The sequence below is a fragment of the Nicotiana tabacum genome, chromosome 18 (assembly GCF_000715075.1).
Source record: "Nicotiana tabacum cultivar K326 chromosome 18, ASM71507v2, whole genome shotgun sequence".
Taxonomy (NCBI): domain Eukaryota; kingdom Viridiplantae; phylum Streptophyta; class Magnoliopsida; order Solanales; family Solanaceae; genus Nicotiana; species Nicotiana tabacum.
The window spans coordinates 125,053,524-125,125,612 of NC_134097.1; the positions used below are offsets into that span (position 1 = coordinate 125,053,524).

Below are 72,089 nucleotides of genomic sequence, written 5' to 3' on the forward strand. Positions count from 1 at the left end.
GTACTGAGTCAGGGAAATGATGGGGATAACAACTCTGCATGTCGGACTCGGACTCCCAGGTCGATGCCTCAACGGGCTGACCTCTCCACTGAACATGAATAGAAGGAAAGCTCTTTGACCTCAACTGACGAACCTGTCGGTCTAGAATAGCTACTGGCTCCTCCTCATAAGACAAGTCCTTGTCAACTGGACAGTGCAGAAATCTAACACGTGGGATGGATCGCCGTGATATTTTCGAAGCATGGACACATGAAACACTGGATGCACGAGTGATAATCTCGGCGGCAACGCAAGTCTGTAAGCCACCTCTCCCACTCGATCAAGAATCTCAAACGGGCCAATGAACCTGGGGCTAAGCTTGCCCTTCTTACCAAATCTCATCACGCCCTTCATAGGCGACACTCGAAGCAATACTCGCTCACCGATCATGAATGCCAAATCTCGAACCTTACGGTTGGCATAACTCTTTTGCCTAGACTGAGTTGTACGAAACCTATCCTGAATAATCCTGACCTTGTCCAAGGCATCATATACTAGATCTGTACCCAACAACCGAGCCTCTCCTGGCTCAAACCATCCAAACGGCGACCGACACCGCCTACCATACAAACCCTCATAAGGAGCCATCTGGATACTTGACTGGTAGTTGTGGTTGTAGGCAAACTCCGCTAAAGGCATAAATCGATCCCACGAGCCTCCAAAGTCAATGACACAAGCTCGGAGCATATCCTCCAAAATCTGAATAGTCCGCTCGGACTGCCTGTCCGTCTAAGGATGAAATGTTGTGCTCAACTCAACCCGTGTGCCCAACTCTCGTTGAACTGCTCTCCAGAAATGGGAGGTAAACTGCATACCTTGGTCCGAAATGATAGACTCAGGAACACCATGAAGGCGAACTATCTCCTGGATATAGATCTCAACTAACCTCTCGAAAGAGTAGGAGACTGCCACAGGAATGAAATGTACTGACTTGGTCAGCCTATCAACAATAATCCACACTGCGTCAAACTTTATCTAAGTTCGTGGGAGCCCAACAACGAAGTCCATAGTGATACGCTCCCACTTCCACTCACGAATCTCAATCTTCTGGAACAAACCACCGGGCCTCTGATTCTCTTACTTAACCTGCTGACAGTTCAAACACCGAGCCACATATGAAACAATGTCCTTCTTCATTCTTCTCCACCAGTAATGCTGCCACAAATCCTGATACTTCTTTGTGGCGCTCGGGTGAATAGAGTACCGGGAACTATGGGCCTCCTCTAAAATCAACTCTCGGAGTCCATCCACATTAGTCACACAAATTCGATCCTGCAATCTCAAAACTCCATCATCACCTAAGGTAAACTACTTGGTACCTCCGTGCTGCACCGTGTCTCTAAGGACGCACAAATGGGGATCATTATACTGCTGATCACGGATACGCTCCTATAAGGAAGAACGAGTGACTATGCAAACTAACACACGACTGGGCTTAAAAACATCCAACCTCATGAACTGATTGGCCAAAGCCTAAACATCCAAGGCAAGCGGTCTCTCACCGACCAAAATATAAGCAAGACTGCCCATGCTGGCTGACTTCCTACTCAAAGTATCGGCCACCACATTGGCCTTTCCCGGATGATATAAGATGGTGATATCATAGTCCTTTAATATCTCCAACCACCTTCTCTGCCTCAAATTTAGCTCCTTCTGCTTGAACAAAAACTGCAGACTCTTGTGATCCGTGAACACCTCACATTCCACGCCATACAGATAATGCCTCCAGATCTTCAATGCGTTAACAATGGCTGCTAACTCCAAATCATGAACTGTATAGTTCTTCTCATGAATATTCAACTGCCGCAAAGCGTAGGCAATGACCTTGCCATCCTGCATCAACACTACACCAAGTCCAATACGAGATGCATCATAATAAACTGTATGAGGCCCTAAACCTATGGGCAAAACCAACACCGGTGCCGTAGCCAGAGCTATCTTGAGCTTCTGAAAGCTCGTCTCACACTCGTTCGACCATCTGAACTAGGCACCCTTCTGGGTCAACCTGGTCATCGGGGCTGCGATAGATGAAAACCCCTCCATAAACTGACGATAGTAGCCTGTCAATCCCAAGAAACTCCGAATCTCTATAGCTGATACTGGTCTAGGACAGTTCTTGACTGCCTCAATCTTCTTTGGATCAACCTGAATACCCTCTGCGGATACAACATGACCTAGGAATGTAACTGAACTCAATCAAAACTCACATTACGAAAACTTGGCATACAACTAACTCTCTCTCAAAGTCTGAAGAACCACTCTAAGATGTTGCTCGTGCTCCTCCCGACTACGGGAATAGATCAAAATATCATCAATGAAGACTATCACGAACAAATCCAAGTAAGGCATGAACCCTCGGTTTATCAACTCCATAAAAGCTACTGGGCATTTGTCAACTTGAATAACATCACCAAGAACTCATAATGCATGTACCGAGTGCGGAAAACTATCTTAGGGACATCAGATGCCCTAATCCTCAATTGATGGTAGCCAGATCTCAAATCGATCTTCGAGAAGACCTTAGCATACTGAAGCTGATCAAAAAAATCATCAATCCTCGGCAATGGATACTTATTCTTGATTGTAACCTTGTTCAACTGTCGGTAATCAATACACATTCTCATCGATTTGTCCTTCTTCTTAACAAACAACACTGGCGCACCCCAAGGCAAAACACTAGGTCTAATGAAACCTTTTTCAAGCAAGTTTTGCAACTGCTCCTTCAACTTTTTCAACTCAGGCGGGGCTATACGATACGGCAGGATAAAAAATGGGCTGAGTGCCCGGAGCCAAATCAATGCAAAAGTCAATATCCTTGTCGGGTGGCATACCCGGTAGTTCTGAAGGGAATACCTCAGGGAACTCACGAACAACGGGCACAGAATCAACATAAGGAACCTCGGCACTAGAATCACGAACATAGGACAAATAGGCCAAACACCCTTCTCGACCATATGCCGAGCCTTCACGTAAGAGATAACACTGCGGGTAAGATGACCAGTAGTCCCTCTCCACTCTAAATAAGGTAAACCTGGTAAGGCTAAGGTCACAGTCTTGGCATGACAGTCCAAGATAGCGTGATAAGGTGATAACCAGTCCATCCCCAATATGACATCGAAATAACCATGTCCAAAAGAAGCAAATCTACACGAGTCTCAAGACCCCCAATCACAACTATACAAGAATGATGGACTCGATCTACACAATAGAATCACCCACCGGTGTAGACACATAAACAGGAGCACTCAAAGAATCACTTGGCATGACCAGATACGATGCAAAGTAAGATGGCACATAGGAGTACGTAGATCCTGGATCAAATAAAATTGAAGCATCTCTGCTACAAACCAGAACAGTACCTGTGATAACCGCATTGAAAGCCTCAGCCTTGGGCCTGGCTGGAAGGGCATAGCATCGGGGCTGGGCCCCACCACCCTGAACTACATCTCTGGGACGACCTGCTGTTGGCTGGCCTCCACCTCTAGCAGCCTGAGCTCCACCTCTAATACCTCTACCTCCACCTCTAGTACATCTACCCCCACCTCTAGCAGGCTGGGCGGGCTGCGGAACACTCGGTGCCTGAACCATAGCATGGGAACCCTAATGTTGAGAGTTGCTCGATACTCGAGGGCAAAACCTAGCAATGTGACCCATATCACCACAAGTGTAACAAGCCCTCAACTGCTGAGACTGTTGACCCTGACGACCTGAATGACCACCCCAAAAACTCTGAAACGGCAGTGCACTGATAGGAGCTGGTGGTGCACTGTAGGACTGCTGATCAAAATACTATATATGGTAACCATGACCACCTGAAGCACCGTGAGAAACCTGAAGTGCTAACTGGAAAGGCCTAGGAGGATGGCCTATACCATACAAATCTCTGCCTCCAGATGAGGTACCACTGAATCGGCCTGAATAACGAGGCCTCTTGTCAGACCCCTGACCACCTCCCTGCGATAGAACCATCTCAACTCTCCTGGCCACATTGGATGCCTCCTGGAAAGAAATCTCACTCCCAATATCCCTGGCCATCTGAAGTCGAATCGGCTGAATAAGTCCCTCAATGAACCTCTTCACCCTCTCTCTCTCTCTCGGTGGGAAGTATAATAAGAGCATGACGAGCCAAGTCGATGAATCTGGTCTCATACTGAGTAACTGTCATGGAACCATGTTGGAGACACTCAAACTACCTTCGATAGATCTCTCTTTGAGCAATAGGGAGAAACTTCTCCAGAAATAGCTGAGTAAACTGCTCCCAAGTCAAAGCTAAAGATCCGGCTGGTCTAGCCAATCAATAATCTCTCCACCAAGTCTTGGCGGATCCAGACAAGCGAAAAGTAGCAAAATCGACCCCATTGGTCTCCACTATCCCCATGTTCCTGAGAACCTCGTGACAGCTGTCTAGATAATCCTGGGGATACTCAGAAGATGCACCGCTGAAAGTAGTAGTAAAGAGCTTGGTAAACCTGTCCAACCTCCATAAAGCATCGGCAGATATAGCTGCTCCATCACCAGTCTGAGCTACCACACTTGGCTGAACTGCTCCAACTAGCTGAACTGCTGGAGTCTAGAACTGGGGAGCTACCTGCTCTGGAGTGCGAGTAGCAGGAGTCTGGGCTCCTCCTCCAGCTTGAGAGACGGCTGGTGCTACAGGAAGCAAGCCTGCCCAGGTAACACTCTCCATAAGGACCACTAGGTAGACCAAAGCATCCTGGAGTACGGGGGTAGCAATAAACCCCTTTGGAACCTGAGTTGGGCCCACCAGAACTGTCTAGGCCGGAACCTCATCGTCAAAGTCAACCTGAGGCTCCACCGCTGGTGCTGCTGCTCTAGGCTAAGCTCTGCACCTACCTCGGCCTCTAGCACGGCCTTGGCCTCGCCCTCTGCCCCTTGTGGGAGCTACTGCTGGGGGCTCGGGCTGCCGGTCAGTAGATGAGGAAGTGCTTGTTCTCGCCATCTGCGAAAGAACAGAGTAGAAATTCAATTAGCATTGAAAAACCAAACCGCACGACAGGAAGGAATAAATGTGAAGTTTTTCCTAACTCTATAGCCTCTAGGGGATAAATACAAACGTCTCTGTACCGATCCCTCAGACTCTACTAAGCTTGTCTGTGAACTATGAGACCCATGTAACCTACAGCTTTGATACCAACTTGTCACGATCCGGATTTCCCACTCTCGAGAGTCGTGATGGCACCTACTAATGTGATCTAGGCAAGCCGACTATTGAGCAAATAACCTTTTACCCTTTTTATTCTCTTTAACAGTTATAAAGCAATAACGTGTAAACAGCGAAAATTTAAAATAAGCGGAAGAAGAGCAATAGAGTATCTGAACATGTAACTAATACAACTGTTTAAGCCTTAACCACCCAGAACTGGTGTCATAGTGTCACAGACGATCTAAGATTTACTACATACAAAGTCTGAAAAATAAACGATACACTATTTCGAAATTTAAGGAAATGAAATAGGGATAAAGGGATAGAGGAAGACGCCAAGGCCTGCGGACGCCTGCAGGTCTACCTTGGATCTCTGCGTGGACTGAAAGTAGCCACCCAATCTACGGTCCAAAAGATGCTCCAGGATCTGCACATAGTGCAGAATGTAGAATCAGCACAACCGACCCCATGTGTTAGTAAGTGCCTAGCCTAACCTCGGCGAAGTAGTGACGAGGCTAGGACAAGACTACCACATAAACCTGTGCAATTCAACTATATACAGCGGAAAAGAAGAACAGAAATAAACAGTCAAATATGGGAGGGGTAGCATACTGCGAGGGAGATGCCAATTAAGAATAGAAAGACAACAGGTAATTGAAGGAAACAATAAATCTCGGATATCAACAAAGAACCAGAAATCAATAAGTGCACGGCATCACCCTTCGTGCTTTTACTCTCGTCCTCACCAAAGCAATAAAGTAATGAAAATGTGGACGGCATCACCCTTCGTGCTTTTACTCTCATCCTTACCATATAATCAATATAATCGGCACAGAATGGTACATCGTGTGGCACGGCATCACCCTTCGTGCTTTACACTCTTTCCTCACAAATCATACACGGCATCACCCTTTGTGCTTTATCACTCTCTCACCAAACAATACATGGCATCACCCTTCGTGCTTTAACTCTCTTCCTCACCCAAACAATAATCACAAACAATAGGGCAAGGAAATAAATGAAATTACAGTAAGAATCCCGGCAAGGGATCAATAATTCAACAAGAAGTTCCGACAAGGGACAACATCAAAACAACAACAATATCCCGGCAAGGGAGACATTTTTTTTCTCTTTTTCACTTTTACTTCACAACTCACTTTACAACTAGATCCAATGCTCTAATAGGGTTCAATTTACCTCTTACACTTTCACATTTCATTATATGACTTGAGCCAACGCTCCTCGATATTCAAATGCCACAATTACTTCCACAAACTTTGCCACCAATAGAAATCATCACCAAAGCATGAACAATACAATGAAGTCATAAAAATCACAATATAAGACTCACGGGCATGCTTGACACCAACGTATAGATACTCGTCGCCATGCATATATGTCGTACTCGACAAACACCACGTAGCAAATTGGACTCGACTCCTAATCCCTCAAGCTAAGGTTAGACCAAACACTTACCTCGATGCCACTAACACGATTCACTTCTCAACTATAGCTTTGCCCCTTGATTCCACCACCAATTCGCTCGTATCTAGCCACAAGTTACTTAATTATATCAATAAACGCTAAATAAATCAACTCCAATGCATGAAAATGAGTTTTCCAAAGTTTTACCTAAAAAGTCAAAAATCGCCGCGAGCCCACATGGTCAAAACCAGAGGTTCGAACAAAAACTCGATTACCCATTCCCCCACGAAACCAAATATATAATTTATTTTGAAATCGGACCTCAAATTGTGGTCCAAATCCCCAATTTTTGAAAAACCTAGGTTCTACCCAAAACACCCAATATTCCCCATGAAAATCATTGATTTTGAGTTGAAATCATGTGAAAAGATCTTAATGATCGAAGAAAACGAGTTAAAATTGACTTACAATCGATTTGGAAGAAGAGTTGTCTTTGAAAAATCGCCCAAGAGTGTTTTGGTTTTGAAAGAGTGTGAAAAATGGGAGATTTTCGGCTAAGTATTAAAATTCCAGGTTGCATATATGGGAATTGCGACCAGGGTTCTCGCATTTGTGAGGTGGGAAATGCGAAGGATGCATCGCATTTGCGATGACTGGCTAAAAGGGGGAGTATCGCATTTGCGATAAAATCCTTGCAATTGCGAGGCTGGCCTAGGCTTCTTTCGCATTTGCGACATGCCCCTCGCATTTGCGATCTCTCATTTGCGAGCCAGACTTTGCAAATGCGAAGCCTGCAGGCCTGCAACACAACAGCTGAAAGTCTGCAATTCCTCAAGTCCAAAATCCACCCCGTGCCTTTCCAAAACTCACCGAGCCCTCGGGACTCCAAACCAAACATGTACACTAACCTAAAAAATATCATACGGACTCGCTCGTGCATTCAAATCACTAAAATAACATAAAAAACTATGAATTTAGCATCAAAATCATGAAATTTTCTTAAGAACTTCAAATTTTCAATTTTCTCAAAAACGATCTGATTCACGTCGTTTCAAGTCCGTTTCTTACCAAACTTCATAGACTTACCTTAAATCACATATAAGACCTGTACTGGGCGCTGGAACAAAAATACGGGCCCGATACCATCAAGTTTTAATCACAATTCATTTCCAAACATCATAAACAATTTCAGAAAATAATTTTCTTTAAAAATTCATTTCTCGGGCTTGGGACCTCGGAATTCGATTCCGGGCATACGCCCAAGTCCCATATTTTCCTACGGACCCTTTGAGACTGTCCAATCACGGGTCCGGGTCCGTTTACCCAAAATGTTGACCGAAGTCAACTCAAACTCATTTTAAATGCAAAATCTATCATTTTTCACAGATTTTCACAAAGTGGCTTTCCGGCTAAGCGTCGGACTGCACACGCAAATCGAGGTGATGCCGAAAGAGATTTTTAAGGCCTCAAAATGCAGAATTCACTTTTAAAATGAGTGATGACCTTTTGGATCATCACAGGGTTCTTTTAATAAGTGAAGAAGAAGAAGCAGAAACGTCGTAGTATTGATGTGGTACTACGTTATTTGGGTGATTGAAATCAAGGAGGTCAGACTGGGTAATTGTGGGGGGAATTTGGGTTGCTGGCTTGTTGAGGTTTACTGGGCCGTTTGGAAATTGGCTCAGTTTTGGACAACCCTCTTTTCTTCTTTCTTTGCTAAGTTTCTCTTTTGGCCAAATAATCAAATTTTGCAAAATTAAATCATTTATCTATGTTTAAACTAATAACTAAATAATTAACTATATTAAAATTAATTAATTAATTAAGACTAAGAATACAAGAAAAACCCAAGAACAACTAATTGTACATTTCTGTAACTTTTATTTTAACAATGCTTTTAACCTTTGATTAATTCCTAAATACAATTAACACTAAATTGAAGATAAAACACTTTTAATGATTTTTTTTTTATGATTTACAATATTTTTAAATATGCATGAACAATGCAAATAAATGTAAAACCAATAAAAGAAAAGTTCCTAAAATGCTATAAAAGCAATTAAAAATATTTTGGACTATTTTTTGGAGTAAATTCCTATGTGGAAAAAAAATTAGCTGCTCACACTCCAGAGGAGTTATTTCCTATATCCTACATAGATGATTCACACACATCAGCATTATTTATCATAGCCATGAGTTCTCTTCTCCAACCACTTGATTTACCAGCACCATTGCCATCGGACTTGCCAGCATTAGAACCATTCCACCCAAGTTTGCCAGCATTAGTGTCATTCCATCCATTTTGATTCCCAGTACCAAGGTTGTGCTGCCAGTCTCCTTGGGTTCTTACTCCTTCACCATATCTTCTTTTTGGAACAAAATCATCAGGGTAACCAATGAGCTTGTAACAATCCTCTTTTGTATGTCCTTTTAGATGACAAAATTCATATTGAAGGAACGGTCTCCTTCCTCTTCCTCTTCCTGCTTGCATAGTTAGTGGCTCTGATTTATCAGTAGTTACTACATTCACTCCAATGTTCTGTTGGCTTTCATCTTGAATGAGCATAGCGCATAGGCTTGATTTAGGCTAGGTGCATTTGTTTTCATGAGGATATGCCTTCTAGCTTGGTCATATGAATCATTCAGGCCAAACAAAAATTGTATAACTCTTTGTTGATGCAGATTCTCTGTATGATCTTTCGTTTTTTACAGCAATTAGGAAATAGAACCAAAATATCTTATTCATGCCACAACTCCTTTAATTTTGAAAAATATACTAAAACAGAGTTGAACAGTGTGGAAATTTCACGATGTAATTGAAAGATCCTAACACGATTTACCTTACTGAACCTTTCTCGCAAATCCTCCCACACAAGATGTTATTAGACGCATACACAACTCCAAATAGGAGTTCTGGAGCCATATTGTTCATGATCCACGAGAGAACAATGCCATTGCATGTCTCCCATTGCTCTAACAGCTCTCTTTCATACGCATTCCTACTGCAAGTGCCAGTAACAAAACCTAATTTCTTTTTCCCCAAAAGTGCAATTCACATCGATCTACTCCATAGCCCGTAATTCTCCGAGCCTGTGAGTTTTACAAGCACCACAACTGAGCTAGGAGTATCAGAAGGTCCAATGTACAACAGATGATTATGGTCAATTGTTACCATCTCCGACATTGACGAATCAATATCCGACAATGACAAATTCAGACGAGCTTCAACAAATTTCAATTAACCGAGAGACATAAATCAGAGATTTAATGTGGTGCGATCCAGGCACACCACTCTGATACCATGCTAAAATGCAAGGAATGATTGAAGTCTTCAACAGAAGAACATTCTAGAAAGAATTCTAGAGAGAGAGTATGTGAGCTAAGAGAAATGAGCAAGCTACTATTCTATTGCATTGAGCTTCGATATATACAAGAACAAAAGTAAGAAGAGGACTAATGTAGCTAATGACTAATCTACCCTTAGCTTACAATTAACAGCTTTAATTAACTCCTAACAACCGAACTAACTCTATCACATATGCGTGAAACATGTCATATTACAATAAAATGCTTGCACAATTATGTGTATAATTTTGGCTAAATATAAGAAACTTCTAGTAAGAGTAGACGAGTAGTATAATCGTGGATATTCAAATGATTAATTACCTAGATTAGCAAAACTGGTGCACTTTGTCCTTTCCTCTTCCATTTTTTTATTTTTCACTATTCACGAGCTTCCACCATCAAAAAGAATAAAGTAATACATTAAAAAGCATTATTGTGGTTTTTTTTTCTTTTCAGAAAGCTTTTCACAGTAATAAAAAATTCTTTTTCTTCATTTTCTTTATCTAAAGAGGTGACTATTGTAATTTGTACCACTGAGTTCTCAATGAATCCTGTATTTTCTTTAGTTATTTTTTAATTTTAATGCCTAAAATACACAAGAACAATAAATAACCAAAAAATGAGATTTTTACCTAATTATACTATATTAGAAACTTACTTACCAATATTCTCTATATTTTGCAGTTTTTAATAAGTATCTAGGTTTTTCTTACAACTTGTATACATTGCTTCTTAAAAGGCTCACACCCCATTATTAGTGAATTCAATTAAGGGATTCTATTATATCATTTCCTTTTTTCCTCTTCTCCCCTTCTCTCTCCTTTTTTTAAAAAGTCAAAATCCCTTAATCTACATCCAGAATTTCCATCTTCTCTCTTCACCATTGCCTACAGCTTTATATTATTAAAACTATTCAGAAATTGTATGATAAATGTATCATAATTGTAGTTGAATTGTATCAGATACATGAATGCCTAAAACATAAATGTATCATACTTGTATCACAATTGTATCTAACTTGTATCTGGTACATTAATACCCAAAATAATACCTGATACACTACTAAAAAATTAATATACAATTATCATATTTGTGATACAAATTGTGAAATTCGTCACGAATTCACAACTGCTCGTAAAATATACAATGAATATACAATTATCATACATTTGTAATACAATTCCTGCAATAATTATGATACATATACAATTATAATACAATCGCGATATATTTCTGAAAAATTGTGATACAATTATGATCTTTATTTTCCTCAAGTTTCAATCACAACTCTACACTAAAAATTTAATATAATGGTATTATAATTGTATTAGTATTGTATCCACCACTTACCCACAACTTGATTGTAGAGCAAAATTTCGATTTTTTTCTGTATTGAGATTTTGGATGATTGAAAGAGAGAAATTAGATATCAAAAGCTTTGGAAGAAGAAAGAATCTCCAATTTGGGGGGGGGGGGGTAACAGTGGATGATTGAAAGAGAGAAATCGAGTAAGCGAGATTTTTGGGTTAGAAAGATTTTGGGCATCAGTGGGTAAGGAAGAATTCTTACGGTGGGTAAGTACAAAATTAGAAGATGTTTTTGTAATGCTTTGAAAAAATAAGAGAATCTTAAATGTAGGGGGATTATGTGTAACTGATACACTATATTTAAGGCATGTTGCATTTTCTCCTTTTTATAGTTTTGTATAAAATTAGTAAATATAGGTATATAAAGTAATTAACAAGGAACCTAAATAAAGATAGTAAATAGGTTTCTATTATTGTATAGCTAGGTAAAAATCCCCAAAATAATATGCCCCAAACTAACCGGCCAAACAAGATAACCTCGCGCCAAAAAGCCCAAAACGTATTTTATAAGTAGTAAACGAGAGTAAAGCCAAATCCCATTGTGTGAAAAACCAAAAGTTTCACTCGAAATGGAAAAAAAAAAAAAAAAGAAGGCGGCAAAAATGTTACCGCAATTATCCAAATAGCCATGAATTGTTCCTGTGAAGGTTGCTCCGAAAGAGTTCTCAAATGCGCTCACGATTTGCATGGTAATAACGAATCCGATATTTTAATGTATAAATTTGCTTCGAATCAGCTAGTACACTTTTTGTTTCCGTTTAAATTTATTTTTTGATTTTCCTCTTTTCTAATTTCCCTGAGAAGACCTGAATTCATCCATAAAGATGGAGGAAAATGAAACGGCATATAAGGCGACGCTGGTCGGAAAATTTGATCCGGTGAAACTCCTGCAGAAAATCGAGAAAAAACTGAAGAAGAAAGTGACGCTTATTTCACCTAAGCCGGATAAAGAGGAAAATAAGATTGACCGGAAGCATAAATGCAAGGAGGTAATACGCTACACACTGACTGAACTTTCTACTCCGTTCCCGGCACAATTTACGCCTTGAGCATTTTAGTTAACTGCAGAAAGCATTTTATCTGTTTCTCGATGAATTGAATTGAATTGATTCAGAATTGTATTTTCCATAGCTTGTTTAATTCGTAGTATGTTAATTGTTAATATTACGGATTGATTCTCAATTTGTACGTATTTGAGCTAAATACGGAATTGAAATCACTACTCTGTTACCGGCGAATTTTGCACCGTGCGCATTTTAGTCAAATATGGGAAGCATTTTTATCTGTTTCACCCAGTGAATTGAATTGATTAGGAATTACATTTTCCATTGCTTGTATTCGTTCTATCTTAATTACTACTACTTATTACTAATATTATCGACCGATTCTCATTTCTCGATTTGTTCAACTTTTCTTGTTTGCTCAATTTCCGATCGAACAGCCTTCAGTGACAACTGCAGTATTTAAACTCCCTCTGAACTGCGACGCATGCAATGAGCAGATTTACAAAATTATCACTCGAACCGGAGGTAATATAGCATTATCGAACTCGTCGCTGATATATTTCGTGCAATTTCAAACCACAAAATTCGACTCGCTACGTGTTGATCAACGACTAAAATACAGGATGCAGGAACATGAAAATGGATTGGGAAAAGAATTTGGTGACTGTAACGGGAACGATAGATGTGAAATCCTTAGGGGAATCACTGAGATACCACCTGAGGAAAGATGTTGAAATTTTGACGTTGAAGGACAGCAGAAGTGGTGTCTACCTGCCGCAGTTTGAATATATGTACCGGTGCTCAACTATGTGCAGGTCGGTGACAGCTGGAGATTTGTATCACGCTGCGGAGGGTTCAGTGATGAGAATCCAAATGCTTGCACAATTCTGTGAATAATTTTGGTAAGTACAAGAAACTTCTAGTATATGATTGCATATACTCAAATGATTAATTACCTAGATTAGCAAAATTCATGCACTGTATCTGCTAGTAGTAATGAGAGATTTCGTTGATTTTGTTCTGTCCGATTAAAACGCATTTTTGTGTCTATAGCAGGTTTCAAAACTTTAGTTCCAATTGAAGGTTAGATTTGTGGTGTATTTTGCTCATTGTTAAAAATTGAATGGTGAACAAATTGAAATTTAATTTTCTTAGTTTTGGTTAAAGGAAGGATTGAGATTGAACAATGATAGATACTTCTAAATTTATGAGACCAAGCCCATGATGATCAATTAAAATTTTTGGACGACCTGCAATTACATGAAACCAGAATCAGGTAGTCAATAAAAAGGCATACTTCTTCAACCGAATGTTAAAGAGTAAACGTTGGTAATGCAGATAATATATAGCTTTGGACAACACAGGTAGTCGATTTTCCGCATAGAGGAACTATGCAAAAACAGTTAGCAACTACTCGAAATGTTTGATAAGAGTGCATACATTTTATCAGGCAGTTTGAAACTAATGGTGTCTACGGTAATCCTTCTCCCTTGAAGAATAATGATATTTTCGTTTCTCTAAGTGATCTTTCTCTCTTGAGTCTTGAACGATGACTCCTTTTCGTGGATTTATCCGTGTCCCTTTCAATGTCTTCTCGCTCCCTTTTTCTATCAAATTCCCTTCCCCTATCACGTTCACGAAACTTTAGCCTTTCCTTATCCCTCTGTCTTTCCCTGTTCCTATCTCTATCCTTGTTCTTTTCTGCACCAGCATCTGTTCTATGATCAGTTTCTGCATGCTCTTCTTTTGACTCCTCATTACTCGTCTTTGAGTCCTTCAACTTATCAAGAGCAGCTTTTAATATTGCCTCTTTAGCCACTTCTTGGCTTCTATTCAACGTAACAATCGAGCCTCCTTCCTTGCATACAGGGATATATTGGGCTTTTGGAAGACTGTAAAGATGAGCGAGAACTCTGCAAACTTCATCAATGCCAGCCTTGTCTACATCAAACACTTTCCACCAAGGAGGATTCTCAGGGAGCGACACGCGACATCTACGGGCTGCAACATATACAGCTCCACAGGCCACAACCTCACTCTTGAATCTTACACACAGTGTTGTGCGCAAACTATCATTTGCAAGATTCCATGCCCTTTGTACCAATTCTGTTTCGGGTGTTAATTCAAGAGTTGCACGGTAAATTGATAACAATTTATGAGGATGCTCCACATGGCCGATGAAACCCAATCTATTAGAATATGCCTCTCTGTCCTGATTAGGTCTGCTTTCATATCATCATATTTTTTGGAAGATGTATCAAGATGCTCTAAGGGTAAGTTTTCTCTCCTACATTCCATTCTGTGGAAAACATTAAGTCCCTCACTTGCTTTCACAGGAAGTTCTTCGAACTTCGATGCAAGCCAAAACCAACCAGCAGCTACTCTCTTCACATTAAAACGGGCAAACGATTTCTTGCAGTAAAAACGATGAAATAGTACTTGTCCAGTTGACATTACAACTTGGGGTAAATTGAGCAAAATCCCACTTTCTTGGATGAGATCACAACCGTGGATTCTAAGTGTGGTCTCTGTAACTTCGTCGATTCCATCTTTCCGTGAAGGCGAGTTTTTAATCTGCTCGTCTGTTAGATAAAATGTGTCCATTATCGCCGTGTAAATCATAGTAAAAGAATAATCCCCTGTACAAGCTCAAAAGTCCTTTATGTGGTTGATTGAAAGAATCAAAGAGGGTGGAAGATGGAGCAAAGCTAGTTGCTATATATGGTTTATTTCGGAGTATTTTAATTAATGTGGATAGAAAAGGAAAATTAAGTCCACGAAGGGATAGGAGATGGAAAATAGGATTTCTGTTATACATATTACTTGCTTAATTATGTATCCGTTCATTAAATGAAATTACTTGGGGAGGAAGTCATGAACTACTCTAGTTATTTTGGAACTAAGTTGTTTACTTGGTTACAAAGCTACTTACTTGGTCACCAAGCTATTTTTCGTCGTATTTTTTTTTCTCGAAAACAAAGACTTCATATTAGTGCATCAACGAACAACAAAGTTCAAATGTACTCTTTGCATCCTGGACAACCCAAGTTGGAAAAAAACTTCTCCCGGGAGATGTCCTTCAACAAAGAAATAAAAAATTTAGCTAAATTATGAACTACTTTGTTTAACTTCCTTGGAATATAAAGAAACTCAACGTGATCAAACATTCTTGATAGCTTCCAAATGTCTTCACACAACACTTCTATCTCCTATGAAGTAGCCACCTATTTTTGGATCATATCAACAACATTCTTAGCATCAGATAAAATCTTCACACTTTTCCATCCAAGAGTAATAGCACATTCAAGTGCCTTTCTTATGGCAACCGCTTCAGCAGTCATGGTTTTCCCAACATACTGAATTGGGGATCCATGGGCATGAAGCAGTTTTCCAAGGCTATTCAAAGCCGCGACACCAATACTCGCATGTCTATCATCACACCGTAATCCTGCGTCTGTAAATAATAAAACATCATCTTGAAAATTGGTTAGTTTAGGCACAAACTCATTTCTAGTTGAATGTCGTGTAGCGAGGCAACTAGTTAATATATCTTTATATTCTTCATACTCAAAAGGAGTTTTAGAAACAATATCAGTTGGCTCTAACATTTCCTGATTAAAGCACCAAGAATTCCTACCTTTCCAAATTTGCCACATAATATTAACACTCAAATATAATAATTCTGTAGATTCAGGAAAATGCTTAGCATTTAAGAACAAGTTATACCACCACACAGAAAAGTCAGTCATGTTTTCAATATCAGGCAAATTAATAGGACTTTGTTTCCATACAAACTGAGATCGGGGACATCTAAATAGCATATGTTCTATATCTTCACTTTCAAGACCACAAATCTTACATGTTTTATCTAGGTTCTGTAATCTTTTAGCTAAGTTATAATTAACGGGCAAAGAGTTAACCACACACTTCCTTAGAAAATGTTTAAGTTTATTTTTAATTTTTAAGTTCCACAAAGAATCCCAGAAGCTTTTAGGAAAAGAATGACAACTCGCCTGGGCTTCCGAATTCCTAATAGTCTTACCTGTCAAACCCTTTGCTAAATAGTTACCTGACTTAACTTCATAGTTTCCAGATTTTGAGTGATGCCACAGTAATCTATCATTAAGACCTATGATGGATATTGGAATAAACAAAATTGCATCTACATCTTCAGGTTCAAAGGTCGTACTTATCTTATGAAGTTTCCAGGTATGCGTATCTTCGTCAATTAAGTCGGCAACCTTAAAATCTAAATTGTTTTGCATTTGAATACTTTTTGGAGTAAAACCATTATTTCTTGGGATCCAAGGATCGATCCAAACATTTATATTTTTCCCATCAGATATCCTCCATCTTAGTCCAGTAACTAATAGATCTCTTCCCCACAAAATACTTCTCCAGCTCCATGATCCAGTAGATGGTGTAAAAACGTCAAGGAAAGTTGAGTGTGGAAAGTATTTTCTTTTAAGTACTCTTGCTAACAATGAATCCGGGTATGACAATACACGCCAAGCTTGTTTAGCTAACAAAGCCATATTAAAAGCCTTTAAGTCCCTAAATCCTAAGCCCCCTCTTGATTTAGAATCACATAATCTTTCCCATCTCTCAAAATGCATCTTCCTTTTATCCTCGGTTGTCCCCACCAAAAGTTAGAAAAAAGAGATGTAATCTCCTTGCACAGACCATCAGGGAGTTGGAAACAAGACAAGGCATATGTAGGGATTGCTGCAAGTACAGATTTAAGCATTACTTCTTTCTCTGTTGTACTTAAAAATTTACCCTTCCATCCTTTTATTTTTGTCTTGACTCTATCCTTAATAAAATCTAACATCTTTTTCTTTGAGCATCCCATGATAGCTGGTAATCCTAAATACATACCCATCTCATTTATTTGTTGTTGTCCAAGTAAGGAACATATCTCTACTTTCTCCTCCTCCGTTATATTTCTACTAAAACAAATAGCTGGTTTATCTAAATTAACCACTTACCCAGAACTTTGCTCATACTTTCTTAGAATCTCAGCTACATGGACTACATTGTGAGCGTTAGCTAAACAGAATATAAAAGAGTCATCTGCAAAAAATAAGTGAGTTAAGTTTGGCCCATGTCTATTTAACTTTAAACCTTGAATTTCACTTTGAGTTTCAGAAGTCTTCAACAAAGTAGAGAAACCTTATTCACATATTAAAAATAGATAAGGTGATAGCGGATCTCATTGTCATATTCCTCTAGTCGGCCTAACTGATCCAACTACCTCCCCATTTATATTAAAACTATAAGTACGGGTGGAAATACATTGCATAATCCTTTCTACAAATCTGGCATGAAAACCCATTTGCAAAAGCAGTTTTTGGATATATATCCATTCAACTCTGTCATATGCTTTTGACATATCCAATTTCATCGCCATAAATTTCTCTCTACCTCTTCGTTTATTTTTTAGAAGATGCATAAATTCATGTGCTAAGATAACATTTTCAGTTATTTGTCTATGTCCAACAAAAGATGCTTGAGTCGGAGATATAACCTTAGTTAAATGATTTTTCATTCTTGTAGCAAGAATTTTTGCAATAATTTTATAAAGAGTAGAACATAAACTTATGGGTCTAAATTGCGATACCAAAGTCGGGCTTTTAATTTTAAGTACTAGAGTGATTAAAGTATGATTCCACGAAGGAATTAGGTATCCTGTAGTGAAGAAACTCTTAATAGCTTCATAAATCTCCTTTGATATAATATTCCAATATCTTTGAAAAAATAAAGGAGTCATCCATCCACACCTGGCGCTTTAAGAGGATGCATAGCGAATACCACATTCTTTACTTCCTCTTCGCTAATATCTTTTATGAGTTTTTGATTTATAGAGTCACTAATCGTTACATTGACATGATTTAGAACACTTTCGAAATTTGTCGGGTTAGATGTAGAGAATAGTGTATCATAATATGCCTCAACTTCTTGAACTATTTCAGTTTGATCACTCACCCACCTCCCTTCAGATGTTTGAAAACCCCTAATTATATTTCTTCTTCTTCTTTGTAAGGTTGCCATGTGAAAATAGGACGTATTTTTATCGCCATCCAGCAACCATAAGGCTCTAGACTTTTGTTTCCAGAAAATTTCTTCTTTTTTGTAAGCTTGGCTTAATTCCTTTTTTAACACCCTAAGTTTATTCCAATCAAAATTATTAGCATCACTTCTAAGGTCTGTAATCTGTTTCTTAATACTAATAATTCTCTTTTTAGCATTACCATTTCCTCCCCATACCCAAGCCACTAAGGATCAGTAGTCATTGGACCAAGCTTCAGGTACAATATTCTGAACCTCTTCACAATCAATCCACCTTTTATCAAAGTAAAAACGTCTTTTATTCTTAATTTGTTCAGCATGTGAAGAGAAAGTTAGCAAGGAATGATCAGAAGCCTCAGTATCAAGGTGAGTTACATTAGCCTCTTCAAACTTTGTTTTCCAATTAGGGGAGACTAAGACCCTATCTAATCTTTCCTGAATAATACCCTATTTTCCCAATAGCACCATCAGGTCCAAGGTTTTCCTTTGTAACCCAAGTCAATTGCACCTAAGTTCCAAATAAAATCCTTAAAGTCTCTAAAGGTCCAATTATCTCTAGTTCTTCCTCCTTGTTTTTCTGAATCATCAAGAATATCATTAAAATCACCAGCTAAGACCCAGAAGGTGCCCCAGTATGAAGATTTTTTAATTAATTCTTGCATTTGAGATCGATGATTAATTCTATCCGTACTTAGATACACAAAGATACACCGATATTTGCAATCAGATAAGACATCATGTATCAAAGTTTCAACACAAAAAGAAGAAGTGTGATATTGACATACCTGGATGTTATCATTCCTGAATAAGGCTAGTCCACCGGATAAACCCATTGGTTCCACAGTAATAGCATGTGCCATATCCAGTTGTCTCTGAACTCTTTGCGCTGTTCTATCTCTATTTTTTGTTTCACTTAAGAAAATCATATTTGGGGAGTGGAGACGCATTGTCTCCTTCAAAAAGGGAACTGTTAAGGACCTCCCCCCCCACCGGGCCTCTACAATTCCACACTAAAGCTTTCATTGTATGGAGGGAAGCCATTTAGGGTTGGCCTCCCGCTCCACCACTTGTTTCTGTTTTTCAACTTCCATTTCAGTATCAAAATTAGTTTGTTCTTTTCTTTTATCCCCCACAGTATGCATATTTTCCTCTATCACAGCAACTTCAATAAGATGATTTTCATTCAGACTTACCAAATTGTTTCCCTTAACATCATCAGAACAACCCTTAATATTAGCCTTTCGTTTCCATTGTTTTCTCTTTATGTCCCTTGTATTCTTATTAGTAATAGCACTAACAGTTAAAGATTTTTGTTTTGAATTATCGATTAGTTGTAAATTACTCACTATATGTAGTTGTAACTTAGGAGAGCTCACTAAAGGGTCTGGACATACCTTGTCTATGCTATCGTGCAATTCCTTTATTTTTTGGTTGCCAGTATCCTGTTGTAGGCATATAAATTTTATTAAAATTAAATCCATGAAATAATTTGGACTATATTTTAAATTCGAGATATATTATTCCAAATAAATATATGGGATAATATAATTGAATTAATTGTATAAGGTCAATATAAATGGATTAAATAAATAAGTCTTAATCCATTGGGCTAGCCCATTTAATTGGGCTAAAATGATGAGCCCACTTCATTAAGCCCAAGATGTCATCTTCCTAGAGGCTTAGTTTGGTGTCACGTGTCAAATGACGTGACACACCAATACAAGCGAAAGATCCAATAGGATCGTGCCACATGTCAAAATGACAAAGCGTGCCAAGTCACACTAAAAGGCCAATGAAATCGCGCCACGTCTGCAAGTAACATGTTCTGGCCAATCAAATGTGGCCATGTCACACTTCAATTTGATTGGTCGGAAAGAGTTTGTTCTTATCACAACTCCTCCCTTCCACAACTATAAATAGGGGTCTTCATAACTCAAAAAAACGCCAGAAGTTATAACAAGAAGCAAGAGAGAGCTCGTGGATCAAACGCCGCAAATTTCTCTACAAATTTCAAGCTTCAAGCAATCAAATTCAAGCTCAAGAACAAAGAACAATTCAAGTATTTAAGATCAAGAACGAAGTCAAATCAAATACAAGGCATTCAAGATCAAGGCTACTTGTTCGTGATAAAATTCGTGGTAACAATCAAAGTGTTCGCGACGGATAAATCAAATTCAAATTCAAGATCAAGCTCGAAGGCCTTTGAATTTATACAAGAAAAGTAGAATCAGAAGAATCATAGAGATTGTACACTCAAATATTAGAAATAAAATACTACAATTGTTGCAATATTTTCGGTCTTGATTTTATTTTCTCGATGCAAATTTATTGTTTACAAATTATGGCATGCCCAGTGGGACAATCTCTACCTCTCATCTCAACTTTTCAATCACCAAAGTCCAAGAACATTGAAGTGGCTTCAAGGAAAATCAACTCCAGTTCAACTTCCACCAAGGCTGCTAACTCCAGGTTCTATGCTGATGTGGAAAGCATCCTCGATGTTACCTTTGGAAGCTTCGGACCAGTTACGAGGAGAAAAGTGAGCTCTTTAGGACAACAAGAACCCCAAGTGTCGTTCGTGTCAACACCTATTTTCGGATCTTCATCCTCAAATGGAGCAAGATCTTCCACAAACGCACCTGAAGGAGGAAGCGATGTTGCTGAAAAGATCAAGAAAACGCTTGCTCTGCTTGGCCTCTCCGGATCCAAGCACTCTACTATGAAGGAAGATGATGATGCTTCAACTGATGGATCCTCCCCACTTATACCACATAGCGTGAGCCAATCAAGGATCAATCTGTGTGAAAATACATGCTACTCTCCGTCGTCCACGACAATCGTGCAAGCCATGGTGACAAACACTTCATCTATGGAGGAGCAGTTGGCAAACTTGACGGAAGCAATCACTGGCTTGACCAAATGCATGCAAAATCAAGAGGCTAGAATTGACAATCTAACAGACAGGGTGGGAATCTTGATGGAAGAAGAATCCACCCATGCACCCGGCAAGCTCCCAGAAGTTCTAGAGAGTGACTCTCCTCCAAGACAAGCAGCATCTACTAAGGCTATCCCTGTCTCATTTGAAGGGATGATTCCAATCGATCAACTGAAGGAGTTCATTGAAGGAACCATTAAGAACAAATATAAAGTTGCTGCCAAATCCTCCCTTACATATGCAAAAACGTACACTGTCTCGTACACAGTACGTCTCGTACTATAATGTTGAAGATGCCTGCTGGCTATCAACCTCCAAAGTTTTAACAGTTTGATGGTAAAGGTAATCCAAAGCAACATATTGCGCACTTCGTGGAGACGTGCAACAATGCTAGGACTTATGGAGATTACCTCATCAAGCAGTTTGTCCGCTCGCTAAAAGGAAATGCTTTTGACTGGTACACGGACCTCGAGGCTAGATCTATCGATAGCTGGGATCAACTAGAGCAAGAGTTCCTCAATCGCTTTTATAGTACGAGATGTACTGTGAGTATGATAGAACTTACAAATACTCGTCAACGCAAGGGGGAACCAGTTATCGACTTTATCAATCGTTGGAGGAATGCAAGCCTCAACTGCAAAGACAGGCTCAGTGAAGCTTCAGGCATAGGGATGTGCATCCAAGGCATGCATTAGGGATTGCGCTACATCTTGCAAGGTATCAAGCCTGGCACATTTGAAGAACTTGCAACTCGTGCCCATGACATGGAATTGAGCATGGCCTCCGCTGTAAATGAAAGGCTGCCCATCTATGAACCTCGCAAAGGGAGTGACAAGCAAGAAGTCAGGAAGTGGGGCAAGTTCGTACCCAAGTCTGAAAGCAAAGAAGCTATGAATGTCAACACGTCACCTATGAAGTTCACGACGAAGGTGAGCAAGAAGCAGAGTATGAAATCCACTTCTTTTCAAGATAAGCCAAGTGGAAAGTTGACTCTAAAATAAATGCAGGAGAAAGAGTACACATTCCTAGATTTTGATGTGCCAACCATTTTTGAAGAACTCCTCGAGTTAAATCTTATTGAGTTTTCGGAGATGAAGCGACCAAATGAAGCTGGGAAAACAAATGACCCAAATTACTGCAAATATCACCGACTTGTAAGCCACCCTCTGGAGAAGTGCTTTGTCTTCAAGGACAAAGTAATGGACTTGGCTCGCGAAAAGAAGATCGTGCTTGAAGATGAGAAAGCAAGCGTAAACCAAGTCTCTATCGCCTTTGGCTCATTCAGTTCGGATGAATTATGTGGTTTTAAAGAAAGTGAAGATGAAGAATTACTGGAGAGCGACAAAGCTGAAGTCAATCAACCTGATGATGTTGAAGGTTGGACATTGGTGACTCGTCGTAGGCACCACAAAAGGAGAAAGAATCAATAGAACAACCAACAAGGAAAATGATGGTGAAAAGACCAAGAAGATGGAATCCAGTTAAATATTTGAAGAAAGCAAAAGTGGAGGTGCACCATCCTCAAAAGCCACGACATCCAGTGACATTGGAGGAGTTCTTACCAAGTTGGTTCCGCACGAAGATTTCCCATGAGGGCATTGATGCCTCTTGTTGCCATGCTGACAAAAGAGTGATGACCTACCGTTGGCACCATCTTCGAAAAAGCCCATCGAGTCCACTCCTCAAGAAGTTAATGCTTGTGAGAAAAAGGTCACATTCACAAATGACGATCTTTTGCTAGGTGACACTCCTCATAACCGCCCATTGTACCTGGTTAGTCATATGCGCGATGAAGGGATAAATCGAATTTTGGTTGATTAAGGATCCTCAGTGAACGTTTTGCCAATCCATACTGTGAAAGAACTTGGTATTCCCATGAACGAACTCTTAGAAAGTTGTGTGATGATCCAAGGATTCAATCAAGGGGGGCAAAGAGCCATAGGCGCGATCAGGCTGGGAATCACTATTGAAGATATGCAATCAAGTGCATGGTTGCATGTGATCGATGCGAAGACTTCACATAATGTTTTGCTTGGGAGGCCTTGGATACATGAGAATAAAGTAGTTTCATCTACCTACCATCAATGTTTAAAATACTATGAGGGTGAAGTCGAGAAGAAGATAGTTGTTGATGATGAGCCATTCACCGAGGCAGAGTCACACTTCGCCGATGCAAAGCTCTACTTGAAGAACCGCATTGTGAAGGAGCTAAAAGTCAATGATGTCATAAAAAGCAAAACTAACGAGCCCACAACTAAAAGAGCCAAAGTGACTACTGGTAGAGTCAAAGATGTTACCGAGGAGGTACAACCCAACACGAATAAATCTTATAGAGGGGTATTGCGTCTTATGGCAAGAAAGTGAGTCATGCGCTCCAATATGTCCCTAAAAGGAAGAAAGACGAGGGCAAATTATCCAATCTCCAATCTAACACGCTAAAGGAGTTAACTCTTCCGGTAAAACGAATTGAGGCAGTAAAGTTGTCCTCGAAGCCGCTTGTAGGGTTTGTAGCCCAAAATCGTTTGCAGAATGTGGCATTCCCTACAAAGCGAACAGATGAAGGTTTTGACCCTAACGCTTACAAGCGATTTGCAAAAGCTGGATACAATCCCAATGAGCTATTATCACCAGTGTGCATCTCTATAAGAAGGTCGAGTAGCAATTATATCACTATTGAAGACGAATCTACCGCTTCCAACAAGCCTTCTGTCTTTGATCGTCTTGGAAAATTACCTGTGAGGACCTCCGTGTTTGAAAGATTGGGTCCATTAAATAAGGGGAACAAGTTCCAGAGAAATTTCCAAAGCATAAGAACACCCGCTTTGCCCAAAATCCAGAAGATCTCTAAGGATTTCCAAAGTTTGGTTCCTTCTAGAATGAGGCGACAAACAAAACTTGTGGTTTCATGTAAAGAAGTACTGAAGGTAAAACCATATACTGTGGTCTACACTAAGGAGCATGACGAAGATGAAGAAAGTGTGGGTTCTTCGTATCATGTTACTGTACAAGCCGAGAATGGTGTTCCATCTTTAATGGAGGATAATGCAAAATTGGAGGATGTTTCACCATGTTATCACATATCCTTCAACGATGGGGACCCTCAAGAAGATGAAGATGCGAAAGACGCTCCACCCGAACTTGAAGAAGGAGTAAAGACGACAGTTTATGTTTTAAAAGAAATTAACCTTGGCACCGATGAGGAACCAAGACCCACCTACCTAAGTGCTTTACTAGAAGTTGATGAAGAGAGAACTTATATTGAGTTACTCAAGGAGTTCAAGGATGTCTTCGCTTGGAGTTACAAAGAGATGCCTGGCTTGGACCCGAAAGTAGCAGTTCATCACCTTGTAGTCAAAAATGGTGCTCGCCCTGTTAAGCAAGCTCAAAGGCGCTTTAGGCCGGACTTGGTTCCCTTGATTGAAACCGAAGTTAATAAACTCATCGAAGTTGGCTTTATTCGCGAAGTTAAATACCCAACATGGGTTTCAAGTATTGTCTCTGTAAGGAAGAAGAATGGCCAGATTCGAGTGTGCGTTGACATTAGAGATCTCAACAATGCATGTCCGAAAGATTAATTTCCGCTTCCTGTTCCAGAGCTGATGATCGATGCTACTACTGGTTACGAGGCAATGTCTTTCATGGACGGTTCGTCGGGCTATAACCAAATACGCATGGAACCAAAAGATGAAGAGCTTACTGCATTTCGTACCCCACTGGGTATTTATTGCTACAAGGTAAGGCCTTTTTGCTTGAAGAACGCTGGTGCTACTTACCAAAGGGCTATGTAGAATATTTTCGACGATCTTCTCCACAAGAATGTCAAATGCTATGTTGACGAATTGGTGGTGAAATCAAGAGAGAAGGGCGACCACATGAAAGACTTGAGGATGGTATTTGAATTGCTCCGGAGGTACCAACTTAGGATGAATCCATTGAAATGTGCCTTTGGAGTTGCTTCTGGAAAGTTCTTTGGTTTCATTGTCCAACATCGAGGGATCGAAATTGATCAAGCCAAAGTGGATGCCATTTTGAAAATGCCTGAGCCTTGGGATATCCATGAATTGAAAAGTCTGCAAGGAAAGTTAGCGTACCTTAGGAGATTCATCTCAAACCTGGCTGGGAGGTGCCAACCATTTAGTTGCCTCATGAAGAAAGGCGTTCTTTTCAAATGGGACCAAGCGTGCAGTAATGTCTTTGAGAGCATTAAATCCTACTTGATGAAGCCTCCAGTTTTAGCAGCCCCTATACCTGGAAAGCCATTGATACTATACATTGCGACATAGGAAAGGTCTGTTGGAGCACTGTTGGCCCAAGAAAATAGTGAGGGGAAAGAAAACTCTCTTTACTACTTGAGCAGGATGATGACACCAAATGAGTTGAATTATTCGCCAATTGAAAAGTTTTGTTTGGCTCTAGTCTTTTCAATTCAAAAGTTGAAGCACTACTTTCAAGCTCATGTTGTCCGTCTTGTTTCTAAAGCAAATCCCATCAAGTTCGTGATGTCAAAACATGTTCTTAGTGATCGACTAGCGAGATGGTACCTCTAATTTCAACAATTCGAGATTTTGTACATCCCTCAAAAGGTTGTAAAAGGAAAAGCATTGGCAGACTTCTTGACAGATCATCTGATACCTGATGACTGGGAGCTAACTAATGAACTACCTGATAAGGACGCAATGGTCGTTGAAGTTCAACCTCCATGGAAGATGTACTTTGATGGTGCTGCGCATCATAGAGGAGTTGGGGCTGGCGTAGTATTTGTCACTCCTCAAGGTGAAGTCTTGCCCTACTCCTTCACCTTGACACAACTCTGTTTCAACAATGTTGTTGAGTATCCAGCATTAATACTTGGGCTTGAAATGGTTGTTGATATGAAGCAATTGCAATTGCAAGTCTTTGGTGACTCCCAGTTAGTGGTCAATCAGCTTTTGGGTAGTTACGAGGTTAAGAAGCCTGAATTACGCCCATATCATGATTACGCCAAAAAGTTAATGGGGTGGCTCGTTGATGTGACTATTCAGCATGTGCCAAGGAAAAAAAATAAGAAGGTTGATGCTTTAGCTGCCCTAGCTTCGTCATTAGCCCTGCCTGATCAAGCGTAAGTTACTGTGTACCAAAAATGGGTAGTACCGCCGCCAAATAAGACTGAAGGTGAAGAAAATGAACTCAAGTAGCTTGTCGTTGTTTCTGAAGTCGAGAAAGAAGAATGGCGACAACCCATTATTGACTACTTGTGCTATGGGATACTTCCAGAAAATCCGCGGAGAAGAACTGAAATCCGTCGTCGTGCACCTCGCTTCCTTTACTACAAAGAGACCCTATACAGAAGATCATTCGAGGGAGTACTCTTGTGATGCTTAGGGGAAGATGAAGCACTCCAAGCTTTGCAAGAGGCGCATTCTGAGGTATGTGGGTCACACCAGTCTGGACCAAAGCTCTACTTCCATATAAAAAGGATGTGATATTATTGGCCAACGATGGTAAAAGATTGCTTGGACTACGCTCGAAGATGCAAGGCTTGTCAATTCCATGCAAATTTTATTCACCAACCTCTTGAAGTGTTGCACCAGACTATGGCATCCTGGCAGTTTGACGCTTGAGGATTGGATGTTGTTGGACCACTGCCAAGGTCCTCTAGTGGGCACCTATACATCCTGGCTACAACTGATTACTTCTCAAAATGGGCTGAAGTTGTTGCTCTCAAGGAAGTAAAGAAGGAAAATGTTGCAAATTTCATCCGAGTAAACATTATTTATCGCTTTGGCATTCCTCGCTACATAATAATGGATAATGGAAAGTCATTCGATAATAGGTTGACAAACAAGATTTGTGATCTCTTTAGCTTCAAGCAACGTAACTCTTCGATGTACAATGCTGCCGCCAATCGTCTAGCTGAGGAATTCAACAAAACTCTATGCAACTTGCTAAAGAAAGTCGTCTCCAAATCCAAACGAGATTGGAATGACCGTATGGAAGAAGCTCTATGGGCATATAGGATGACTCACCGCACGCCAACACAAGTAACTCCTTATTCACTAGTTTATGGAGTCGAAGCTGTCTTGCCACTTGAGATTCAAATACCTTCATTGCGACTAGCTATTCAAGAAGGGATCACTGATGAAGAAAATGCTCAACTTCGATTAGCAGAGTTGGAGTCCCTTGATGAGAAGAGGTTGGAAGGTCAACAGAGTCTTGAATGTTATCAAGCTCGATTGTCTCGTGCCTTCAATAAAAGAGTTCACCCGAGATCCTTTCAAGTAGGAGATCAAGTCCTTGCCGTACGAAGACCCATAATTTCTTCCCATAAACCTGTAAGGAAGTTCACTTCAAAATGGGATGGGCCATATGTCGTACAAGAAGCTTACTCAAATGGGGCTTACAAGCTGGTTGATGCAGATGGCATGAGAATTGGCCCTATCAATGGCAAGTTTTTGAAGAAGTATTATCCTTGAAGTTACAACACTCCTTGACGCACGAGTCTAAACTGCTTGTTGCTACACTCCTGGCCAGCATGAGTCTAAACTGTGTACGGCCCAAGAAAAAAGAGTCCGCTAGGTTGAAAACTTCGAAAGAGGCGGTCTAGGCAAAAGTTAGGACATATAAAAAAATAGTAAATAAAAAAAATTACCCATTCTGAACTAAGGTATGACTTGATCCTCTTCACCGAGGTACGTAGGCAGCTTAGAGTTTCATTCTAAGTTCAGTCGCATAAGTTCAAAAGATACATATTGCCCCAATTGTTGTTCGAATAAAGTATGAAGGAATGTAAGATCAAGCTGAAATGTCATCCTCCTATTGAACTTTGATCTCATTTGATTTAAAGGAGGTAATCCTCCATGGTAAAGTGATATCTTCAATGGGCCGATTTTAGGAGGATGTCAAGTATTTGCATTGAAGTCCAGGGATTCTCTGTGTCTTCAGGTTCGCCAAACCTTCATGTTTTTTTGGTCTTCAAGTTGAAATCTGCAAAGTCCGCCAAATCTTCAATTTGAAGTAACCCAGTTTGCCAAATTTTCAAGTACGTTAAATCTTCAAATTTTTTTGGTCTTCAAGTTGAAATCTGCAAGTCCGCCAAGTCTTCAAGTTGAAGCATCAAAGTCCACCAAATTTTAAGTCAAATCTTCAAGTTTGTTGGTTTTCAAGTTGAAATCTGCAAAGTCCGCAAGTCTTCAATTTGAAGTAATCAAGTTTGCCAAATTTGTAAGTCCGCTAAGTCTTCAAGTTGAAGCATCAAAGTCCACCAAATTTTAAGCTCATCAAATCTTCAAATTTTGTTGGCCTTCAAGTTGAAATCTGTAAAGTATGCCAAGTCTTCAAGTTGAAGCTTTCTAATTTTCCAATCTTAAGGTGGACATTTAAGCCCCTTTGCACCTTAAGTTGGACTCTCCGTGTGGTTTGTCCTTAAAAGGAACTATAACTCTCCAATCTTAAGGTGGACATTTAAGTCCCTTTGTACCTTAAGTTGGCCTCTTTATGGATTTGTCCGTCTATATGTTGATGTGGATTTGTCCATCTATATGCTGATGTGGATTTGTCCATCTATATATTGATGTGGATTAGTCCGTCTATATGTTGATGTGGATTTGTCCGTCTATGTGTTGATGTGGATGTGTCCATCTGTATGTTGATGCGGATTTGCCCGTCTATATGTTGATGTGGATTTTTCCATCTATATGTTGATGCGGATTTGTCCGTCTATATGTTGATGTAGATTTGTCCATCTATATGGTGATGTGGATTTGTGGATTTATCCGTCTATATGTTGATGCGGATTTGCCCGTCTATATGTTGATGGGGATTTGTCCGTTTATATGTTGATGCGGATTTGTCCGTCTACATATTGATGTGGATTTGTCCGTCTACATGTTGATGTGGATTGTCCGTCTATATGTTGATGTGGATTTGTCCGTCTATATGTTGAGGGGATTTGTCCGTCTATAAGTTGTTAGGGATTTATCCGTCTAAAAATTGTTGTAAATTGATTTGTCTATAAGTTGTTGCAAGATCCGTCCGTCTATAAGTTGTTGCGAATTTATCCTTCGATAGGACGTCATGGAATAGCTCGTCAACTTAGCACTCGATGACTTTTCGTCTTGGGCCTACAAAAAGAAAGAAAAACAACAAAAAAAGAAACCTCAAAAGAAAAGAAAAAAAAGTTACCTCGACACTGTATTTCTTGTGAATTGCAAACACTGTAAATTAGTGTTCAACGAAGGAAAGCATGTAGCCTTATATAGGTAATTAGATATGGCGTTGAAAATCTAATTTCGGTGTGGGACTAGGTGTAAAGGCGGCAGAAATAAGTTGTCGTGGATAAGGACTCGAAGTGTAGTCTTATATTCGTAGTTTCTCTCCTAAAGAGATTTGGATAGTGATGGTGCAGTGATACAGGAGGTTTGGGATTGAGCTACGTGGCAAACGCATGCACTGGACGTATACTACACATATGACAATATAGTGATTCACAATTAAAAGAGAGATTTGTTTTATCAAACTCAAAATAGAACATAAGCAAGCAATTACAATGTTCAACGTGACTGGAATTTGAAAGTTTGGTTTTTCAAGCTTTGGAGTTATCATTATTACTTTTAAAGTAAATTGGCCAAATCTTACGTGAAAAAGAAAGAGAAGAAAGGATGATGCTTCATAATACTTCAAGCCTAGTCTTAAAGCTTATGTCTAGACAAGTCTTGAAGTAGGGGGCATTTGTAAGCATTAGAATTTTAAATTCGAGATATATTGTTCCAAATAAATATATGGGCTAATATAATTGAATTAATTTTATAAGTTCAATATAAATAGATTAAATAAATAAGTCTTAATCCATTGGGCTAACCCATTTAATTGGGCTAAAGTGATGAACCCACTTCATTAAGCACAAGATGTCATCTTCCAGAGGCACAGTTTGGTGCCACGTGTCAAATAACGTGGCACGCCAAGTCAAGCGGAAGAGCCAATAGGATCGTGCCACGTGTCAAAATGACAAAGCGTGCCAAGTCACACTAAAAGGCCAATGAAATCGCGCCACGTCTGCAAGTGACATGTTCTGGCCAATCAAATATGGTCATGTCATACTTCAATTTGATTGGTCGGAAAGAGTTTGTTCTTATCACAACTCCTCCCTTTCACAACTATAAATAGGGGTCTTCATAACTCAGAAAAGACGCCAGAAGTTATAACAAGAAGCAAGAGAGAGCTCGTAGATCAAACGCCGCAAATTTCTCTACAAGTTTCAAGCTTCAAGCAATCAAATTCAATCTCAAGAACGAAGAACAATTTAAGTATTTAAGATCAAGAATGAAGTCAAATCAAATACAAGGTGTTCAAGATCAAGGCTACTTGTTCATGATAAAATTCGTGGTAACAATCAAAGTATTCGCGACGGATAAATCAAATTCAAATTCAAGATCAAGCTCGAAGGCTCTTGAATTTATACAAGAAAAGTAGAATAAGAGGAATCATAGAGATTGTACACTCAAATATTTGAAATAAAATACTACAATTGTTGCAATATTTTCGGTCTTGATTTTATTTTCTCGACGCAAATTTATTGTCTACACCTGCATTTGTGAGGCAACTTGCAATAAGTTTTGTTGTAGCTCTATTGTGTCATTCAACATATTTCCATCCGCTGGCATCTGCTCCTGCATATCTTTCTTCTCCAAGCCAATATTCAAACCTCGTATTGAGGTAATTTTAATACCATCATAAGTTCCAACCCCGGTGTTATTCCAAACTTCTGCACTCTCCTTCTCTCTAGATCCATAGTTTGTTGCTTCCATGGGCTGCATTTGGTCTCTCTGAAGATCCTCTTTTCTTATGTCAGGCTGCATTTCAACTGAGGTAGTACCTTTGCCAAATTTAGCAGACTTTTACTACTTCCTGCAACTCTTTTTCCCTCAACCAGTTCAAAGATATGATTTTTCACCCTAGTATGCCCATCGTTATTAGTATTTACACCTTGACGGCGCTGATTATCTGAAGCTAGTAAATGATTCTGCGCTCGTAACCATGCCTCAAACTGGTCAGTTTTGAGATTGTCTGATCTTATATCCTTCTCTCTTTGTACACAAGTTCTATCATTGTGTCCTAGCATACCACAGTAGTAGCAAACATAAGGTAGGTTTTCGTATCTTATTTCAACCCAGTTTGTTTCCAAGCCTAACTTGATCAATTTTCCCATAGGTAGTGGCCTGTTAATGTTCATCGTGACTTTAATCCTCATATATCACCCCTCTTTGCTTCCATTTTTAGGGATTACAATATCAACAGTACCTCTCAAAGCATGCCCTATTTTGCGCCCAACATCCTTTGACATCCAATGTAATGGGATATTCCAAACTTGAACCCACAGATTACAGATATTAAACACCTGGGAATCACTCTTAAAACCTGGTTCCCAATGATGGATATTAAGAAGGTATTTGTCATATAACCATGGTGTAGCAGACCATACTTTATCTTTACTTTCCTTATCCTTAAAAATAAATTGAAAAAGTTCCATCCGATTTCCTTTATCTGCAGTCCTATTGGGTGCCCCCAAACCAACGACATGGTGTTTTTGACTCCCTAAAAATTCACCTTTTTATCATAAATCACCTTGCCAAAAAGACTTACCTCACAATCCTTCATACTTAACTGAATATCTAGATATTCAATTGCCACAACATCCTTTTTCTTCCTCAGTAAGAATAAATTTATTTAGGCGTTCAGTAATTTCATCAGCCATCTTTCCAATTGAAGGATTCCCGCTCCTATTGGAGTTTATTCAGCAGTATATTTAACCTATTTGCACCAAAATTTAGAGTTCCTCTAGAAATCAGATTGATTTAGGACTTAGTAGGTAATAGGGAATTTGCACAAATTGATGCCCGCAGAGGATGAAATCGGTAATTATTAGGTTTCCTATTGGCAAAGTTTTAGAGAGTGGGGTTTGAGAGGTGGAGATTAAGTGGTTAGCAATAAGGATTGAGACCTCACAAGGAGGAAATAACTCTCATGTTAGAGAGAGAAAGCCCTCAGTCAAGACGAGGGAATTATTTTTCGTCATATAAGTCGGAGATTTCTTTACCCATTTGGAAGACATCAAAAGTTGTAACAAAATCTTGGGCATTTTCGCCAGCGCTCGGAACTATTTACGCTCGGTAATCGAAAAAGTGTATAAATTATATATAATTTTTGTATATAACATACAATATATATATATATATATACAAAAAAAATATTTTCGGCTGTTATTTTGAGAGCGGCTATGTAATATCATTTTCCCTTTTTTTTTTCGTTAAGCTTCTTGTCCAATGCTCTCTTATTTCATATTTGAAATTTTCCCCCTGATGAACATTTTCTTTGTAAAGCCCATTGTACTGTTGCCCAAGGGAAAACTACAGAATAAAGTTGCTTTCAAAAATAATAGTCGGTAAAATATATTTTTTATTTATTAATATATAATAGACATATAATTTTCATATTTTAAGACATATTTTTTATATATATTTGGCTAGTAGATATAATTATTTTTGACAAATTGGCCAAATATGTAACTTGCCCATACCTCGTTTTGTAAAGGCCCGGAATCACTGTTGTTCGCCTCAATATTCAAATGTCCAGTGATAGTTTTTGCGCTATTCCTATCGTTGTTACAGAATTGTTATGTATACCTTTATTTAGTGCCCGTTTGGACATAAAATTTGATGGAAATTTTTTCCAAAAAAGTTCACTTTTTTCGAAATCAGCGTTCGTTCATAAAATTTTCAATTTTCACTTGAAGATGCATTTTGAAAATTTTCGAAAAATTGCAAAAAGCTGTTTTTTGTTATAAAATAAAAGTAATGCAGTAAAATGTAAATAAGAAGAGATAGAAAGAAGGGAGAAGTGTTTTCTTCTTTCACTTTGGTGTATTTTTCCATTGCAATTATATGGCCTTTTATAGGCATAAAAAGTAAAGATGATGGACATAAAGTAGGAAATTTAATCTTTAAGTTATTCACAACATGGGCATCCAAAGTAGTATCCAATGTACAAACTATTCATAACACTCCCCCTTAGATGTCCATGTAAGATAATGTGCCTCATTAAAAACTTACAAAAAAAATATTGGGATGTACATAGTTATTTATAATATGCATTGCTTGCTGCCTCATTAAAAACCTTACCAGGAAAACCCAGTGGGACAAGACCTTGGTTAAGGAAAAGAGTGCAGCGTGTAGTTACCCCCCCCCCTGATGAAAAATCACTTAATGTCTCGAAGACGACGCATACCAATCTTATATATCAGCTTTTCAAATATTGAGGTTGGTAACGCCTTAGTGAACAGATCAACCAAATTATCACTTGAACGAACTTGTTGTACATCTATTTCACCATTCTTCTGAAGATCATGAGTGAAAAAGAATTTCGGTGAAATGTGTTTTGTTCTATCTCCTTTGATATATCCTCCTTTCAATTGAGCTATGCATGCAGCATTGTCTTCATACAATATTGTTGGAATATTCTCTTTCGAAGAAATACCACATGTTTGCTGAACGTTTTTCTATAAGAGTTATAGATCTTAACCAAACGCATTCTCGACTTGCTTCGTGAATGGCTATTATCTCTGCATGATTTGAAGAAGTAGCAACCATAGTTTGTTTTGCCGAACGCCATGATATGGCTGTACCTCCACTTGTAAATAAATAGCCTGTCTGAGATCGACCTTTGTGTGGATCAGACAAATATCCTGCATCTGCATAACCAATCAATGATGGCTTGGATTCATTTGAATAAAATAAACACATATCAATGGTCCCTTGGAGGTATCTGAATATATGTTTAATACCATTCCAGTGTCTTTGTGTTGGCGAAGTACTAAATCTTGCCAATAAGCTTACTGAGAAAGCTATATCTGGTCGGGAATTATTGGCAAGATACATTAATGCCCCAATTGCACTAAGATATGGTACTTCGGCACCAAGAAGCTCTTCATCATTTTCATGAGGTCGGAATGGATCTTTCTTTATATCAAGTGATCTCACAACCATCGGGGTACTCAATGGATGTGCTTTATCCATATAGAATCGCTTTAAAATCTTTTCGGTGTATGTTGATTGATGGACAAATATTCCATATTTCATATACTCAATTTGTAGACCAAGACAAAATTTTGTCTTTCCAAGATCTTTCATTTCAAATTCTTTCTTCAAACAGTCTACTATTTTTGGAAGCTCCCCAGGAGTTCCAGTGATATTTAAATCATCAACATACACGGCGATTATAACAAATTCAGATCCAGACCTTTTTATAAAGACACAAGGACAAATTGGATCATTCTTGTACCCTTCTTTCAACAGGTATTCGCTCAGGCGATTGTACCACATACGACCTGATTGTTTCAATCCGTATAAAGATTTCTGATGCTTTATTGAACAAGTTTCTTGAAAACTTTTATATGCTTCTGGCACTTTAAATCCCTCAGGTACTTTCATAAAAATTTCGTTGTCTAATAATCCATACAAATAGGCTGTAACAACATCCATTAGATGCATATCAAGTTTTTCTTGCACTGCCATATTTATGAGATACCTAAAGGTGATAGCATCCACTACAGGAGAATATGTCTCCATATAATCAATTCCAGGCCTTTGGGAAAACTCTTGTGACACAAGTCGCGCTTTATATCTAACGACTTCATTTTTATCATTTCGTTTTCGCACAAAAACACATTTATACCCTACTGGTTTTATGCCTTCAGGTGTTCGAACTATGGGTCCGAAGACTTCACGTTTTCCAAGTGAAGTTAACTCGGCCTGGATAGCGTCTTTCCATTTTGGTCAATCATTTCTCTGTCTACATTCATTGACAGATTTTGGTTCAAGATCCTCATCTTGTTGCATTATTTCAACAACAACATTATAAGCAAAAATGTTATCGATAACAATATTATTTCGGTTCCATCTTTTCCCGGTTGAGACATAACTTATTGATATCTCTTCATTTTCATTATTTTCAGGTACCTGGACCTCTCCTAAGGTCTTATCATTTGTTACGTCTTGGGGCTCTTCTTGAGCCACTACCTCTGTGTTATGTTCACTTTGATCACTTGCTCATTTTCTTCTTCGAGGATTTTTATCTTTAGAACCGATTGGTCTACCACATTTCAAGCATGGCTTAGACTCATTTGCTTTAATTAATTGTCCTGCCGGGATATCAACTCGAATTGGAGTATTAGCAGCTGGAATATTTGACTTAGTCACCCTTGGTAGGTCAGTGAATGCATCTGGCAATTGATTTGCAATATTTTGTAAATGAATAATCTTTTGAACCTCTTGTTCACATTGATTTGTTCGAGGATCTAAATGAGACAGTGATAATGCATTCTAATCTATCTTCTTTTTCGGCTACTTATTTTCTACCCCTAATGTTGGATATACTGATTAATCAAAATGGCAATCAGAAAATCTTGTCGTAAATAAATCTCCAGTCATCAGCTCTAGATATTTTATAATAGAAGGAGATTCATATCCAACATATATCCCCAACCTTCTTTGAGGACCCATCTTTGTGCGTTGTGGTGGAGCAATTGGAACATATATCGCACAACCAAAGATCCTAAGATGGGAAATATTTGGCTCCTGACCAAAAGCCAATTGCAATGGGGAGACTTTATGATAACTTGTGGGCCTTATCCGCACAAGTGTTGCTGCGTGCAAAATAGCATGACCCCATACTGAAATGGGAAGTTTTGTTCGCATAAGCATTGGTCTAGCAATTAATTGGAGGCGTTTGATCAATGATTCTGCTAGACCATTTTGTGTATGAACATGAACAACCGGATGCTTAATTGTTATCCCAGTTGAAATACAATAATCATTAAAGGCTTGGGATGTAAACTCACCAGCATTATCAAGACGAATTGTCCTAATTGCATAATCTGGAAATTGTGCTCTTAGCTTTATTATTTGAGCCAACAATCTCGTAAATGTCATATTGCGAGTTGATAGTAAGCACACATGTGACCATCTTGTAGATACATCTACCAAAACCATATAATATTTGAATGGTCCACATGGAGGGTGAATGGGCCTACATATATCACCCTGTATACGTTCCAGAAATGCAGGGGATTTCATCCTAACTTTAATAGTTGATGGTCTAATAATTAATTTTCCTTGAGAACAAGCAGCATAAGAGAATTCCTTAAATTGAAGAATCTTCTGATTCTTCATTGCATGTCCATGTGAATTCTCAATTATTTTACGCATCATATTAGAACCAGGATGGCCCAACCGGTCATGCCAAATAATAAAATTATCTTGATTAGTAAACTTCTCGTTTACTATGGCATGTGTTTCAATCCTGCTAATACTTGTGTAGTATAAGCTGGAGGAAAGAGCAGGTAACATTTCAAGCACATATTTCTTACCGTACATTATTGTAGTAATATAAAGATATTCAATCTGTTCATCATTTGTAGTCTCAATATGATAGCTATTTTGGCGAATATCTTTGAAACTTAATAAGTTTCTTTGAGATTTACTACAATATAGTGCTTCATCAATAGCCAAATTTGTTCCTCCTGGTAGTAATAAATTGGCTCTTCCAGAACCTTCAATTAATCTTGTACTACCGGATATTGTATTAACATTCGCTTCTTTCATTACCAAATAAGAGAAATATCTCTTATCTTTTAAAATAGTGTGTGTTGTAGCACTATCAAGAAGACATATATTATCTTTATTAATCTTGAGTCCAACTGAAAACTGGGGAATTTTCATATTCTTAATAAAATATGGCTCAACTTAGCGGGAGTTAAGAATAAAATTAGAGCTTCGTGCTCATAACGTGTTATAAAATAAAAGTAATGCAGTAAAATGTAAATAAGAAGAGATAGAAAGAAGGGAGAAGTGTTTTCTTCTTTCACTTTGATGTATTTTTCCATTGCAATTACATGGCCTTTTATAGGCATAAAAAGTAAAGATGATGGACATAAAGTAGGAAATTTAATCTTTAAGTTATTCACAACATGGACATCCAATGTAGCATCCAATGTAGTATCCAATGTACAAACTATTCATAACATTTTTCAAAATTTTCATTCAAATCAATCACAAAACTTCAAAAATAACCCAAGCTGAAATTTATGTCCAAACACAACTCTAAATTTCAAATACCATTTTCGTTTGAAAAAAAATTTCACTATTTTTTCGAATTTTACAATTCTTATGTCCAAACGCCTACTTAATGTCACTAATCCCTTTCTTCCATTAACTTAATGATAAAATAATTAAAAGAAATAAATAAGTTGGTTGTTGCAGAATTGCGATTTATACTATTATTTAATGTCACTAATCACTTTCTTACATTAACTTAATGATAAAACAAATAAAAAAATTGGAGAAAAAAATATAAAATAGCATGGATAGACGTGGAAAAATGAAGCAATAATTAATTTATATGTTTTCTTGTACTCTTCATCATCTTCTTCTTGTTTGTTTCTTTAGTATTCATTTATTTGTTCTATTTTTTCTATTATCGTTGAGTTAATAAGAAAATAGCATTTAGGAGTCAAATAATGGTATGTAAGGTTATTCGTAAAAGTGGCACATAAAGAGTCAAAGAAGATCCAAAAACTTGTCACGACCCAATTTACCCTTAATAAGACGTCGTAACGGAACCTAGTCCCTACGACTAGGTAAGCTTAATATTGTGGAAAAACAGCGAAATTGAAAACATAGATCTAAATCACTAACATCAACAATAAAGAAGTAATTGAGAGAAATGTCGCTTGACATATACAATAACAACTCCCAAAAAGAATACATACAAAATCTTCCCAAGACCCGAAACATCATAAGTTACAAGCCGGTTTATTAGAGTCTCGCAGAGCGGTACGGAGACGTCTGTACTTATCGTCGGGAGGCTATGGAACTATTAGGAATGTTACACTTCTTTGATTCCTTGTGAAGATTTGTTTACTTCAAAGTTCTAAACTTCGATATTCTATTCTCTCACAGATGGTGAGGACACGTACAACCGGAAATAATCAGACACTCGCGCCCCTGCTAGAGCCGTCAGAGGCCGGGCCGGGGTAGAGGCCGAGAACGTCCATGCGGTGCAACCAAAGCACCGCACGAGCTGTCACAGAGGAGCCACCGGTAGCTCTAGTCGGAGCACATGCACACTAGTCAAATCATCACATTGCTCTAGCCTTATACACTACAATAATAAACAACTTATATTTGGTGTACGTATTTACCATAATTAGGAGAAAATTTGTAAATGCTAAAGGAAACTCTGAAGTACAAAACCATGTGATTGAGTAATTTGTAATCTAAAATACAGTTGTAATAAAAATCCAAATGTTATATGCAAGATCAAAAGCTAACGTTCAGTGTCAAGTTTGTCTAAAACTCGTTGCCATCTCAAGATTTTAATTTTTATCAATATGCCAACGATTTAATTAGCATTATATTGATTTTGGCTAGAGAAGAGCTTTGTTATATTCTAAAGCTAAAGTGATGCACTTAGGGATAGTAAGAGTCCGGAATCTAAATGTTGTTGATTTTAATTCAAAATACATTTTTAATGCTTAAAAAAAGTTACATTTTTATATATAACGCGGTTTTACACCGCGCTATATTTTAACGGCATTTTGGCTGTTAAAGTATAGCGCGATGCAAAACAGTGTTTATATATGTATAACGCATGATTAAACAGCGTTATGCTGACCTAATGTGACGGATATGTATAGTGCATTATATAACCGCGCTATATATATAGCGCAGTTATGTATCGCGCTATAGCTATTTGTGGGCCCACCAATAAGTCTTATGCGGTTAACTGACATAGCAATAATTCAAATGGGTATAGTGCTCTTTAAAAGAGCACTATACATCAAAAAATTCAGATCCCCCGAGCTAGGCATTGTCGCGCCCCTTTTTTCCTCGCGAAGTCCGGGTTTCGACATTCGTTGGGAACAACTCATTTCCTTTTGGGAATTGGGTACGGAATTTGAAGAGTCGTCACCTAACGGATTTAAGGTGCGTTAGGGCACCTAAAGCAAGTAACTCATAAAACCGGTTTGCATTACCAGAGACTTGGGTAAGGGCTCGAAATAACCTTGAGGGGAAGGTGTTAGGCACCCTCGCGGTCCACAACGGTGGATCCCGGCCGAACTCAAATTATGTAAATTAGCCTTATAAACAGATAAAGAAAATTAGACAAATTGGTATTACATTTAAAACAAGGGGTAAAAGGGGTCCTAAGTGTTTTAGCCTACAAGATCACATCTGTACAATACCCGGTAAACATTCCTCAATTAGAGGGGTTATACGTGGCATTAGCGCACATGTCATCATATCCTTTTACTACCCAATTACCCTCCCCTTAGTGGTTATATAAGCGATTTTGATTAAACGAATTCTATGAGTGCATTACTCGTCCCTCCCTTATGGCCCTGGGGGTGTTTAGGACCTCTAATTTAGGCAGTTCTAGACTTTCCTAAGGTACTTAAAGGAGAAAAATCTAGGCGACAATTAAAACAATTAAGACTTTCAAGTAAAGAACAATTAAGGGGGCTCACATTTACCTCCACAAATAAGCAAAACAACAGCACGTCTCAAACAACAAGACTTCAAATATTTCAAAAAAGATCCTAGAGCAGGATATCTAGGGGAACATGACAAGCAGAACATATGTAGCATTGTGCCAAAGCGAGGTAATAGAGACCTAATTAGTTTGCCTACTGATTTTAGGACATGTTGAATCTAGGCAGTTCACAAATAATTAAGCAAAGCACATTTTTATCAATTGCATGATTTTAATTACCTACAGGCTCGCCTAGGCGTGGATATGAGATGTCCTATAACATGATATCTAATTGTTAACCAAAATTCTAATAACCAATTTAAAACTAGCAGTTTGAGTTCATTATGCCCTATAAACATGATGTCTAGGTGCGGAACATACCAGACTTATTTTTTACACATTTATCTCTAAAACATGATATTTGGGCGTTGGGACTGCTTTTCAACTTATTTTCTCATTAACGTAGTAATTACTGATCTTACACGATGTAGGTGTGGTATTAAAGCGAATGTAATAACAGTCCTAAATCATGATTTCTAACGCATATAAAAGAATGAACGTGTTTATTAGGCAGGATTAGCAACTTAGTGACAGAATTTCAAAGTGGTCATGATTATGCAGAAGTTTAGAATTTTTCAGAACAAATGAATGCGCCTATAAACATGTTTTCTAATATGCCAAATGATCCTAAGAGCATGGTTTCTAATGCAAGTAGATAATCCTAAAAACATGATCTCTAATGCAAGCAAATAGTCATAATAAGCCTAAGGACATAATTTTTACCCAGTTTTTCCACAAAAATTATATAAGAATCCCTCCTTTTTTACTAATTTCCCTAATACAAGAATTATTATTACAGACCATATGAATTACAGAAGGAACAAACTATGTTATAGGGAGCCTGAATAGAGGCCCAAAGAATAAACCTGGCAAACCAGGCCTTCAACCAGCCCAAGGTGCGATAGTCTCACAGTGCCCAAGAGAAGGTATCCTGGTGTGTCAAAGTTCCCAAGAGCCTCAGGGACCCCGGGCAATGCTCATATCCAGATCCTTTCAAACATAGAAGTAGCTTTTGTGCAGTGTCGAAGTGTCATCCCCAGTGTACCAGAGTTCGAAAGAATCTCATAGATTCCTAGGCAGTACGCACACTGGAGGGGCAGGATCCTAAATGTCCTAAGAGTAGGAGTGAGAGTGTTTGACAGAGTAGGAATAACTTTAGGAAAACAGACCAAAAGTAAAAAAATAGTTTAAAAATGGAAACGCTTTAGGAGTGGAAACAATTTAGAGGTGAAAACATACTAGGAATGAAAGCAGTTTAAAGATGAAAACATATTAAGAGTGAAGACAGTTTGGGAATATTCTAAAAAGTTCAGCAAACAACAAGTAGAAGCCAGTCATAGCACTTTATATTGCCCATATCCAATCTTTGTTTGTTAATTAACTCTAGGTGAGGGCAAGTAATTTTACATAGAGGGGGTCAGGGGTTGGAAACACAGGAAACTTAAGCCAAAAATACATAAAATAGGGTGAAAGTGAGAGCATATTGAGCAATAAGGACATGGAACAGACAAGGGTTGATTGACATCCAATACCCAAGTTCTTAGCATTCATTAGAATATAGACTACTCATTTAAAGTCTTAACAAGAAAGTTATACTTAATGATGAAGTAATCACACTGCTTAAGGCAATACATATGGAAACATAAAATGTATGAGTAGTCATTCTAATTCATAGAAGGGACAGGGATTGAACTATACAAAAATGATTATACTAATTGAAGTTAATTAGGCAGAAAGTTAAGAGTCTTAGACGCAGAAGTAAGCATGCAGATTTTAAAGCAAAGACAGGAAAGATTGAAACTTACACATGCTGATTAAGGTGATAAACATAAAAAGGCCAAAGTTAGACATAACATTAGACATGCTAACTAAAATACAGGAGAAACATGGATTCAACAGCAGTAACAGATGAAAGAGCACATAGGTTCAAGTTTCATGGTATAGTAAGCGACATTAGGAATAGAGACATACTAGTTAAAGGAAGAAAATAGGAGATGAAAGGTATGCAGGATTCAATAGTCTAGCCTTGGCTTTCAGCCGACTAGACAAGCAATGAATACAAGTAGCAGAGATGAGAGTAAAGTGTGTGTGAGTGTATTTGTGAACTATTGTTCGTCTGTTTAAAAGGCAGAATGTATGTATGTATATATATATATATATATATATATATATATATATATATATATATATATATATATATATATATATATATATATATATATATAGTACTTAGGGAGTAAAACAAATAAAGTAAAGAGAATCACAGTTCAATCGATTAGAATCAATCATCCAATTATAGAATCAATTCATATAGAGAAATCCAGAAAAGACCCTTTTAATTAGGGATAGTCAAATAACGGTCAGAACTAGGTTCAATTAAGGTAATAAATCAAAATCATACCATATAGGGCGTTAGTAAGATCCCCAAACTACTAATAACTAATTAGGGTAAGTATAATCAATTAAGGTCACAAATAAGGAAACAAGTAAATCCCAGCACACACTGATTTTAACAGGACAGTCATTCGAATCAGTAAAAAACATCTCAAAGAATATTGATTTTAACAAGAAAGATTTCTCAAGACCCTAATAGAAATTAATCACGCAAAGATCCCAAGGAATACTGATTCTTTATTAGGGAAAATTGTTCAAACCCTAAATAGAATCAATTAATACATTGGGTTGACAGAAAAATAAACAAATAATGGAGAACAAGTGGAAGAAAATCAGTGTAACAGACAGAAACATCAAGAATTTATGTATATACGCGAGAATCAGTCGAGATAGTGAACAACATTTAGTTTAAACACTGAAAAGTTAGAAAAATCTTTGAAGAAAGTCTGGGACGAACCCTAAATTCAGAAAGAGTGAATAAAATCGAAGCAATTAACTAGAACAAAAGATTTTCAAAGGAAAATACCCAATAGTACTTGAATTCTTCCAGATCTACAAAGATCTGAACGGATTCGAATGGTAGTGAAACTAGGGTAAATAGTAGAGATAAAGAAACTCGGTCTAAAACCCATAGATTCAAACTAAAATAGGAGGAGATCCATACTCACAAACGAAAATGGCTCTAGACATGCCCGTAAACCAGTTTCGGACAAAAACTCAAGTTGAATCCATGTAATCGAACAGCCAAGAGGTGTAGAAGGCCGGTAAGGGTCGGAGAGCACATAGAAACTCCATAGACGGGAGTTTTTTGGCCGGACGACAATTAGGGTTAGGGTGTGATTAAGAGAGAAGCGGAGGGGTTAGGGAACGAAGGCGACGGAATCAGAGAGAATGAGGGGGTTAGGGATTTGGTTAGGCTTAATTATGGTAAGGGTTAATGTGGCTCGTTGATCTTAAAGATCAACGGCCACAATTGAAGAGGGGTTATTGGGTCGGGTAGGCAGATTTGGGTCTAGGGATGAATTGGGTTAAGTTTTAAAGGGGTTTGGGCTGGTTTAGGTCTTGAAATTAAAGGAATTAAAAGGGTTATTTGTTAAATACCCAATTAATTAATAAAATAATTTGTAAAAATAATTAACAGATTATAAAAAAAAATGAATTTTGTGCATGAAAAAAATATTTTAAAACAATCACTCAACATTTTAAAAATACAAAAAGCTATTTTCTGGTAAAATAATATAATAATGCATGTATAGGCTATAACTGCAAAGTCATTGTAATTATAACCCCTAAAATGCAAATGTGGCTATTTGTAAAATAATTAAAGCTTAGTATAAATATAAATAGTAGAATTAGGTCATAAAAATGGTTATAAAGCCATTTGTAATGAAATTAGTAATTATTTATATAATAAAATACTGGGATAAACTAATTAAAATCCTTAAAAGATTCAGAAATTATAGAAAAAATATTAATTGATGCTAATGCATTGATTTGAAGGTACAAATGCATTTTAAAAATATTATAGAAAATATTGGGTACCAACAGGTATTGCCTTATTTAAAGGCGTTAGAAAAATTTCCTAGGATTCCAAATGCTTTCAAAGAAAATCACAGCAAAGTCACTTTCTTGTTTAATTCAACAACAACAACCCTGTATAATTCCACAAGTGGGATCTGGGGAGGGTAATATGTATGCAGACCTTTCCCCTACCCCGAGGGGCAGAGAGGCTGTTTTCAGGAGACCATCGGCTCAAGAAAGCGACAAGAGACGATATATTAGTACTATCAATAGACTCATAATAAAATAACATAAAATAACATAACATAATATAAAATAAAAATAACAGCAATATAAGAAATATAGGAAATACAAAAAAGATGGAAGATATAATAATATCCAGCAGATAAAGCCCTGCATCAGTAGCTGACCAGTAGCATCCTAAGACTAACTCCTAACTGGCTAGTCTCACTCTAGTGTGCTGTAGAAATACTCACAACTTCCTCTAGCCTACAACCTTAATGCTCGACCTCCACACTTCCCTGTCAAGGGCCTTGTCCTCAGTAATCCTAAGTCGCGCCATGTCCTGCCTGATCACCTCTCCCCAATACTTCTTAGGTCTCCCTCTACCTCTTCTCGTGCCCACCACAGCCAGTCGTTCACACCTCCTCACCGGTGCCTCAGTGCTCCTCCTCTGAATGTGCCCGAACCATCTGAGTCTTGCTTCCCGCATCTTGTCCTCCATGGGAGCCACGCCCACCTTCTCTTGAATATCTTCATTCCTAATCTTATCCATTCTTGTATGCCCGCACATCCACCTCAATATCCTCATCTCTGCTACTTTCCTCTTCTGGATGTGTGAGTTCTTAACTGGCCAACACTCGATCTCATACAACATGGCAGGCCTAACCACTGCTCTATAAAACTTACCTTTTAGTAACGTTGGCACTTTCTTGTCACATAGGACTCCCGACGCTAACCTCCACTTCATCCACCCCACCCCTATACGGTGTGTGACATCCTCGTCGATCTCCCTGATCCCCTGAATAACTGACCCAAGGTACTTGAAACTACTCCTCTTAGGAATGACTTGGGAGTCAAGCCTCACTTCTACTCCCGCTTTCGTCGGCTCAGCCCCAAATTTGCACTCGAGGTATTCCGTCTTCGTCCTGCTCAACCTGAAGCCTTTAGACTCAAAGGCCTGTCTCCAAACCTCTTGCCTCTCGTTGACGCCGTCTCGTGTCTCATCAATTAGAAATATGTCATCAACAAACAGCATGCACCATGGCACATCTCCTTGAATATGATGAGTTAGTGCATCCATCACAGGGCAAATAGGAAAGGGCTGAATGCAGACCCTTGGTGTAACCCCATAACAATCGAAAAATGTTCGGAGTCGCCTCCTACTGTCCTAACCCGAGTCTTAGATCCATCATACATATCTTTAATCACCCTAATGTAGGCCGCCGGGACCCCTTTAACCTCTAAGCAGCTCCATAAGACCTCCCTAGGAACCCTGTCATACGTTTTCTCTAAATCAATAAATACCATGTGGAGATCCTTCTTCTTATCCCTGTATTGTTCCACCATCCTCCTAATAAGGTGGATAGCTTCTGTGGTAGATCGCCCCGGCATGAACCCGAACTGGTTGTCTGAAATAGACACGTGTTTCGCACTCTCATTTCTACCATTCTCTCCCACACTTTCATGGTATGACTCAGTAATTTGAAACCCCTATAGTTGTTACACCTCTGGATATCGTCTTTGTTTTTATACAACGGAACCATTGTTACAGACTTTCTTGTTTAATTCAATTGCTTTAAAATTTCCTTCGTGCTTCTCCTTCTCCTTTGTTTGTTTCCTTATCTTTCTTATTCTCGGCCCCCTCAAACTAACGACAATGTATCCGACAGACCCTTTCATATGAGGAGGTTAAAGAAAAATGTTTCGTAGGACTTCAAATGAAAATAACACGAACCTCTCTTTCTTGTTTTATTCACATTGTTCTAAGTATTTTCCCTCGTTCTTCTCCTTGTTTGTTTTCTTATACTTCTTAATTTTTCATATTAGTTAAAATTGTGGGACAGACACTTTCCTCCCCACTTTATTTATTAAAAAAAACATTGTTCACTTTATATTTAGCATTCTCTTTCTTGGCCTTTCTCTTTTTCCCTTTACTTTTCTTTTTTCTTTGTGAACCATTTCTCGGCAGGGGCGAATTCTAACCTTCGATAAGGAGTATGGATTTATATTTAAAACTCTACTTATTAGATTTGAACCATAATTTTATAAGTAAAATTCTAAATTCACCTTAGCCTCGACACACATGAAGTGTAGAACTAAGTCAACATATTAAGGAAAGACTTCACCATACCCTTTGAAAGACAAAGAAGGAACAACGAAGCATGCACCCAAAATCAAAAATAAATAAAAACAAAGAAGCGTCTTCTACTCTTGAGTCTTGAGAATGTACAAATTCCCTTGTTTTTTTAAAGAAATCCTAATGGTGGTGGACTTGCAAAAGACGACTTCAGTAGGTCGATGCTTTACAGCTAAGACATAGACAAAAGTACAAAAAGCGACACGCCCTATAAAGGCCCAAAAAGTCAGAAAGGCCTCTCACTAATCTTCTCGGCCCACCATCAAAAACATATTACGGACCGAACGAGGTTTCCTATCAATTACCCAAGCCCAATCGTCCTAAAGCACAGGCACTTTGGTAAATTCAAAAAGGATTTAAGTTATATTTATTTCCATCCTAACTTAATTTATGTGATGTTATTTGATCCGGTAAAGAAAATATTTTAAATTTTGTGGTATAAAATAGATCATAGATATTTGTGAGCGTAAATTATTTTATTAGGGTAAAATATGCCGGAATATATTATTCCTGTCATCCCAATTTATGTTTAGTGGTTGACTCGGCACGAAGTAATTTTTTTTTTTAAAAACCTATAGTCTAACATAATTCATAAAATGGGTATTTTTAAGTAAAATTGTTAAATATTAAATATCAAAATATGACATTCTTGGTGGAACTAAGTGAAAAAAAGGGATGTCACATGCATTGGTACGGATGAAGTAATATATTATTTTCTTGGACATATTTAAAAGGAAAAACTATCGTATATAAAAAGTGTAATTGACAACGTAATTTTTTTTTTACTGTCGATGCAAATTATTAATTACTATTTTAATCAAATTATCAATGTTTATAATAGATAAGAGTACTTATTTGTAATTGCTTTGACTAAATGGATTGTGTAAATACCTTTTGTACTATGAATCACAAGACTTAAAACTCATTTCAGAATTCATTTGTAGTTAACTACATTAATTGTGTAAATACTTTTTGGGATAGATCACAATATTAGAACCCGTTTGGCCATAAATTTATCAAAATTTATTTGGTTTTTTTAGGCAATTACATTTTGTTCATAAATTTTATCCATATTTTAGCAAATTCCCAAAACCCAAATCCCAAAATCAGCTGAAGAGCTGGCTTTGGCCCAAAATATTACTATTATATTTTTTAAAAAATTGCTCCAAACTTTTGTATTTTATAAAAGAGCCCACCATTTATTATTTTGTAACAATATTGCTTCGTCTTCTCGATCATCTGAGAGTGTATTATGTAATTCATTATAAAAATGATAATTGTATACCAAATTTATTTATGCTCAAGACTATGGTTTGCGATCATACAATGAATGTTATTAATGGAGGTATTGTTGGGTATATGTAATAGTTTTTAGAATTTGTGGGTATAAGTCATGTTTCATATTTTTTCAAAAAAAAAGAAAAGAAATATGTTTTGAAAATTGATGGTCCAAACATATTTTCATCTTCAACCCAAATTTCACCCAAATCAGATTTTTCAAAACAAATTTAGGAATCTATAACCAAACGCTAGCTTAAACTCATTTCATTATAGTTCCTGTGGCAAAATACAACCCATCGACCTTGTACCCAAATCTCTCTTATACACTTGTTCACTACGGGGATAATATTACACACTCAAACATTTTAAAGGTGCGTCAATAACACACCACTTTAACTACGTGACACCTGCATGTTCCTCACATAACACAGGCGCGTAATGTTAAGAATTTCATGTTAGAAGGTTTATAAAGAATCCACGTGTCTAATTTTTAAGTTTTTTTCCTTTTTACGTCAATTAACAAATTTAAAAAAATAAAAAATAACCCCTCCCGCTCTTGTCTTCTTCCCCGCCCCAACCCCCACCCCGCGTTTTCTTCCTAGTTCCCCACCCCCCAGGTTTCGTCTCCCCTCCCCCTATTTCGTCTTCTTTCCCGATTCAACCTTCTCCTATTCCATTTTCTTTTGGTTGCTCAAGATTCGAAATTTCTCCGAAAATTTCTTGGTGGTAGTTATGTCACTGAGAAGGGCAGAATTGCAGAAGAAATTAAGTTTTCAATTTCTTGTTTTGAAATTTTGTTAACAAAGTGGTCTTTTTGGTTCTTTCAATTGTGCCAAATAAAGAACTGAAGTTTTTCCTTTTCGTTATTTTCTTCATGCTCACCATTATTGAGTTTTGTGAAAAAGAAGAGATAATACCAAAATGAAGGGTTAGTCGGAGATGGAGTTTCAGGTGAAATTCCGGCCAGTGAAGTTTTTTTGGATATGTTATTTGTGTGTATCTATTTGGGTGTTACGACTAGTATTTTTGTGGTAACTATGGCAGAATATTTTTTTTTACAAAAAAGAAGGGTTTGCAATGGTGGAGAAGGTGTGCACCAATTGTTGAATTTTTTATTTGAGTGAGTTGGATCTTTAAAAGGATTGGGTGATTAAAAGAGTCCTTTTAATTTAGAGACGCGTGTGTGATACACAGCATAGACTACTACTTGGACTGGTCAAAAGTGGTATGTTATTGATACACTTTTGAAAGATTAAGTGTGTAATATTATTCCCGTGGTGAACAAGTGTGTAAGAGGGATTTAAGTACAAGGTCGATAAATAAACTATGTATTTTGCCTAGTTACTGTATTACCCCTATGATTTTTTTCCGCCATGCATAAAGTATCATCATAACATAGCATGCATGTATGCTTACGACATCATAACATCTCTCATATTCCCATGACAGCTCACTGTACCACACGGTCCACTCTCCACTTCTCTCGCACACACACAACTATCCTTCTTCCACTCTTTCCCCCCATTATAAATTCACTCCGCCCTTCAGTTTCCATTCTGTTTCCATATTTCATTCTCTAGAAAGTTCTGAAAGATCATAATGGGCGAGGTAAGAATTGCAATAACAGTTTCAATTTGCATTTTTGTTAATTATTCTCTTTTTTTTATTGTTTTTCTTCAGTGTGTGATTGTTTTTGTATATATTTCGGTTTTAATTTGTAGAAGAAGAGTAAGAAGAATGAAGGTGGAGAGAAAAACAGCGGCGAACTGCAGAAGGAAGGAGGAGGAGGAGCGAAGAACGACGGGAACTTAACTGTGGTTCTGAAATCAGATTTTCATTGTGAAGGCTGTGTCTCCAAAGTTGTTAAAGCCATTCGCAGTTTCGAAGGTATATATATCCATAATGGCGTACTCCGTTAGATTATTAAAAAAAATTACACATCTTTTTTATATTTGTGTTTGTCATTGTTATTCTTCTTTATTGTAGTGCCCTGTTTCTCTGCTTTTGTGTGTGACTTTAATTTTACACAAATTGACAGTTTGTATAATTGTTTTAACTTGTGCACCGTGTTTTTAATTGAAAAGGTGTGGAGAAAGTTACGTGCGATGCCGATTCAAAAAAGTTGACGGTAGTCGGAAAAGTTGATCCGGTGATGCTGAGAGAAAAAGTGGAGCAGAAAACACACAAGCATGTTGAACTGGTTTCGCCGGTACCAAAGAAGGGCGGCAAGGAAAAAGATGGCGGCGGTGGCGGTGGCGGTGGCGGCGGCGGAGCCGAAGAAAAGAAGAAGCAGAACAAGGAAAACAAGGATCCAAAGGAAAACAAAGGAGGGGGAGAAGACAATAAGAAAAGCAAAGAGAAAGAGGTACTGTAAAATTACTGACTCCACTGTTATTTTTATGCGCCACTATAATCATGAGCCCAAATTTCACATGCGTATGTTAGCGGTTTCTTTTTGTATTGGCGCATTTGTTGCAGTCAGTTTGTTTCTTCGCCATTTCATCACATTCAAAAAAATAAAAAAATAAATAATATTTCACATCACTGTATTTCATTCAAAAAAAAAAAAGAATCAGTATTTCAATTTTCAAATAATTACGTGCCTCTCACGTACTATATCAGTTACGGCACTCCTAGCCATGATTAGTCAAACTGACAAGTGATAATTAGAAATTATTCATGGAATATTCTGAGATTTGTTATTATTATTCATTAAGCATTTTTTATTAGGATTTACGTTGCAATTTGTTCTACAGCCTCCGATTAGCACGGCTGTGCTTAAGGTGCATCTCCATTGTCAAGGATGTATTCAGAAGATCTACAAAATTGTCACTAAATCCAAAGGTTAGATTTGAACTATGCACAATAATGACTTTATATTTGGCTTATTGAATTTTTGGGGATATATTTGTGAATGGTATAACGGAAAATTGATGCATGTTTGGTGATTGCAGGGTACAAGGAGATGAAAATAGACAAACAGAAGGATTTGGTGACTGTGACAGGGTCAATGGACGTGAAGGATTTGGCCGAGACGCTGAAGAAGCACCTGAAAAAGGAAGTTGAAATTGTTCCGGCAAAGAAGGAAGGTGGAGAGAAGAAAGAGAAAGGCGGTGACAATGGTGGTGGTGGTGGTGGTGGTGAAAAAGGAAAAGGCGCAGGCAAAGGAAAGGGGAAGGGTAAGGAAGGAGGCGGCATTGGTGGCGGAGAGATGATAATTGGTAATGTAGGTAATGGGATGCAAATGATGCAGCAAATGCAGCAACCGGTCCAATTTGGGTATCCATACCCGTATATGTACGGGCCGGTTTATCCAGCTGACCAGTTTCAAAATCCATACCCTGTATCAGTTCATGCCCCTCAACTCTTTAGTGATGAGAATCCAAATGCTTGTAGTGTTATGTGATGAAAATGGAAAGTAATCGAAACTCTTTTTGGCTAGAACGTATGATATTAGAGAATTCAAAGCTGGAACCTGTAGATAAAGTGAGGGCTGGTGATAATTATTAATTATATGTATGTAATTAGGGTACTAAAATGGGCAAGTATTAATTTAAAAAATTGTGTAATGGTAGTTTGCTGTTCAGATGGTCTTCCACTGCTAGTTAGCTTAGGTCTGAACCGTAGAATTTCGTTTGTTTCGAATTTTGTATGTTATTTAGTGAAAGACTATAAGGTTTAGTTGAAGCCGTCTTGCATTTGAAGTTGGTGCATGTATTTCTTTTGTGCGGTACCCGGTACTAAATTACTTAATGTTAGGATATGGTGAAAAACTCGAATCGGTGAAACTCGAATTTCAAACAAAATTTGTATTTTCTCATATATATAGTCAAATATCTCTGTAATAGCCTCATTTATTCCGAATATTTTTGGGTGTTATAGCGAAGTGCTGTTATAGAGAACATCTATTATAACATAACTTAAAAATTGATTTTGAAATAGTTTGGCTTTTATAGTGAGATATTGTTATATAGGGATGCTGTTACAGAGAGATCCGACTGTATTTCCTTTGCCCTTGAATTTCAAGAGTCAAATTTTTTAAATTTGATCACGAATTTGAAACAAAATTTATACGGGTGTGAAGTTTGAATTTCAAGAGTCAATTTCTTAATTTTGATAGTGAATCTAAAACAAAATTTAACATTTGAAATCTCAAATTTCGAGAGTTAAATTTTGATTGCAAATTTGAAACAACATTTATACATTTAAGTACTACGTAAAAAGAACTATAAATAACAATATTTAACAAATCAACATATCTAAAAGGCATATAAAAAATTAAAGTAAAAAAAAATGTTTGACTTTCAAAATATTAACTCTGCCATATAAATTGGGGCGGGAAAGTACTATACTTTAAAGAAAATAATGCAAGTTAAAAAGTATGGCACTCATGGTTTACCCAGAATATTCCAGTATGCTTGGGCATGGAATAAATTATTACCAAATGTAGGGTTAATGAAATCTTAGGATGTGATTCCATTATTCCTCACAAGTAAAATGACAAAAATTTAAGTAGAGGTTCTATTTTTGTTAAAAAGGAACTTTATTTATCAATCTTAATATTCAAGTACTGAGTTCCAATTACTTGTATGACCTCCAGGTACTCTTCTTATATTTGAGTTTAAGTTTTACGTTTTAAAATATTTACGAAATAAGATTACTTTAAAAGTAAAAAAAAATTCCACATGTAACTTTAAATTTCTGTTGTCATTCATTCCTTTTTTATTTGTGGTAAAATGTAATTACTGCTCACAATGAAAAGGACAAAGGTCTATTGACAGCTGCCGCATTATTTTGGAGTGTACTAACATAAATGCCTATTTAAGGGGTTTCTTTAATTGAGAATCAAACCAAATTAAGTAATTAAAAAATCATGCCGCATTAATTAAAAGTATATAATAATATAAATGCCTGCCGAATTAAGGGAATTCTTGAATTGAGAAGCAAACCAAATTAAGTTTAATTAAGAAAATGAAGCATGGGGTTTTGCCCCAAACTCTACGGCACAAAAGAAAGTGTAATAAAGAATAAGTGGCCAAGTAGACAGAGACAAGGACTTGAACCCAGGCCTAAAACGTCCATAGGAAAAAATTGAAGGCAATTGACACTCTGTAAGCTGCAGTTTTCTAGGCTCTACTCACTGCCCACTTTTCTTGTACTTTCTACCTTTTGCTTGTGCCTACCCAAGGGGTACCACCTCTTCTTTTTTTAAACAACTCATCGCCGTACTACAGACTCTACTCAAGGAACTTGCTCTCATTGTATTAAATTGAAATTCAAATTTAATGCATTTATTACTCTTTTGCATCTGTCCTGCATATGAGTAGGAAGATCGGGATCTTTACAACGAGCGCTATAAGTGTTTGACTACAAATTATTAAATTTTTTGTTAAATCAATTAATGATGAAGTAAAAGGTGAATCTTAGTCAAATTTAATAAACTCTAAATCAAATATTGTAGGATATTTGCAAGATGAATAGAGTTCGGGAATATTATATAACAGACCTAATACTCAATGATTGTTAATGAATATGGTAATATAAACATGCAATAAATACAGATAATGACAATAAATATAATAAGAAAGGATCTACCACCTAATTATTGTATGTTGAGATGTTCCTTTCTCCCGTCAACGACGTGGAAGGATGAGAAGTGAAGATGAATATGCAATCTTTGGATCTTGTGAATAAAGATTGAACAACGTGTGTTTTAATAGGATAATCAGTGAACAAGACAACTTTTGTATATTCTTTCTTAGTCAACCTTTACAATGTGTTCTTATCAAAAAGTGAAATCTCCCTTTTGTTCTTTATCTCTTCTTATTTATAAGGGATATTTCCAAGAAACCCTAAAAAGTACAAAACAAGGAATATCCAAATAATACCTTTACAATCTGTACTTTTGGCATGGTTCGTACTTCTTGACGTAATTGGCGGCTTCCTTCTTCATTGTGAGCCAATAATAACCTGCTCGATTGAGGCATCTGACAAGGGCCCGGTTGCCGGTATGGGCACAGCAATGGCCTTCGTGTACTTCCTCGAGCACGCATCTTGTTTTGATTCGGCCCTAGGCATTTCGCCAAGGGGCCTCCAAACGTTCTTTTGTATAGGTCATGATTTATGATGTTGTACCTTGCCACCTACATTCGAAGCTTTTTGGCTTCCTTTTTGTCTGCTAGGAGTACTCCTTCCTGCAAATATGTTATAATACGCTTGCGCCAGTCCCAAGTCAAATTTACAAAGTGTACCTCGAGTTGGTCTATTGATGAGTGGAGGAGGGTGACCACGTTTTCTTTTGTAATGTTCTTGGTGGCTGCTGCTAACTTGGCGAGGCCATCCGCTTCGATATTTTGTGCTCGAGGTATCTGATCGAGTCGACATTCATCAAATTCAGGCAGTAGTTTATGGATCCCTTCTTGGTACTTTTGTAGTCTCTGCTCATTGATTTGGAAGGTCCTTATGACTTGGTTGACAACGAGTTGTGACGACTCGTCGTGCCCCGTATTTGAGATCTAGCTTAAGTCCTGCAATTACGGCCTCATACTCGGCCTCATTATTAGTCATATCTGGGCACCATATGGATTGGCAGATAATTTCACCTGTTGGGACCTCGAGGACAAGTCCTAGTCCAGATCCTGATGCGTTGGATGCGCCATCGGTGTATAGGACCCATAGGGCGGGTAGCCCGGGGGGAGGCACGAGAAGTTTCCTGCTCGACCTCAGGCATTATTTTGGCACTGAAATCGATGACGAAGTCGAAAAAAACCTACGATTTTATCGGTGTTCGTAGTTGATATGTTATATCGTGCTCGCTCAATTCTATGGCCCACTTAGCCAATCTCCCCGACAGTTCAGGTTTATGTAGGTGTTTCGTAGTGGGAAGGTCGTCACCACTAATATGGGGTGGCATTAGAAATAGGGTCTAAGCTTTCGTGAAGCTATAACCAATGCTAAGGCCAAGTTTTCGAGGTGGGGGTATCTCATTTCGGCATCGACCAGAATTTTGCTGATATTATAAATTGGGGATTGCGTACCTTTATTTTCATGGACCAACACCGCTCTTGTCGCGGAAACCGCGACCTCTGTTACGGCCAAAGTATACTAGGAGGCGTTCGCTAGGTTCTGCTTTGGCGAGTAATGGGGGCGAGGACAAGTATGCTTTTAGTTCTCTTAAGGTCTCGATGCATTCTGAATTCCATTAGAGCCCGTTGTCCTTTTTGAGTACGTTGAAGAATTTGTGGCACCTGTCAGAGGATCGTGAGATGAATCTTGATAGCGTGACTATACAGCCCGTTAGCTTTTGCACCTGTTTCTTGCTGGTTAATACTTCAGATATTCCCTCAATGGCTTTGATTTGGTCGGGGTTGACCTCGATGCCTCTTTGTGATACCAGGAAGCCGAGGAACTTGCCTGAAGTAACGCCGAAGGCATATTTTTCGGGGTTTAGTTTCATGCCGTACTGCCTTAATATACTGAATGCCTCTTTCAGATGGTCGATGTGATCTTCCTTATTTTTTGACTTTACCAACATGTCGTCGATGTAGACTTCCCTTATTTTGCCGAGTTGATTCTTGAACATCTTGGTAACCAACCTTTGATAAGTTGCACCTGTGTTCTTCAACCCGAATGACATGAATCTATAATAGCACGTTCCCTAATGGGTGATGAAAGTAGTCTTTTCCTGGTCCTCTTCCTCCATGAGGATTTGGTTGTAACCTGAGTAGGCGTACAAGAAGCTCAACAACTCGTGCCCTGTTATTACATCGATGAGTTGATCAATATGAGGCAACGGTAAGGAGTCTTTCGGGTAGGCCTTGTTTAGGTCTCTGAAATCCATGCACATCCGCCACTTCCCATTTTTCTTTTTCACCATAAATACATTAGCGACCCGTTGGGGGTAATTCGATTCTCGGATGGAACTGTTGGCGAGTAGCTTGTCTACCTCATCGTTGACGGCCTCATTGATTGCGACATTGAATTTTCTTTTGATTTTGTCGTACTGGAGGGTGGAGTGGGTCGACGTTCAACTTGTGTGTGGCAACGTCTTTAGGGATACCTGGCATATCAGCATGGGAGAAAGCGAACAAATCGGCATTGTTAATTAAAATTTAATGAAAATTACCTAGTTCGGAGAGTTTGTGGCTGATATAAGTCTTTTTTCTATTGTTGCTATTATCTAGTTGGACGAGATCGAGGTCTTTGACCATTGACCCTGCGGCTTCCACTATGTCGGGGTCCTTGATGACATTTTTTGGTGCGTCGATTTCGGCCCCCGACATAGGTAATTGCTATGCTTCTGAGTCTATTCCCTTCAATTGTTAAGTGTATGAACAATCCTAAGTGATGCGATAGCATTCTTAGGCTGTGCGTTGTTCGCCTCGAATGATGAATATCCCCTAAGGAGTAGGGAACTTGATTACTTGATACATGCTGGACGGGATGGCCCTTATGGCGTGTATCTCGGTCGCCCTATGATAGCGTTATAAGTCGTGTCCTTGTTCATGACATGGAACGTCGTTTCTAGGGTGACACCCTCAGCTAGAATATGTAGCGTTATCTCCCCTAAGGTTTGTTCAACTGTATTGTTAAAACCTGTTAGTGCTATGCAGCGTGGCACTATCTTGTCCTCGAGTCTCATTTGTGTGAGAACTCGAGGGTGGATAATACACGCGCCGCTTCCGTCATCTACCATTATCCTTTTTACATCTGTGTCCAAAATACATAAAGTAATGACAAGAGCGTCGAAATGAGGAAAAGTCAAACTGTGGGTATCTGACTTATCGAAGATGATACCGTCTTCGAGGTCATCCTATCGTTCATGTGTGATCGACCTCTTCAGTTCATGTGTGGTGGTAAACTTCACATGGTTGATTGCTGCTTCGTCACCGCCGCTGATGATCATTTGGATGGTGCGAGCGGGGGAGGGTGGCTTTGGAGGGCCTTGGTGTTGTTCTTGTCCGCGGCCGAAGTTGGCTCGTCCTCAGTCGCTTATCATCTCCCTCAGATGCCCTTGGTTCAGCATGTTCACTACTTCTTGCCGTAGAGCTATGCAGTCCTCGATTTTGTGACCCCGTTCCTAGTGAGATTCATAGAGGATGTTTGACTTTTGGGTACTTGGGTCAGACTTTATTTTTTTCGGCCGATAGGTTTTAAATGTCTTTGCCTTATATTTTGATGATCTAACAAACTTACTGTTAAGAACCAGATAAGGAATCTGACACATTTGGACTATACTGCAAGATTAATGGATTCTAGCTAAATGTGAACTGCTATTGCTTCAGAAGGTAGGAAACTAAACAAGGACCTGAAATGTGACGACCCAAAGGGTCATCACCGTAGTTCTTCCTTGGTCCGCGCTTCCGAGGCCTTGAAAACCTCGCTTTTAGTTGCCTCGATTTGCGTGCGCAGTTCGGGCGCGTAGCCGGAAAGTTTTTATGTTAGAATATGTGAATTATGTGAAAAATTTGATGGATTTTGATATTAATATGAATAATATTGACTTCGGTCAATATTTTGGGTAAATAGACCCGGCCTTGTGATTCGACGGTCCCGGAGGGTCCGTAGAAAAATATGGGACTTGGGCATGTTCCCGGAGTTAAATTCTGAGGTCCCAAGCCCAAGAAATGAAATTTTGTGTGAAATTGTTTTATGAAATTAATTAAGGAAAATGAAGAAGGAAATTGATCAGAAGATTGTGGTATCGGGCTCGTATTTTGGTTCCGACGCCCGGTACGAGTCTTAAATATGTTTTAAGCACTATCTGTAAAGTTTGGCTAAAAACGGACGTCATATGACGTGTTTCGGACTTAAAATGGGGAATTTGAGTTTTATGAAAGTTGAAAGAAAATCATGTGTTTTGAGGCTTGATTCTATGTATATGATGTTATTTTGGCGATTTGATCGCACAAATAAGAACGTAAGATGTTTTTAAGATCATATGTATGTTTGGTTTGGAGCCCCGAGGGTTCGGGTGAGTTTTGAGTGGGGCCCGGGAGGTCTTAGACTTAAAAAAAATGCAGGTTCAGGTGTTGCATGCCCATCGCGGCCGCGATCGTTTCCGCGCGGTCCGCGCTAGCAGCCACGCGGCCGCAATGCTTTTCTGCGCGGTCCGCATGGTGGGGGCTCAGAGGGTCGGTAGCCAGGTCGACCAGCGCGGCCGTGCACCAAATCAGTGCGGTCCGCGCTGGGTGGGTTCAGAGAGCCCACTTCTTCCCTCCCTCGGCGCGGTCGCGGTACATTTCCGCGCGGTCCGCGCTGGCAGCCACACGGCTGCGGTGCATTTCTGCGCGGTCCGCGCCAGCCCCTAACATATATATAAATTCGGGATTTTCAGTCATTTTATCCACTTTTCAAAAACCCAAAACCTAAGAGGCGATTTTCCAAACAACGTTTCTTCTCCAAAACGATTGGTAAGTGATTTCTAACTTAATTTCTTTATTCCTTGACATCTTTTAACATGATTTCAAATTCAAATCAAAGATTTTCATAGGGGAAATTGGGTGTTTTGGGTAGAACCTAGGTTTTCTACAAATTGAGAAGTTGGACCTCAATTTGAGGTCCGATTTCAAAACAAATCATATATTTGGATTCGTGGGAGAATGGGTAACCGGGTTTTGGTCCGAACCTCGAGTTTCGACCACGTGGGTCCGGGGGTGTTTTTGACCATTTTGGGAAACACCTTGTAAAATTTATTTTTCATGCATGGGGAGTGATTCATTTAGTAATTATTAATGTGATTAAGTAACTTATGACTAGATTCGAGCGGATTGGTGGTGGAATCAAGAGGTAAAGCTATACTAGAAGCGTGAGTTGAGTTTGGAGCATTCGAGGTAAGTGTTTGTTCTAACTTTGGCTTGAGGAAATAGGATTAAGATGTTATTTGCTACTTGCTAATGTGGAGTACGGTGTATAGGCATGGTGACGGTTATCTATGCACCGGAGTCTAGCATGACCGTGAGTCTTAATTGTTTTTAATTCGAATAACGTGACACAATCTCTTTATTTATTTGATGAGTTTCATATAATGTCAACGGTTGAGGTAAAATTGTGATTGGTGTACTTTTGGAATGTTAGCTCGAACATGAACGTGTTAGTTGAGGAAGAAGGGATTTAAAAAAAGAATGTGTTGTGATTACTCCCTTGCCGGGATGTGTAGACCGATATATATACTCTCCCTTGTCGGGATATTTTGGGCTGTTAGTTGTACCCTTGCCGGGTTGGAGTGATATGTTGTTGATTTCCCCTAATGGGACTTTCCTTACAAAATCAGATGTTTCGAATTATATTATGGGATCGTGTGGCACGCCGTCCACTTATATATGATATTATGGGATCGTGTGGCACGCTGTCCACTTATAGATGATATTATGGGATCGTGTGGCACGCCGTCCGCTTTTATATGATATTATGGGATCGTGTGGCACGCCGTCCACTTATATATGATATTATGGGATCGTGTGGCACGCCGTCCACTTATATATGATATTATGGGATCGTGTGGCACGCCGTCCACTTATATATGATATTATGGGATCGTGTGGCACGCCGTCCACTTATATATGATATTATGGGATCGTGTGGCACGCCGTCCACTTATATATGATATTATGGGATCGTGTGGCACGCCGTCCACTTATATATGATATTATGGGATCGTGTGGCACGCCGTCCACTTATATATGATATTATGGGATCGTGTGGCACGCCGTCCACTTATATATGATATTATGGGATCGTGTGGCACGCCGTCCACTTATATATGATATTATGGGATCGTGTGGCCTCGTCACTACTTCGCCGGGGTTAGGCCAGACACTTACCAGCACATGGGGTCATTTGTGCTGATGCTACACTCTGTGCATTTTTGTGCACAGCTTAGGGAGCAGCTTACGGACCACAGCAGTAGGACTTCTGGGAGCTATTTTCAGTTCAGGGACTCTCGAGGTAGCCTAGCTGGCGTTCGCAGGCCGAAGCCCCTTTCCATGTTTTTCGTTTGTTCATCTTGTATCCGACAAACATGATGTATTTCCTTTCAGACATTGTTTGTAGTATTCTGTAGTAGTCCGTGAGCTAGTGACACCAGACCTTGGGTAGTGATGTGTATTAAACTTCCGCACTTTTGGTTTTCAGTTTGCTTTAGATTTAAAGTCTTCCGCTTAAATTTTGTCTCGTTTATTATGTTGTTTGAAAGAAAGCAGGAAAGGTGTTTTAAATATTTGGCTTGCCTAGCTCCGGTAGTAGGCGCCATCACGACACCCGATGGTGGTAAATCCGGGTCGTGACATGAAACCCTTATGGTTCCCTCATAGCGGTACAAGGTCGATTGGACACAGCTGGAAGCGACGTGACCGCCTGCATTGTTTCTTCCTGCACTGCACTGTTTCCAGTGCCCACTTATTCGTTGACCAACTAAAGTGCTTACATCATTTCAAGTGATGTAATCAAGGTGTATCAACAATGAGTTTATATAAAAACATCACTTGAAAATTTCTATTTCTCATTCAATCCTTTTGCAAAACAGAGAAATCAATCCTCACGAGCTTGAAGAACAAAGTTAAACGCTACTACGGGCCAGTTCCTAAAGTTAGTATGTTTTTGTCCTTAGTTGAGTTGTAACTTTGTGATTGTTCTTATTGTATCTCCTAAACTGCTTAGTTAGAAGCGTTGATTAGGAATCCTCTTGTAAAATTCGCAAACTCTCTAAGTTTATGTTGTGACTAGGTTTAGTCATAAGTTAAAGTCTTTGTCACTAGAGAGTGACGAAGTGGCTTGTGGTGAGAGTATCACAAGTTAGTCAAAGTCTTTGTAACTAAAGAATCACAAAGTGGCTTGTGGTGAGAGTGCCACAAGTTAGTTGAGTTGAATCATTTGTAATGGAGTTATTACAAAATGGCTTGTAATAGGTGTTTACAAGTTAGTAAAGTTGAAAACCTACAGGTGTAGGTCGTGATTTTACAAGTTAGGTCATGTGTAATATGTCAATGGCCTTAAGTACAGTCTCTTGAGTGTCTCTCAGATCTGTGATAAATGAAACAAGGTGGAATTCTTGTCCAAGATATGTACAGTTACTGATCTGGTGACTGGTGAAGTGGTACTTGTGGCCAAAAGATACAAGAACATCTATGTTGCTGATTTTGAGTCCTTACAAAGTGGTGATTTGAGTTGTTTGAAAGTTGTTGATGATGATGTTGAACTGTGGCATAGAAGACTGGGGCATACAAGCTTTTCTCTTCTGAACAAACTAATTCAAAAGGATCTGGTCCATGGTCTGCCTATGTCAAAGTTCAAGGTGGAAAAATCTGTGATGCATGTGCTAGAGGAAAACATGTGAAGTCCTCATTTAAGCCTAAACGAGATGTGAGCACCTCAGAGCCACTAGAGCTTTTGCATATGGACCTATGTGGTCCTATGAGAGTGCAAAGTAGAGGAGGAAAGAGATATATTTTTGTGATAGTGGATGACTACTCTAGATTCACATGGATTCTATTTCTTAGAACTAAAGATGAAACCTTTGAGGTGTTCGTGGCCTTTGTGAAGAAAATTCAGGTGAAGATAGAGACTAGAGTCGCATGCATTAGGTCAGATCATGGAACAGAATTTGACAATGCCAAATTTGATGAGTTCTGCAATGAAAATGGCATCACTCACAACTTCTCAGCTCCCAGAACTCCTTACCAAAATGGAGTAGTGGAAAGGAAGAACAGAACTCTGGAAGAGATGGCAAGAACAATGCTAATCGACAGTGGAATTGCAAAGAACTTCTGGGTTAAAGCTGTCAACACTGCCTGCTACTTGGTGAACAGGTGCGTGATCAGATCCCTCCTGAACAAAACCCTATATGAGCTTCTAAATTGAAGGAAACCCAAGTTGACTCACCTAAAAATATTTGGGTGCAAATTCTATGTTCTCAATAATGGAAAGGATCAGCTGGGTAAATTCGATGTCAAGAGTGATGAAGGAATATTTCTGGGCTACTCTTCTCAAAGCAAAGCGTACAAGATATATAATAAGCGGACTTAATGTGTTGAGAAAAGCGTTCATGTTATTTTTGACGAGTCTTATCCATCCTGTGAGAAGAATGCTGAAGAAGATCAAGATGGAGAACTCTTACTAGTCCCTGGTGAAGTCATTGACATGGCAAATAGAAAGGCAAATATGATGAGTCAAGTAAAAGAGCTGAGTGAAGACAATACTGTCTCATCTTCAATGGAACCAGGTACTTCAATTAGAACCACTGAAGTTGAAAAAAGAGTGTTTGATGCAGTTCAGGGTACTCCACTAGCAACTAAAAGAAGAACTCAGGAAAACCAGTCAAATGTACCCACACTCTCTTTAAATGAACCTCAGGCGTCTAACTGGAGACATAAAAGCTCTCATCCTCTTGACAACATAATTACCCCTCTAGATTCCGGAGTACAAACCAGGTCAAAAGCCAGAAATTCACTTGCTTTCTCTGCCTTTCTCTCCCAAATAGAAACCAAGAATATCAAGGAAGCCTTGAAAGATGCAGATTGGATTACAACTATGCAAGACGAGTTACATTAGTTTGAAAGGAACAATGTCTGGCACCGAGTACCCAGACCCTCAAATCGAACCATTATAGGAACCATGTGGGTATTCAGGAACAAGCTTGATGAACATGGGAATACCACAAGGAACAAGGCGGCTAGTAGTTCAAGGCTACCATCAGGAGGAAGGGATTAACTATGATGAAACGTTTGCTCTAGTCTCTCGCATGGAAGCTATTAGAATTCTAATTGCGTTTTCATCTTATATGAAATTCACCTTGTTCTAAATGGATGTCTGTCACGCCCCCTTTTCTCGCGAAATCGGGTTTAGGACCTTTGGTGTGGGACAACTCGTTCCTTTTGGGAACTAGATTTTGCAATTGAAGAGTCGCCACCTAATGATTAAGGTGCATTTGGACACCACTAGAAATTCAATTCTAAGTTTGTTTGAACAACCAGAGATTGGGTAATGGCTTGAAATTATCCCAAGGGGAAGAAGTTAGGCACCCTTCAGGATCCACTAGTATGGTTCCCGGCCAGACAGTTATTATGAATTTGGGGTGCAATTAACATATAAGCAGATAAGACTCAAAAAAAGGAGAGGATTTCAATACACAATGGTCGGAAAGTAAACCAAGTTTGAAAGAGCAATTACAAGAGCTGATTTTAAATAAGGAGTTACAATACCCAAAAAAAGAAGGGGGAAATAAAGAAAGGGGATCCTAGGTTTGATAAAAATATGGATCACATCAATGCATTACCCGATAATCACTCCTCAAAAGAGTGTCACACGTGGCATTAGCGCACTGGTAATCATATCTATATCTACCATTTCCCACCCCGTTTAAGGTACTAAAGCGCGGATTGGTCTCGAACACTATTGCATGTTGTTACCCGTCTCTTTCTTATCAGTCCTGGAGGCACTTAGTACTACTAATCCTAAAGGGGAAGGATATTAGGCTGACTTGAAGTTTCAAAGGTAAAAATCTAAGGCAACATACAAAACATATAAAAGAATGCACATTAAAGGGGAAACACATAAACACATAAGGTTCAAGTATACCTCCTCAAACAAAACACATAACTAGCATGACTTGCACATACTTTTTGGGTCTGATTAAAGCACATAAAGAAGAGGGAAGTTGATTATTGAGGCAGATTAGTTTATTACATAACTCAGATAAGAAGTCTGAATCAGGCCTGCCTGTTGGTTGTAGCATTTAACAAAAAACGGATTCAATTTTACAGTATTACTCTAAGGTTTGCCTAAGTATTTAGACGGGGTCCTATAGGCATGATATCTACTTAATTCAGAATGAGGCGAAACAATACTAACTCAAAACAAATTGTTTGAGATCCTATATGCATGCTTGCTAAACTTCGTTAAATAAAGACTGAAAGTTGTTTAAAACTGGTTCAGAATCGAACTGATTTTAAATTGAACTAGTTTCAGATTCTGTAAGCGATGGTATCTAATATTGCTGATTTTAATTCTTATAGGCATGATATCTAACATTGAATGTGAATAAAAATGAACCAGAATTTTACTTGGGAATCCCTATAGGCATGATTTCTATATGTTACTGATTTTAGACCCTTATAGACATGATACCTAAACGGTGACAAATGTGCAGAATTTCATATAATCCCTATAGGCATGTTATCTAGATGTGAATTGAACAAGCGAGTCTTATAGACATGGTTTCTAAATGTAGTGTGAATAGGCAGAATTAGAGCAGTCCTATAGGCATGTCTTCTAAATGTGAATTGAACAAGTAGAGAATGCAGTCCTATAGGCATGTTTTCTATCCTTGAGCATGCATAATTTCCCAACCCTTTTCACTAACCAAAGCCCCAATGTTTATTATAAATTATTACAAACCGAATAATGAATTACATCAGAAAAGTGTAAAAGAAGAGGTTACAACTAGAGGAAGCCTGATTCTTGACTTCCTCTCTGAGTTATGAGATAAACCAACTCAAAAATACTATTGATACAAAGCCTTTCTCAGCCTTGAGTGTGTTAGAGTTCCCTAAGGGCCTCATAGGACCCCGGGCAGTGCTCACACCCAAGTTTCATAACCAGAATAGGGACAAGTTCAGTGTGGAAATGCCAGCTCTCATGTGTCCAAGTTCAGAGGGAGTTCATGGATCCCAAGACAAGGCTCACATGAGGGGGGCAGGACTTAAGTCTAATAAGAGAGTGAGAAGTGCAGAAACTGAGTTCTAAGAATTAAAGGAATAAAGGAGAGGGAAAGAGTGATAGGAGTCAATCATTAACACTTCACAGGATTGATAAATTCACATAAAGGGGCAAGGGATTGGGAATCCATTGCAAGGAGCCTAAATACTTAGGAACGAGTTAATTCTGGGCATGCACAGCTATAGGGAGTATTGTCATGCTTGTAAATCAACCAGAGCACACAACATATAAGGGAAACATGGGGGTTATGATCCTAGGAGGATCAAGTTTGGGTCATGCTTAGTAATGTTCAATGTTGTCATCCCCCAAACTAACCACAAGTATTAATCACATTGGGGTAGGGATTTGGGATTCATAATACATTGATTTAGAACAGGAGAAAGGAAATTACAGCATGGTGAGTAATGGTACTGAATTAAATACGAGCAGTAGGAAAACAAGAATGCAAAATCAGTAAGTAAGCATGTGTTGTTGGTGCTGAAAAACTTAATTAGAACTTACCAGTCAAAGAAGCAAAGTGCAGTAAAGAAAAGTAGCAGGACTTCGAAATATGGCCTTGGCTTTCAGCCGGCCGAACAGGCCACAGTACAAGTAATAAAGTAAGAGAGAGTCTTTTGAGTGTAAGTGTGAGTTCAGAACTAAAGTGTTCGCGTGTTTGTGTTAATGAGATAATATGTATATATAGTAGTTCGAAACCATGTAAAATAAGGCAAGAATTACAATTGTATAGTAATTATGGAACTCACAACCAATTAGAACCAAAATCAGTACAACTACTCCCTTAATTTAAGGGAATCAGTTCAAACGGTAAGAACGAGTAACAAATAAGGAAAGAAATCAATGTGTAGACAAGGAGATAATTCGAACATATTAGGCATAAACTATTAGGGCTAGGTTCAGAAAAACTCTAATTAGGGAAATAGACAGTAAGAATCAAGCAGCCAATCATATTGAGTCAAAAAGTAGGGATCGAAGGTCTAAAGGAAAGTGTTCAAATTAGACCAAGAAATGGGGGAATCAGAATCAATCAAAGAGAAAGTCATGTGTCAATATTTTGTATATAAATAAAGTAAGACAGAGACGGTCAAGAGTCGACATACAAACCTAGAAAACATGAGAGTCAAATAATACTGATTCGATGAGAAAGAGGCAAGTTTCGAACAGTCAAGATGAACACAAGCATGTAGAATCGGTGTAAGTTTTTTTTTAGGCTAAGAAACTGAGTAGAAACAAATCAAGGCAAGATAGCCACGAAGAATCATAGAAACTCAAAAATGAGAACCGACCAGTCATGCTGATACACAGAACCAAACAAAGAACCCCCTAAAAATTAGGGCTTTTAACATAGGCGAGTTAAAGAGAAGATAGAAACCCAGAATCATAATAATCACACAAAGTGAACAAGAGATTTCGAAAAGAACTTCTGCACTTAAACGAACAGCCTCAGACCCAAAACCATAAGATTTTCAACAATATAAGGGTTTTAAAAAGAGGATAAATAGACAGATTGGACAAAACTCAGGCAAACAATCATTCATTTAGTAAACAGTTAAAAGAAATTAGGGGTTTTAATATGCAAACTCATGCAGAAGGATAATACGAGCAAACACAGCAAAATATATCATAAATCAAAGAAAGGTTTCGAATTAACTTAACAGAACCTCAATCAGAAGGATAAGGAGTTTTGAAAGAGGAGTTTTAAAAGAAACTTTGAGAAAAGTGCTTAAAAGTTCAGAGCATACATAGATCTGAAACAGATCTAAGAGAAATCGAGAGAACCTTAAAGGTTAGGGTTTGAGAAGAACCCCAAGTGGTGAGAAAGGCTTTGAAAACCATCGATCTAAGCAGTAAAGTCAAGAGTCAGACTCGAATAGCCATGGCTAGCCGAAGAAAGGTTAGAGACGACTGAAGAACAGCCATAAACTGAAATCGACCAAGGTCTGGACCAAGCTCTTTCAAGATCTAGCCTTGAAACCATAACAATCGAACACGTAGAAGCCATGAGAGGTGGATACAGGCCTCCGATGACCTTGGAAGCCATGGATTTGGGAGGTTTTAGGGTTGTAGTTGAGGGCGGAAGCTAGGGTTTGATAGAGGCTTGAGAGAGAAGGGGATTCAGAGGCGGCGGAGTGTGAATAATGAAAGGGTTTGGGGGGGGGGTCTTTTGGGTTTAATTAGGAAAGGAGGGACGGGAGTCGTTGATCTAAGTGATCAACGACTGGGATTAAAGAGGTTAGGTGGGGATCCGGGTATGGTTTAGTTTAATTAGGTTAGGGGGTCAGGTATGAATGGATTTGGGCCGGGGTAATTGGGTTTGAATTGGGTCTAATTGGGGTCAGAATTTGGCTATAATTGAAATGAAATTGGGCTAACATTTAAATAGCCAATTTTCCCTATTCGATTTATAAAAAATAATAAATTAAAGGTACCAAAATGATTTATAACACATAGTTAACTATTTAAAAATACTAGACCTAATTTTTATGAATATAAACATAATTAATCCTAAAAGAGGCTAAAATTGCAATTATATGCAATTTAGCTTTAAAAATACCAAATAAATTTGTAAAAGTATGAAAAAATTATCCTAGCTATATTTTCGCATAAATATGAGAATCCAATAAATGAATCACCAAAATGATAATTTTGGAAATAATTATTGGGTTTTTATGGATAAAATAGGGCAATAAATTGATTTAAAAATTAAGGAAAAATAATAAAACATTTGGACATACTTATATATGTACACATATACTATTTTGAAAGTCTTTTGCATATAAAAAATATACAGAGAAAAATTAGGTATCAACAGCTGCTCCTCTTTACCCGGGAAGGATGAAAGAGTTGTCGGGTAAAGATATGATGGCCAATTTTGATCGAGCGAATGGTTTGAAAAGGTTTAGGCTGTGCCCTAGCTTCTAAGCTGCCTACATATCCTTGATTTTACAGGAATCAGGCCATATGTAGTTCAGAATCCGTCGGCGGAGTATGCCGATAGGGACTTTCAAGAACGGATGTGATATCTAGGACGGGGTGAATGGTTAAGGTCTAATAGGGCCGCGGGAACTGGAGCGGGATCGCTCCTGCCGAGTTGGCTGTTGCTTGCCGGTTTACCTGCAAATAAGCAATACATGCATATATTGTGCGCAAATTTAAACATGATGCAAATTCCCGTCGGACCATAATGGTTTTCTTTGGACGGTTAGGATGACGTCCTTAGACCATGACGTCATGGGCCATGAAGCGTACAATAAAGGATTCTTAGGCCATGAAATGATGTTCTCGGGCTATGAAGGTGGTGCCTCCGAACCATGATGCCCTTGAATAATGATATGCAAAAGATTAAAAAGGATCTGCAGGCCATGACATGGCATTTTCGGGCTATGAAAATGGTGCCTCCGAACAATGACGCCTTTGGATAATTTGGCGATCTTTCACTCCAAGAGATGCAGTAGATGGCGGTCTTTCAGCCATGCAGAATGTAAATAAGGTGGCGATCTTTCAGCTATGCAGAATATAAATAAGGTGGCGATCTTTTAGCCATGCAAATGTAGATAAGGTGGCGATCTTTTAGCCATGCAAATGTAAATAAGGTGGCAATCTTTCAGCCATGCAATGCAAAGGTGGTGATCTTTCAGCCATGCAAATGTAGAGGTGGCAATCTTTCAGCCATGCAATGCAGTAGTTGGCTATCTTTTAGCTATGCAGAATGTGAATAAGGTGGCGATCTTTCAGCCATGCAAATATAGATAAGGTGGCGATCTTTCAGCCATACAAATGTAAATAAGGTGGTGATCTTTCAGCCATGCAATGTAGAGGTGGCGATCTTTCAGCCATGCAAATGTAGAGGTGGCGATCTTTTAGCTATGCAATGCAGTAGCTGGCGATTTTTCAGCCATGCAATGCAGTAGGTGGTGATCTTTCGGCCATGCAAATGTAGATGAAGTGGCGATCTTTTAGCCATGCAGATGGAGGTTACATTTAACCTCGGAAGGCAGAATGGTAGCCTTATGCAATGCAGAAATACAGAAGGAGACAACGTTTAGTCTCGGAAGGCAAAATGGTAGCCTTATGAAATGCAAAAATGCAGATGGAGACAGCGTTTAGTCTCGGAAGGCAGAATGGTAGCCTTATGCAATGCAGAAATGCAGATGGAGATAGCAGATTGCTATATTGTGATCGCTGGGGACATTGTGCCATACGGAATATCACCGGCGTGCGTGGATAGTAAATGTTGGTAAGTGCGATAGTTCCGAGAATTTTATTCCTGAACAGTGTTTGTCTCGTGAGTGTATAGTATGTAATTTCGGTGCCTGCATTCAAAGAAAAATTGTGAGTTTTGTAGGGTGGAGGTTAGTTCGTATACCCGCTGGCTTTGCTTGACCTGTTCGGCTTTGATCTGGTGATATTTTATGTATCATTGGGGTAGCATTGCTAAACATGGCGATTTTGATAATAAACATGCATGAATTTGTAAAAATATGACATAAGTATACAATTAAGAAACAACTTTTAGATTAACTGACGATTGTGACGTGGCTCAAGACATTGCGACATCTCTCTATATGGAATTTTGAGGGTCCTCCTCAAAATTCTACCCCAGTTTAATGGGTTGATGTTTCTCATTGTTGCCTGCGATGATTGGCTGAAATTACTTTGGAATTTTGAGGGTCCTCCTCAAAATTCTGCCCTAGTTTCCAATTGTGGGGGGAAATGAAAATTTTATTGAATTGTGACCGAACCCATAGGGCTACCTACGTATCCCCTCTTAAACGGGAATCAGGTCAGGCGTAGTTCAATTTACACCATATAAGGAAAGCATGAAAATTACACATAGTAACGCTTGACTGCATCTGAATTAACTGGTTTTGGCCAGACTTCTCCGTCCATTTCTGCAAGTATGAGGGCTCCTCCTGTTAGAACCCGGTGAACCATGTATGGACCCTGCCAATTGGGAGAGAACTTCCCTTTGGCTTCATCTTGATGCGAGAAAATTTTCTTTAACACCAGCTGCCCCGGTGTGAACTGTCTCGGCTTGACTCTTTTGTTGAAAGCTCTGTCTGATAAAGTTGACCATGGCACACTGTATTCATTCTCTTTCTATCTACAAGAGCCAGCTGCTCGTAACGACTCTTCACCCATTCTACATCGTCGAGCTCAGCTTCCTGTATGATCCTTAAGGAAGGAATGACCGCTTCTGTACCATAAACTAGTATATAAGGGGTTGCCCCAGTTGACGTGCGAACTGTAGTGCGATACCCCAATAAAGCAAATGATAGCTTCTCGTGACACTGCTTATGCTTCTCTATCATTTTCCTTAGTATCTTCTTGATATTCTTATTGGCGGCTTCTACGGCTCCATTCATCTGAGTTGTAGGTTGTAGAATTCTTATGTCTGGTCTTAAAAGCTTCACACATAGCTTTCATCAAGTCACTGTTGAGGTTGGAGCCATTATCAGTAATGATTGATTCTGGAATCCCAAATCGACAAACGATGTGGTCACGGACAAAGTCTGCCACAACTTTCTTAGTTACTCCTCTAAAAGACGTTGCTTCAACCCATTTGGTGAAATAGTCGATTGCTACTAGGATAAACCTGTGCTTGTTGGAAGCGGCAAGCTCGATTTGTCCAATGACATCCATTCCCCAAGCGGCGAACAGCCACGGCGAGCTTGTTTCATTAAGCTCATTTGGAAGTACCTTTATCATGTCTGCATGTATCTGGCAGCGATGGCATTTCTGGACATACTGGATGCAGTTCATCTCCATAGTCATCCAAAAGTAACCAACTCGGAATATCTTTTTTGCTAAGACAAAACCGTTCATATGTGGACCACAGGTCCCATCGTGAATTTCCTCTAGTAGCTTGGATGCTTCTTTTGCGTCGACACACCTTAGTAATCCCAAATTAGGAGTCCTCCTATACAGGATTCCTTCGCTGTGAAAGAAATTGTTGGACAACCTCCGAAGTGTGCGTTTCTGAGTAGGATTTGCAAGTTCTGGATATTCGCCTTTTGCCAAATATTCCTTGATATCATGAAACCAAGGCTTTCCATCTGCTTCTTCTTCGACGTGGGCACAGTAAGCTGGCTGATTGTGGATCTTTACTGGAATGGGATCAATGATGTTTTTGTCTAGATGTTGTATCATGGATGATAGGGTAGCCAATGCATCGGCGAACTCATTCTGGACTCTGGGAACATGTTGGAATTCTGTCTTTGTAAACCTCTTTCTCAATTCCTGTGCATGATGCAGATACAGGAGTATCTTGGAGTTTTTCATTGCCCATTCTTCTCAGACCTGATGTATAAGTAAGTCCGAATCTCCGATCAATAGCAACTCTTAAATGTTCATGTCAATGGCCATCTTGAGCCCTAAGATGCAGGCTTCGTACTCGGCCATGTTGTTGGTGCACGGGAACCTGAGTTTGGCAGACACCGGATAATGCTAACCGGTTTTTGATACTAAGACTGCTCCTATGCCAACTCCTTTGAAATTTGCTGCTCCATTGAAAAACATTCTCCAACCGTCATAGGATCCTGCAATGTCTTCTCCTATGAATGCTACCTCTTCGTCAGGAAAATATGTTTTCAGGGGTTTGTATTCTCCATCCACGGGATTCTCAGCAAAGTGATCCATTAGTGCCTGTCCCTTGATTTCCTTCTGGGTTACGTAGACAATGTCAAATTCACTCAACAAGATTTGCCACTTGGCTAGATTTCCAGTGGGCATGGGCTTCTGAAAGATGTACTTCAGAGGATCCATCCTTGATATGAGATATGTGGTATAGGCACAGAAGTAGTGCCTCAGCTTCTGAGCTACCCAAGTTAAAGCATAGCAGGTGCGCTCTAACAGAGAATACCAGGCCTCGTATGGGGTGAACTTCTTACTGAGGTAATAAATAGCCTACTCTTTCCTCCTTGTTTCATCATGCTGCCCCAGAACACAACCGAAAGCTCCATTCAATACTGCAAGGTAGAGTAATAAGGGTCTACCTGGCTCAGGCGGGACTAAGACAGGTGGTGTTGACAGGTATTCCTTAATTATGTCGAAAGCTTTTTGACAGTCATCAGTCCATTCGGTAGCAGCGTCCTTCTTCAACATCTTAAAGATTGGCTCACAGATAATTGTAGATTGTGCTATGAACCGGCTGATGTAGTTAAGCCTCCCCAAGAAACTCATCACATCCTTCTTGTTCTTTGGCGGCGGACATTCTTGAATAGCTTTGACTTTTGATGGATCCAGTTCTATTCCTCGGCAACTCACAATAAACCCAAGTAATTTTCCAGTAGGAACCCCGAATGCACACTTTGCAGGATTCAATTTCAGGTTGTACCTTCGCAGTCTATTAAAGAACTTCCTCAAATCTTCCATGTGATCGGTGGCCTTCTTGGACTTGATGATAGCCTCATCTATGTACACCTCTATCTCCTTGTGTCATATCGTGGAAAATAGTGGTCATGACCCTCATGTAGGTGGCCCCAGCATTCTTAGGCCGAACGACGTCATCTTGTAACAGTACATTCCCTACGATATAATGAATGCCGTTTTCTCAGCATCTTCTTCATCCATCCAAATCTGATGATAACCGGCGAAACAATCCACAAATGACTGCAACTCATGCTGGGCACAATTGTCGATCAGGATGTTTATATTTGGCAAAGGGAAGTCGTCTTTCGGACTGGCCCGGTTGAGATCCCGGTAGTCGACACAGACTCGAACCTTCCCGTCCTTCTTTGATACTGGCACGATATTGGCTAACAACGTCGGGTATTCTACTACCCTAAGAACCTTAGCTTTGACCTGCTTAGTGACTTCTTCCTTGATTCTTAGACTTATCAGGCTTGAACTT

The 72,089-nt window shown here is 38.8% G+C and overlaps 3 protein-coding genes and 1 pseudogene across 3 annotated transcripts; 2 read left to right on the plus strand and 2 right to left on the minus strand.

Moving 5' to 3' along the window:
- The first annotated feature begins 11,890 nt into the window (after positions 1-11,890).
- Positions 11,891-13,360, plus strand: LOC107779356 (heavy metal-associated isoprenylated plant protein 3). The gene is made up of 4 exons (XM_016599775.2): positions 11,891-12,029; positions 12,145-12,329; positions 12,782-12,869; positions 12,967-13,360. Exons 1-4 carry the CDS (start codon positions 11,969-11,971, stop codon positions 13,239-13,241), a joined length of 609 nt encoding a protein of 202 aa, XP_016455261.1. The 5' UTR covers positions 11,891-11,968; the 3' UTR covers positions 13,242-13,360.
- A 370-nt stretch (positions 13,361-13,730) lies between these two features.
- LOC107779355 (cyclin-L1-1-like) lies at positions 13,731-15,204 on the minus strand (annotated as a pseudogene).
- Positions 15,205-18,110: 2,906 nt separating this feature from the next.
- Positions 18,111-19,360, minus strand: LOC142172682 (uncharacterized). The gene is made up of 3 exons (XM_075236351.1): positions 19,199-19,360; positions 18,643-18,860; positions 18,111-18,507 (listed from the first exon to the last, which is right to left on the minus strand). Exons 1-3 carry the CDS (start codon positions 19,358-19,360, stop codon positions 18,111-18,113), a joined length of 777 nt encoding a protein of 258 aa, XP_075092452.1.
- Positions 19,361-48,995: 29,635 nt separating this feature from the next.
- Positions 48,996-51,211, plus strand: LOC107804342 (heavy metal-associated isoprenylated plant protein 3-like). The gene is made up of 5 exons (XM_016628226.2): positions 48,996-49,132; positions 49,246-49,411; positions 49,609-49,889; positions 50,281-50,368; positions 50,479-51,211. Exons 1-5 carry the CDS (start codon positions 49,124-49,126, stop codon positions 50,928-50,930), a joined length of 996 nt encoding a protein of 331 aa, XP_016483712.1. The 5' UTR covers positions 48,996-49,123; the 3' UTR covers positions 50,931-51,211.
- The last annotated feature ends 20,878 nt before the right edge of the window (positions 51,212-72,089 follow it).

What these genes read in the sequence shown, in the direction of transcription:
- LOC142172682 (XM_075236351.1), bottom strand. Translation starts at nt 19,360, where the DNA reads ATGCGTCTCCACTCCCCAAATATGATTTTCTTAAGTGAAACAAAAAAT. An exon ending in TCAGGAATGATAACATCCAG is followed by an intron (nt 18,861 to 19,198) that starts GTATGTCAATAT and finishes TTGGGAAAATAG; the next exon opens with GGTATTATTCAGGAAAGATT. An exon ending in AATATTGTACCTGAAGCTTG is followed by an intron (nt 18,508 to 18,642) that starts GTCCAATGACTA and finishes GAATAAACTTAG; the next exon opens with GGTGTTAAAAAAGGAATTAA.
- LOC107779356 (XM_016599775.2), top strand. Translation starts at nt 11,969, where the DNA reads ATGAATTGTTCCTGTGAAGGTTGCTCCGAAAGAGTTCTCAAATGCGCT. An exon ending in ATGCGCTCACGATTTGCATG is followed by an intron (nt 12,030 to 12,144) that starts GTAATAACGAAT and finishes TTCCCTGAGAAG; the next exon opens with ACCTGAATTCATCCATAAAG. An exon ending in AATTATCACTCGAACCGGAG is followed by an intron (nt 12,870 to 12,966) that starts GTAATATAGCAT and finishes ACTAAAATACAG; the next exon opens with GATGCAGGAACATGAAAATG.
- LOC107804342 (XM_016628226.2), top strand. An exon ending in AGCCATTCGCAGTTTCGAAG is followed by an intron (nt 49,412 to 49,608) that starts GTATATATATCC and finishes TTAATTGAAAAG; the next exon opens with GTGTGGAGAAAGTTACGTGC. An exon ending in AGAAAAGCAAAGAGAAAGAG is followed by an intron (nt 49,890 to 50,280) that starts GTACTGTAAAAT and finishes TTTGTTCTACAG; the next exon opens with CCTCCGATTAGCACGGCTGT.